This window comes from Peromyscus californicus, unplaced genomic scaffold (assembly GCF_007827085.1).
Source record: "Peromyscus californicus insignis strain IS unplaced genomic scaffold, ASM782708v3 Scaffold_15__1_contigs__length_86483966, whole genome shotgun sequence".
NCBI lineage: Eukaryota > Metazoa > Chordata > Mammalia > Rodentia > Cricetidae > Peromyscus > Peromyscus californicus.
The window spans coordinates 79866266-79923518 of record NW_026294447.1 but is presented as its reverse complement, the minus strand read 5'-3'; the positions used below and the strand labels follow the sequence as shown (position 1 = coordinate 79923518).

General features: G+C 43.3%; 1 protein-coding gene across 1 annotated transcript; it reads right to left on the bottom strand.

Moving 5' to 3' along the window:
- Positions 1–11862: 11862 nt before the first annotated feature.
- Wdr89 (WD repeat domain 89) lies at positions 11863–56853 on the bottom strand. Its single transcript, XM_052739576.1, has 2 exons — positions 56781–56853; positions 11863–13793 (listed from the first exon to the last, which is right to left on the bottom strand). Exon 2 carries the CDS (start codon positions 13761–13763, stop codon positions 12603–12605), a length of 1161 nt encoding a protein of 386 aa, XP_052595536.1. The 5' UTR covers positions 13764–13793; positions 56781–56853; the 3' UTR covers positions 11863–12602.
- Positions 56854–57253: the final 400 nt, after the last annotated feature.

Here is a 57253-nt window from a genome sequence, read left to right as displayed (position 1 = left end):
TATCATTGCCTGACCTCTGTGTTTACTATATTGGCTGGCTTTGTCTTCTGATCTCTCAGACAAGCTTTACTGGGGGGGCACAAATAAAATATCACCACACTCTTGTCTGTTGGTTGAGGGAGGGGTTGAATTTTGTTTGTGACAAGGTCTCACCATGTAGCCCAGATTGCTCTGGAACTCAGACTCACAATGCTCCTGTCACAGCCTCCCCTGTGACGCCACCCTGTGCTTTGTTGTAATTGCTGTTGTCAAATATAAGACAGTCATCCAAAGCCGGGCGATGATGATGCACACCTTTAATCCCAGCACTCGGGAGGCAGATCTCTGTGAGTTCAAGGACAGTCTGGTCTATAGAGCGAGTTCCAGGACAGCCAGCACTACATAGTGAAACCCTCTCTCAAAGAACCCCCACAAAAATAAATAAATAAATAAATGAGAATGATCCGGTATCCGGTAGTGAGACCCAGACAGAAATATATGGACAGAAAGCATGGACATGATCAGGGACTAGCCAGGATAAAACAGAGATCTGCCTTCCTCTGCTTCTCAAGTGCTAGGATTAAAGGCATGTGCCACCGGTATCCATATTTTTAAAGATTAAAAAAATATATATTGTGTATATGTGTGTTTGTGCAAGTAGGTATAGCTGTCCTCAGAATCTAGAAGAGGGCATCAGATCTCTTGGAGTTAGAGTTAGAGCATTTGTGAGCTGCTTGATATAGATGCTAGAAACAGAGCTTGGGTCCTCTAGAAGAACAGTCTAACAACTGGCCATCTCTTCAGCCCCCCCCCCCTTTTTTTTTTGAGACAGGGTCTTGTTGTTCTGGAACTCACTATGTAGATCACTGGACTTAAGCCCATAGAGAACTGCCTTCCTCTTCCTCCTGAGTACTGGGATTAAAGGTGTTCTTCACCCCCATGCCCAGCTCCCCCCATCCTTTAGATAACAAAACTAATATAAAGAGTGGCCTCGTTATTTTCATGGTGTGCTCAGGAAATTTTATCCTTTGGCTTATTTTTATGGTGTCATACAAGAAGAATAGGAGCAGAGAGAGAGAGAGAGAGAGAGAGAGAGAGAGAGAGAGAGAGAGAGAGGAGGAAGGAAGGGAGGGAGGGAGGGAGGGAGGAAGGAAGGAAGGAAGGAAGGAAAGAAGGAAGGAAGAGAAATAGATAGATCAAGAAAGCAAATGAAGAGATCAGGTCACAAGTGTGTTGCCTGTGTATTACTGAGGGTAAATTGCAATGACTCGGCATTCGAGGGATCCCGTGTTGAGTTTGGAGACGCAGGAAGTAGGAAGTGCTACTGGCTGCAGGTTGAGAAACCGCCCATCTTCCCATTCCCCCTCTTCCTTGCTCTTCAGATGCAAAGCAACAGCAGCAAAATGGGAAGAAAGACAGGGTTCTGTGAGCACGATTGTGAAGCGGCCATCTGGGAGCAAAAGACAACTGAATCACGATTTGCTACAGTAAACCTCTTCCTGGCACCTGCTATATGTATGTAGCAGTCCAGATAAGCCAAACGGTTGGTCACATGGGAGTGCTACTGGACCAGTAAGGAAGCAGTTTTTTTTAATGTAAAATGAAAAAAAGAAGGTATTTCTTGAAACCCAGTGGCGGGGGGGGGGGGGGGGGGGTTGGAATTAGCTCAAATAGGAACAGGAGAAACTTGTAGCTACCTGTCCCCAAGATAGGTATCTGCCTTGAACTCTTGGCCATGCCCTTTCAGGTCTTAATGGTACATTGCATCAAGGCATCATCAGGTACACTGGAAGGTAATTGTGCCCTAAGCACAGTCACACTACCTCTCTGACTCTATTAATCTCAACAAACTCACCCCAGGTGTTCTAACTTATCTTGGTACATGTGTGATGCATGTGTAGATGTAAGCGCATATCTGTGTGCATGTATCTGGAGACCAGGGATCAGATACCTTCCTCATCACTTTCCACCTTGTATTTTGAGAGAGGGAGTGGTGGTCTGAATGAGAAATGTCTCCCATAAGGTAAAGTATTTGACCTCTTGGTCCCCAGTTGGTAGATGTTACAGAACCTGTGGTGATATATTGTGTACCCTAATAAACTTGCCTAGGGATCAGAGGACAGAGCCAGCCACTAGATTAGACATAGAGGTCAGGCAATGATTGTGGTGGTATTTTACTTGTACTGAAATGTGATTTTAATTGTATGTTAATAAAGTTGCCTGGGGGTCAGAGCTATTAGAGCCATAACAAGTGTGTGGCAGCGGTGGCGCACGCCTTTAAGGACCTGGAGGGCGGTACATACAGGCAGTGATGAGGCATTCACGTGTTTGGGTTTACAACCAATGAGAAGGCAGAACAGCTAGACTATATAAAGACATACACACAGGAAGTAGGTCCCTTTCGGAGAGCTCTCTTGGCTGAAGAGGATCACTGAATCAGGAAGGGTGAGGCTCTTAGCTCTGACCTCTTGGCTTTCTTCTCTGAATCGGCTCTGTGTTTCTTATTTAATAAGACGGTTGGTTACATCTACAAATGATGGCATACACCTTTAATCCTATCACCCAGGAGGCAGAGATCCTTCTGGATCTCTGTGAGTTAAAGGCCACACTGGGCTACATGAAATTGATCCAGTCTAGGAGAAAAACAGAGCCAGGCAGTGGTGCACACACCTTTAATCCTAGCACTTGAGATCTCATGCCTTTGCTTGGGAAGCACACATCCCTTTAATCCCAGGAAGTAATATGGCAGGGCAGAGAAAGGTATATAAGGTATGAGGAAACAGGAACTCACTCTCTCTTTAGGCAGAGGATTTCGTAGAGATAAGAGTCAGTGGCTGGCTGTTCTGCTTCTCTGATCTTTCAGCTTTCACCCTGATATCTGGCTCTGGGTTTTTTTTTTTTATTAAAAGACCATCTGAGATTTGAACAACAGAACCTCTTAGGAGGTGCAGCTTTGTTGGAGGAAGCACATTATGGGGACGGGAACTTTGGGAGTTTATAACCTTGCTCCACTTCCAGTTCACTCTCTCTACTCTGTTTGTGGTGATGATGTAATCTCTTGGTTTCCTGTTGTGATTACCTGTTGCCATGCCTCTTCAGCCAGTACGGACTCTCCTTCTGGAACTGTAAGCCCAAACAAACTCCTTTTGTAGACCAATTTCAAAACAGTCTTTTTTTTTTTTTTTTTTTTTTTTTTTTTGGTTTTTCGAGACAGGGTTTCTCTGTGTAGCTTTGCGCCTTTCCTGGAACTCACTTGGTAGTCCAGGCTGGCCTCGAACTCACAGAGATCCGCCTGGCTCTGCCTCCCGAGTGCTGGGATTAAAGGCGTGCGCCACCACCGCCCGGCTCAAAACAGTCTTATGAAATAAGAAACACAGAGTCAAATACAGAAGTAATAGCCAAAGAGATCAGAGAACTATCGAAGAGTCACAACTACCTTATCTTACCACCTCATCGCTATTGCTTCCTCAGAGAGAGCTTCTTCCTGTCTAAACTGAGCTTTTATTGCCTTCCTGTTCTGCCTTCTCCTTGGCTCTAAGCCCAGCCACATGACTTCCTCATCACTGCCTGTCCATATAGACCTCCAGGTCTCTATGGTTGGTACTGGGATTAAAGGCGTGTGTCACCAGCTTGGCCGTGTCCTTGACCACACAGAGACTCTGCTTGCCATGTGATTGGTTTAAGGGCATGGGCTACCACTGCCTGACTTCTGTTTATGGCTCACTGACCTCTGACCTCCAGGCAAACTTTATTTATTAACATACAAATAAAATCACATTTCAGCACAATTAAAATATCACCACCTCCTTTCTCTACCAGTTGCGTGGTCATAGTATTTTATCACAGAAACAGTAACAAATATGCAGGGTCTCTCACCAAACCCTGAAGTCATAGATTTGGCTTGTCTGGCCAGTAAGCCCCAAAAATTCTCTTGCCTCTGGATAACAGATAACAAGAACCCTCCTGCTAGCCAGTGCCAGGATAGCAGGTGCATATGGCCACGGCCAGCTTTTACATAGGTGCTGTGAAGCCATACTCAGACCTTCATTTCCCCATAGCAACCACTTTGCCTATTAAAGTATCTCCTCGTCTCCCCAACCTTATTACCTTTATTTATTTATTTTTGTGTATATGTGTGTGGGCAACTTGGGGGAGTTGGTTCTCTACTTCTATTGTGTGGATTCCAGGGGTCCAACTCAGGTCACCACGCTAGATGACAAGTGTGTTGTTACCCACTGAGCCATTTTTCTGGCCCCCTCTCTAACTTTTTAAACTGGCATGTAATTACACGTATGTATGTGGGACAGGGTGATATTGCCATATGTGTATACATTGCTTAATGATCAAACCAGAGTGATTAGCATATTCATCACCTCAAACATTTATCATTCTTTGTGGTGAGAACATTCAAAATCTCTTCTAGCTATGTAATTTATTCTCATAGTAAGCTGTGGTTAGCTGGCGAGTGATTGGACAGATGGCGACAAGATACTACAGGTTCAGAGACAACAGATATATTTTATTTTAAGGAGCTAGTTGTAAGAAGTATTTATTCTTGGTGATCCCATGTAAGTGGTTTGGGGATATAGAAGATGACAGAGTCATTTTACAATATATCAAAGTGCCATCATCAGCTGTTCTTCATCAAAATAGCCACAATTTCACATCAAAAGTATTAAAAAAGAAAAAAGGAGGCCAGCGAGGTAGGTCAGTGGCAGAATTTTCATAACCTGTGTAAGGCCAACCGGGTAAGTTGGACTTCATCAAGAGGAGAGATAGCTCAGTGGTTAAGAGCTGGGTGTGGCGCACACATCCATAACCCCAGCACCAGGGAGGTGGAGATAGGTGTCCTGAAGCTTGCTGGCCAGTCAGTCTAGCTGAATTGGTGAGCTCTAGGGTCAGCGAGAGACCCTGCCTCCTGACACCCAATTGCACCTTAAGTTCCTATACATACACACATGCATGCATGCACATAAATAAATACACATACATATACAAAAACTTTTGGGGCTCTGGCTTAGTTGATTCAGTGTTTATTTAGCATGTTTGAAGCCCTGGGTTCAATTCCCAGCAACCCTCAAGACTGGGAATGGTGGTGAATGCCTGTAATTCACTTATAATTGTAATTAGCCAACATTGGAGGTGGAGGCTAGAGGATCAAGAATTCAAGGTCCTCCTTTGCCAAAATATTGAGCTCTGGGCTAGCCTGGGCTACGTGAAACCCTGCCCCTAAAATAAAAATCAATTTGACTTTTCCTGGGTCTAGTTTCCTTACTTGCAAATAACATGACGCTTGCTTCCTGGGACTATCTGAAGAACTCTGGGGAGCCTCGCAGCACTGCAGGGTAAGCACTTAGGACCCTCCTCTCTCTTCACTCCTTCCCTCTCCTACAGAGTTGGTTCTTTCTCTGTGTAACAGCCCTGGCTGTCCAGGAACTCAGACCAGGCTGGCCTCGAACTCACAGAGATCCGCCTGCCTCTGCCTCCAGGTGCTGGGGTTAAAGGCGTGGGCCACCACCACCTGACTTGGGCTTAATTCCTTAAACATAAGTTTTAGTTCAAACAAATAGAATATATGAAGTGCAACTCCTAGAAAAGCAAGTGGGAGGGCTGGAGAGATGGCTCAGTGGTTAAGAGCTCTGATTGTTCTTCCAGAGGACCCAGGTTCAATTCCCAGCACCCACAATATGGCTCACAACTGTCTGTGACTCCAGTTCCAGGGGAATGTGATCCCCTCTTCTGGCCTCCTTAGGCACCAGATGTGCACATGGTACACAGGCATACATGTGTACACCCGTACACATAAAATAATAAAAATACTTCTAAAAAGTAAGCAGAGAATCTGCAATTTTTGCTGTCCATTTGGCAAATCTTCCACAGAATCCCCTACTGTCACCATCAATGCTGTGTTCTGTCTTTTTATTATGCAATTGACTAATTCACTGGCAAAGCCACCTCTCACATCCTCAGAACCACATCAATTTACAAATTCAATAAACTCAGTACCTCCAAACAAGATAAAAGAAAATGAAAAAGAAAGAAACTAGGTGCCGCGGCACATACCTGTAATCACACAATCAGAAGGCAGAGGCAAGTTTGAGACTAGCCCCATATTTACATAGTGCCGTGGTTCTCAACCTTCCTAATGCTGTGACCCTTTAATACAGTTCCTCATGGTGTGGGGACCCCCAACCATAAAATGATTTCATTGCTACTTCGTAACTGTAATTTTGCTAGTTACGAATCATAATGTAAATATCTGTGCTTTCCAACGGCCTTAGGTGGCTTCGTGAAAGGTTCTTTTGACACCCCCCCCAGAGGGGTTGTGACCCACAGGTTGAGAACCACTGACACAGTGAGTTCTGAGCCGGTCAGGGTTATATACTGAGACCCCGTCTGGGAGGAAGGAAGGAAGGAAGGAAAGAAGGAAGGGAAAAGAAGAAGAAGAAACAAAGTCCATCAGGACGGCTCAGTGGATAAAGGCAACTACCACCAAATCCAATGACCAGAATTCGATCCCTGAAACCCACATGGTGGAGGAGAAGACTGACACCCCCTGGCTGACTTCAGACACGACCCCCCCTACAGACTTACATAAAATGTAAAATAATAATAATAAAAGCAGAAAAGGAGAAAAGGAAAAGGCCAATAGGCTACCACACCAGACAGTGCAGTTAGTTGTTGGGTCAAAGACCCGTCTTCGCTGTCTGGCACAGCTGAATCCGTCACGCCGCCATCAGCAGCCCAGGAGAGTTCCCACACACCTCCAACATTTGATGTCAGCTTTCCTATTTCTGTAATGCCAAGTGGCATAAACTAAGTCGGGTGTGGTGGCACACACCTTTAATCCCAGCAACTGGGAGACAGAGGCAGGCGGATCTCTGTGAGTTCAAGCCCAGCCTGGTCTACAGAGTGAGTTCCAGGACAGCCAGCACTGCATATGAGACTCCGTCTCAAAAAAGCAAAAGCAAAAACAAACAAACAAAAAATAATAGATATCATTTCATGTTTTCATTTTTAAAAATCCCTATTTTTATTTATGTGTCTGGAGTATATATCACATGCATATTTGTGCCCTCAGAGACCAGAATAGGGCATTGGATGCCCTGGAGCTGGAGTTACAGGCAGTTGCAAGCCATCTGACATGGGTGCTGGGAACTGAGCTCAGGTCCTCTGCAACAGCACCCAGTGTTTTTAACCAGGGTCCTATCTCCAGCTCTTGTTTTGTTTGTTTGGGACAGGGTCTCACTATGCAGTCCTTGATGGCCTAGAACTTACTATGTAGACCAGGCTGGCCTCAGACTCACAGAAGGCTGCCTGCTTCTGCCTCCTGAGTGCTGGGATTAAAGGTGTGCGCCACCATGCCCAGCAATTTCATTAAATCACTTGGGTGTTTGACTATCTTTTTGGAGTCTTCTGGAATTTGCCCTTCATATTCTTTGCTGATTTGTCTGTTGACATTACTTTTTCAAATTAATTTTAAAACTGATTCATAAAAAAAAATTATGCAAATTATGCAATAGATACATGTATACATTGTGCAATGTTTAAATCAGGATAAACATTTTCTTGTTTAGTGTTTAGTATTTCCTGTTCTGTGTCTTTTGTTTGTTGTGGGATATTTGGATCACACTGTGACACTCTGAGACTGTAAAATAAATAACAGTTAAAGTTTACCTTGAATCAGGGAGGCGGAGCCAGTGACTAGCTGACTGGAATTAGCCATAGAGAAGCCAGCAATCTGGATAGAGAAGACACATAGGAAGGAAAGGGTGGGGACTAGAGTTTGGTTCTGAGACGAGGGAAGAGACATGTCTCTTGCAGTGTCTCTGGCCAAAAACAAGGTCAGCTAGTTGTTACTCAAACTCTCTGAGCTAGCAGGTTTTCACCCCAGGCTTTATAACACTCCCGAGTCTTATTGATAAACAGAGTGATAGAGACTTAATCTAAACCTACATATTGAGATCACAGCAGAGCCAGGGCCTTGGAACCAGAAGCCCTGCCAGGCTGTGGCCTGAGTGATCAGCAGGGCATTGACTTCGGGGATGTGGGGCTGCATAGGATAATTAAAATATCAGTAGATTCATGTACAGCCACTAAGCTGACAGAAAAAGTACATTTGCTTGTTTGTTTGTTTGTTTGAGATAAGCTTTCTCTGTGTAGCCCTGGTGTCCCAGAACTCACTCTGTAGACCAGGCTGGCCTGAAACTCAGACATCTGCCTACCTCTGCCTCCCAAGTGCTGGAATTAAAGGTGTGTGCCACTACCACCTGGCACAATATTTCTTAATTTTATTTACTTGGTTTTTCAAGACAGGTTTTCCTTGTGTAGTCTTGGCTGTCTTAGAACTAGCTCTTTAGACCAAGTTGGTCTCTGCCTCCAGAGTGCTGGGATTCAAGGAGTGTGCCACCATACCTGGCTCATATTAAAACACTAAAGAACCTTTCATCTACTTTTAAAAAATAATTTTCTTGTGCACACATGCACATTAAGGTGCCTCTGTGGAGGTTGGGAAGTTGGTTCCCCCATCCATGATGAAGGTTCTAGGAATAGAACTCAGGTTGTCAGCCTTGATGGCAAGTCCCTTTACCCACTGAGCCATTGCGCCAACTCTCTTAGAACTTTTTAATATGTATTTTATGTGTATGGGTACTTTGCCTTGCATGTATGTCTGTGCAACACATGCCTGGTGCCCATGGGGGCCCTAAGAGGACATCTGATACCCTGGAACTGGAGTTATGTATGGATGGTTGTAAACTGCCATGTGGGTGCTGGGAATTGAACCCAGGTCCTCTGGAAGAGAAGCCAGTGCACTTCAGCTCCAAGTCATTTCTCCAGACTGTCTTCTACCTTCTGAATCACTCTCTTATGCAATAACACACTAGAACTTCTTCTTCTTCCTTCTTCTTCTTCTCCTCCTCCTCCTCCTCCTCCTCCTCCTCCTCCTCCTCCTCCTCCTCCTTAAGCTGAGGACCGAACCTAGGGCCTTGTGCTTGCTAGGCAAGCGCTCTACCACTGAGCTAAATCCCCAACCCCAGAAGGAATCTGATTCCCATTACAGATGGTTGTGAGCCACCATGTGGGTACTGGGACTTGAACTCAGGACCTCTGGAAGAGCAGTCAGGTGCTCTTAACTGCTAAGCCATCTACCCAGTCCAACTAGAACTTCTTGCTCCTAACTGTAACTTAGTATCCACCCATCGACTCTACAACTGTAGCATCCGGAAACCACCATTCTCGTCTCAGGCTTCAGAGACAAATGTGTTTAGAGTCCTCACAAGTCCATGTGATGCATTTCTAATACTTACCTCACTCAACATGCTGCCCTTCAGTTCCATCCATGGTATTGCAAAAGACTGGATTTCTGTTTTAGGACAGAAACATAGCATACCATCTGGTTTTGTACCTTACCCATTCAGTATTCTATTCCTTATGTGATGTTTACATTTTATTTATAAATGTGAAACTGGAAAACATGTTAAGGGTCATGAGGATTTTTCTGTATTAATTAAGAGCACTTTGATTTCTCTCTTTCATGTCCATCATTGTCAATGACTTTCTATTGGTAAGTTATCCTGACACTCTTGAGATAAATATATTGGGTCATGGTTATTGTTTTTGTTTTTTCAAAACAGGGTTTCTTTGTGTAGCTCTGGCGGTCCTGGAACTCACTCTGTACACCAGGCTGGCCTTGAACTCAGAGATCTACCTGCCTCTGCCTCCCTAGTGCCAGAATCAAAGGCGTGTGCCACCACTGCCCAGCCTGGGCCATGCTTTTAATACAAAAATTCATTGGGCTGGGTTATCTAGTATTTTAATTATAGATATGCATACATTAATAAGAGTACATCCCTTTCCAATGTTTACCTAGTTTTGAAATCATATAGCCTTAAATTCCATCTCACCAGTTATCAGGATTTATACCTCAATTCTGCTTTCCCTGGTGTGGTGGTCTGGATGAAAATGGCCTTATAGGCTCATATATTTGAATAATTGGTCCCTAGTTGGTGAAACTCTTTTAGGAAGGATTAGAAGGTCCGGTCTTGTTGGGGGAGGCAGTCACTAGGGATGGGCTTTGAGGGTTTTTTTTTTTTTTTTTTGGTTTTTTTTCGAGACAGGGTTTCTCTGTGTAGCTTTGCGCCTTTCCTGGAACTCACTTTGGAGACCAGGCTGGCCTCGAACTCACAGAGATCCACCTGGCTCTGCCTCCGGAGTGCTGGGATTAAAGGCGTGTGCCACTACCGCCCGGCGGGCTTTGAGGTTTTAAAAGCCCATGCTAGGCTCAGTATCTCTTTCTCTCTGCCTCAGGCTTGTGGATAAGATGTAAGCTCTCAGCTACTGCTCCAGCACCATGCCTGCCTGTCTGCTGCCACTCTCCTTGCCATGACGGTCATGGACTCACTCTCTGAAACTGTAAGCCAAGCCCAAATTAAATGTTTTCTTTTATAAGTAGTCCTGGTCATGGTGTTCCTTCACAGCAATAGAATAGTAACTAAGATATTTAGTATCTTTTTTTCCAACAACTGTGAGATATAATTTACATACTTAAAATGGAGGGGAAGATCTGGTTAAGGTGGCTGGATAGATAGTAAGTTATACTTAAGAGAGAAGTAAGAAGTTCCAGTGTGCTACCCTACAGAAAGGGGCCACCCCCTCTTCACTGTAAGGAATGAATGGCAGAGGCTGTGATGATCACTGTTATCACCTTATGGGATCTGGAATCATCTGAGACACACCTCTGGGCAGGTCTGCGAGGTCATTTCCGGGAAGGATGAACAGAGGAGAGAAGATCTTCCCCACATTGAGTGGCACCTGAGATGGGAGGTGACCCCAGCACAAGGTGGATGGAGGAAGAAGCAATCCTGGCTACTGCTCTTGACTCCTGCTGGTGAGTGTGTCTATGCTGGTTACTGTTCTTGACTCCTGCTGGTGAGTATATCTATGCTGGTTACTGCTCTTGACTCCTGCTGGTAAGTATATCTATGCTGGTTACTGCTTTTGACTCCTGCTGGTGAGTGTGTCTATGCTGGCTACTGCTCTTGACTCCTGCTGGTGAATGTATCTATGCTGGCTACTGCTCTTGACTCCTGCTGGTGAGTGTGTCTATGCTGGCTACTGCTCTTGACTCCTGCTGGTGAGTGTGTCTAAGCTGGTTACTGCTCTTGACTCCTGCTGGTGAGTGTGTCTATGCTGGCTACTATCATACTTTGCTTCTTCTGGCCTCTACAGGCACATGCACATATGTGTCATGCACATATGTGTCATGCACATGTACACATTTTAAAACATAATAAACCTTTAAAAGAGAATTATAAAAGGTTCTAAAAAACATTTTTCATAACCATATTTCTAAAATCTAGAAAAAGATATTCTTACCTTTAAGTGTAAGACAAGATTCCCTAAACTTTCTAAGTATTAGCTTCTGCTGGGTCGTACTGGCGCACACCTTTAATTCCGTCCCTTGGGAGGCAGAGGTAGGCGGATATCTGAGTTCAAGGTCAGCCTGGTCTACAGAGAGAGTTCCAGGACAGCCAGGGCTACACAGAGAAATCCTGTTTCAACCCCTACCCAACCCCCAAATAAGAAGTATTAACTTCTTTTATTAAGGCACGTTACAAAAATATTTTTGAAGAGGAAGAATGACAAAATTAGCAGTAAATGCTACCCCACCCCAAGGTGGCTCGGTAGGGAAGGGCACCTGCTGTGAAGCCTAAGGACTTGGGTTCAATCGCTGGGACCCACATGGTAGAAGGAGAAAACTGACTCTTAAGTTGTCCTCTGATCTACATACACCACACATAAACACACACACACACACACACACACACACACACACACACACACACACACACACTGGCAGTAAACAAAGCTTCAAGTTTAAAATCATGGGTGAAATAAGAAAGTTTAATCATATATTGAAAGGAAATTTGAAACAGAATAGCCCTGCTATTATATTTTCATTTCTCTGTCTTACTCTAAGTCTCAAAATGAATCTAGTGAGATAATTTTTCATCAGCAAAGCACCTGGGTGTCAGTTACCCAAGTGTAAATAGAGTGTATTAAAGTACAAATGCAAGTATTTACTAAATATATTTCTCTCATTTTAGGAAAATACTATCCTTCATTCCTAAAAAAATAAAATTCTGTTCGGACTCACTAGAATGCTTAGTCGATACTCTGATTGATGGAGTAGGTGCCGTGAGCAAGCACAAGCTCCTCAAGTTACTCGACAGTCTGGTGTTAGATGAACAATGAAGATAATTTCAAATGTAAAAGGTTTGAGCTTAAAAGACATGGCCCAAGGCAGCCGTTTCATAGTCTCCCCACCTGTCTATCTAAGAGTCCGTTTCAGAGAGGTTTCTTCAAACCCAACATTGACTAACTCAACACATGGGTTTCAAAACTTGGCTTGTAATTTCCCCGCAAATCACTGATTCTTATACTCAACTGGAGGCTTTAAAAACATCATGGAGTATGTCAGGACACATGCTAAATCATTCTCAATATTTGTCTGGGACTGTTTGCTAATTGCTGTTTTCACAGATAAGCTTTAAAAACATTTGCTACAGGTAGCAAAAATGATCTGAAACTGGAAGAGCCTGCAAATACCCAGCACGGCGACGTCACTGCTGTTTCCCTCTCTTGTAAGAATTGCTGCTGTGGATGCGAACTCGCTGCTGCACGGAGGAAGCTATTTTCAAGGTGTCCTTCTTTGTGAAGGTCTTCTCCACAGCTCCAGGCTTCCAGAGCAACAACTGTGCGTCTTCTCCCCCTGTCAGCAGAGAGTCCTCGGAAACATCCCAACAGAAAGAGCGAACAGTGGCTGCATGTCCCCCCTGAAGGCTGGTCACCCGGCTCAGGCCTGACTCGGTACAGCTCATTAAGTGAATCCTTCCTGTGTTGGTTCCTCCAATAACAAACAACCTGTCCATCTTTTCATGATACAGGCCACCAATCAGGTAGTCCAAAAGACCTTCCTTTCCATCAGTTATTTCTCTCACATCCTGGATGTTCAAACATGTAATTGGCTCATCTGTATCCAAATGGTTCAGATCCCACCAACAAAATCCTTCATCGTGTGTCATGCAGTAAATCTGTTTATAATCTCTTCCAGACCAACCAATACAGCTCACTGATGAAGTGGAGTTACAGGTCGCAACCAAGGCATCCTCTTCATTATCGACGCTGATATCAAACACATTTACCAGGCCATCAGTTGAACCAGAGACGACCATGTTGGGATTGCTGGGATGGAAACGTACTTGAGTGATATCGTCACTGTGTGTCTCTGAATAGGCACCAAGGGGGTCTCTAGTAGACGAATCCTGAGATGTGGTCCTTGCATCCCAGAACACCAACAATGCGTCATCATCAACTTTTTCTGTACCAGCACAAATGACGTGATCATTGCAGCTGACATCAAAGCTGATAAAAACATTGGAAGGGTAACCTTTGAACAACTGCACGGGCTTCTCACTGGCTAACCGAGCATCCCAACATTTCACAGTGCCATCTGTACATGCAGAAAAGACACTGTCACAGGAACTCCCAAACCTGACTCCATTAAGAAGTCCGGGAGTGCCACTAAATTCTCGCAGTACATTTAGTGTCTCTTTATCATATATTCTTATCGACCCATTGGAACACAGAACGGCAACCAGGCTCCTTTGTTCCGCTTGGACAGCCTTCGATGTGTCTATACCAAGCAGGTAAGTGGGCTCTTCCGGTTCCGAGGAACGTCGAACAATATGGAGATTAGCAAATTGTTCCTCGATCCTCTCCATGCCAGCAGCAACATCAGCAGGTATACAGCTCTGTAATAAAGACAGAAAAGTCAAAATTACACTCAAAGCTTCGATGAAAGCACAACTGAGTCACAAACACTTGGGGTATATGCCAACTGAGGTGCCATTATGTCGTCCTGGGACCTGCACGTTTTCCTGAGTCACTCAGAAAGGCACCTCTACACTTGGTCCTTTTCTTTCAGATGCTAGCTAGTGCCTGGGCACGCTTCCTTTCTCTCTTTCTCTGATGTTCCTATCTCCACAGCCACTTCTGCTGCTGTTTCCCATGCTCCAAAAGCCACGGCGCTCTCTCTCTTCTCTCTCTCTCCTCTCTCTCCTCTCTCTCTCTCTCTCTCTCTCTCTCTCTCTCTCTCTCTCTCTCCCTCCCTCCCTCCCTCCCTCCCTCCCTCTCCCTCTCCCTCTCCCTCTCCCCCTACCCCCATCTCTTCCTGGGCAGCTCCTGCAGATCTGTCAACTTGCCTGTCTGAAACACTAATAAATGGTCCTATAACATTTTGGAATGAAATAACGGAAATAAATCTTCTCTAATATTTTAACCCATTCCCTTCCATGATGTAACTAAAACACAGTTGACTTTTACCCCATCGTTCTTACTACAGTATTTACCATAATGTTTTATGCTAATGAGAAAATTAGAAAGCATAGGCACTTATCCTCAGTAGTCCCTTTGAGTTCAAACACAATTACTGACCCAGCTCACATCAGCCAGGCTTGGCATCATCTCCTGTCCCCAGCTGCCGCATGCTGCTTTAAATTTAAATAGAGATGTCTAGGCAAAAAACAATCCCCCCAAAATGGTCAACTTAATCCTGGGACCTGAGAACAGGTTAGCTTACATGACAAAGGGGACCTGAGGTTGCAGATGGAATGAAGGCTGCTTGCTAATCAACCTAATTTAAAAACTGACCTTAAAATAGGAAGATTATCCTGGATTATCTGAGTCAAGCCAGCATAATCACAAGTGTCTTTAAAAGCAGAAGCAGGTGGGGGAAGCACTGGGGAAGTGGGGAGACACCATATTGATGGCTTTCGAAGAAAGGGACACGCTGGGACTGGGGAGATGGCTCAGCAGTTAGGAGTACTCGAGGCTTATCCTGGATAGTTTGTTGTCAACTTGTCACAAGTTAGTTATCTGGGAACAAAAATCTTGAGAAAATATCTCTACCTAATTGGCCGATAGGCAAGTCTGTAGGGCATTTTCTTCATTAATGATTGATGGGGAAGCCTCCCACCCATCCACTGCTCTGCCACCTCTGGGCAGATGCTCCCAGGTGGTGCTATAAGAATGAGGAAGCCAGCCGGGCGCACGCCTTTAATCCCAGCACTCGGGAGGCAGAGCCAGGCGGATCTCTGTGAGTTCGAGGCCAGCCTGGGCTACCAAGTGAGTTCCAGGAAAGGTGCAAAGCTACACAGAGATACCCTGTCTCGAAAAACCAAAAAAAAAAAAAAAAAAAAAAAAGAATGAGGAAGCCATGAGGGGCAAGCCAGGAAGCAGCACTCCTCCATGGCCTCTGCATCAGCTCCTGACTCCAGGTTTATGACACTCGTCTCTGGTCAGTGGATTACAGGCTGTGAAATGAAATTAACCCATTTCTCTCCAAGTTGCTTTTGGTCATGGTGTTTTATCACAGCAATAGAACCCTACCTAAGACACTGCTTTTCCAAAGAACTGAGTTTGGTTACCAATACTCACTCAGGGCAGCTCACAACCACCTGAAACCCCAGCTCCAATGGATCCCACACATTCTGGCCTTGGCAGACACACGTAAATCGTATATGCATATACATGAACATATACATACAGATAAATAGAAATTTTTTAAAAAGGGGGGACATATGCCAAGGAATGCAGGTAAGCTCAAGAAACTGGAAAAAGCAAGGAAGCACTTCTCTCCAGAGCTTCCCAATGGATATGCACCCCGCCCATACCCTAATTTTAGCCCAGACTTCTGACATTTGAAATTATAAAACAGCGTACTTGTACTGTTTCAAGCGCCCAGAGTCCAGTCACTCGTTGCAAAACTGTGGGAAACTAATAAAATACACGTTCATGGTGGAGAATCCTGAAGGGCCTTCAGACAGTAGCAGCTCCTAAATGTTAGAACTGGGATTCGAACCTAAACAATCTGGCTTCAGAAAATATGCTTTTTTTTTTTCCCTTTCCCTGAGACAGGGTTTCTTTGTGTAGCCTTGGCTGTCCTATAACTTAACTCTGTAGACCAGGCCGGCCTCAAACTCACAGAGATCCACCTGACTCTGCCTCCTAAGCACTAGGATTAAAGGCGTGCGCCACCACCGCCTGGCTCAGAAAACATGCTCTTAACCACTGATCTGGATGACTTCCCTACAGTAGGCTGCATGTAGAACAACTTCAAGCCAGAAAATGTGCATACTTTTTGCTTTCATTTCATTTTCTTTTCTTTTTTCAAGACAGGGCTCTCATGTAGCCCAGGATGACTTCAAATTTACGATGTAGTGGAGGCTGGCCTTGAACTTCTGTTCTTGCCTCTGCCTTCCAAACATAGGCATAGTCTACCATATCCAGCTGTCTGAACTATTTCCATGGTATTTTTCACCAATGAATATTGTAGCCTGTCTTACAAATTGACATTTTCTTTTTCATTTTGGACACGGGGGTCTCACTACACAGCCCTGGCTGGCCTAAAACTTTTGATGATCCTCCTGCCTCTGAGTCCTAAGTGCTAGGATTACAGGTGGCTATCACTGCAGGTAGCTCTCACATTTTTATTCTTAAGATGCATTTTTTATGTTGCTTTAGTGAATGTCATACTTGCCCCTACCTCAGAACTATCAAAGCCATTACCTTTTCAGCTAGAATGTTTCCCCACACTTTCTACGTAAGTCACTCCTTTCTATTCAGGTCATAGTGGATGTAAGTCATCCCCCGAGACATCCTTCCCATCAGCCTTCCAAAGAAGTCCCTTTGGCTCCCTAACACATCACCTATATTGGTCAATTTTATTTTTATGTATTGATTTATTTTCAAGACACCTCTTTATTAGAAAACAATTATTGTATACTAATTATTATAGACCATTTTGTCATTATTGCTATGACGATTTAACAATGACTTATGTAACATTTCCATCCAAAAGGAAGGGAAACAGAAAGGCCCTCTGGGTGTTGGCATCTGCAGGGAATCCTTGACTGCTTTGCCTTCTCTACTGAGAGACAACTATATCCATTGCGTTCTCAATACCGTTTCCAAAATGAACTGATTTTAAGTGATAATAATATAATTATTAACGACAGCATCTTAGATGGAGTAGGGAAATGGGATGGTAGACAAATGCTTTGGGGCTTGACTGATATTCATGAGAATAATGTGGACCCTTCTGACCATTCTTAGCTTCATGATAAAATCACACACTTATAGCCGCAAATCATTGATTTTTAGCTTCTGTAGCATTAAGTTTATCAATATTTTTAACACTATTCTATTTTTAATTTTTGTTTATTATTACCAATTTTTTTCCCTTTTATTAAAAATAGATTCTTTTCTCATACACTATATCCTGGTTACGGTTTCCCCTTCCTCTACTCCTCCCAGTTCCTCCCCACCTCCCCTCCCATCCAGATCCACTCCCTTTCTGTCTCTCGCTAGGAAAGAACAGGCCTCTAAGAGATAACAAAACATAACAAAACATAATGAGATAAAACAAAAACCATCACACTGAAGTTGGACGAGGCAAACCAACAGAAGGAAAAGACCCACAAGAAAAGATACAAGAATCAGAGACCTACTTGTACACATAGTCGAGTTCCATAAAAATACAAAGTGAAAGCTATAACGTGTCCACAGATGACCTGGTACACTCTTGCGGGCCCTGTGCTTCCTGCTTCAGTCCCCCTGAGTTCACAGGAGCGCTGCTCGGTTGATTCAGAGAGACTTCTTCTCCTGGTGTCCTCCATCTCCTCTGGCTCCCATAACTCCTTCTGCTTCCTCTTCCTTGGGGGTTCCAGAGACGGGCTGTTTCTAAGTAGCCCTGGCTGTCCTGGAAATTGCTATGTAAACCAGGCTGGCCTCGAACTCATAGAGATCTGCTCACTACCTCCTGTGTGTGTCACCACAGCCGGTGCCTGAATTATTCAATTTAAATGTGTAGTTATTTTCCTAACTACACGTGCAAAGAGGTGTAGAAAAAAATAGAACACCCAAATTATGTAACACCCAGATTTAACAGATGCTAACATCTTCCCTATTTGCTTGGTATATTAATTACACTTGTTTATCCATTTGTGTGTAGGGAGGAGTGGAGCTCATATGCCGAAGTCACAGACAGCTTGGAGGGCTTGTTCTCTCCTTCCACCGTGTCGGTCCTGGGAATTGAACTTAAGATCGTCCGGCCTGGTGGCAAGCCATTTTACCAACTGAGCCATCCTGCCAGCCCTCGGATTAAAAATAAATAAATAAATACATGAAAAATTAGAACTAAAACGTAACTCCTATAAGAATTTATAAAAACGCCATCACATTTTTGCATACATACCTCCTCAGAAATTTGCTCTATCCATTCAACATTATTAAAACAAAACAATAAACAAAACTTTATTTTACTGTTGAACTTATTACCTGACCCTTTATTTTTTTCTTTATCAATTAAAAAAAGGTCAGGCCGGGCGGTGGTGGCGCAGGCCTTTAATCCCAGCACTCGGGAGGCGGATCTCTGTGAGTTCGAGGCCAGCCTGGTCTACAGCACGAGATCCAGGAAAGGCGCAAAACTACACAGAGAAACCCTGTCTCGAAAAACCAAAAAAAAAAAATAATAATAATAAAAAAATAAAAATAAAAAAAAGGTCAGTAATGGGTCAGTGTGAAAGCTTGGCAAGTCAAGTCATTTGTTGAACAAGCCTAGGGACAAGAGTTTCATTCTTGGAACTCATGGTAAAAGGGAAACCAACTCCTATAAACTGTCCTCCTACCTACATGTACACACCCCAGTACATGCTAATACACCACCTCTCTCTCTCTCTCTCTCTCTCTCTCTCTCACACACACACACACACACACACACACACACACACACACACACACATACACACACACACACCTCTCAGTTGGTAAGGTGTTTGTCTACAGACACAAAGCCCTGGGTTCCATGCCCACTGCCGCATAAACCGGCCACATAAAACTTGGCAGGAGGCAGGCGCTCGGCGGTACCAATCATTGAGATTTGGGCACAGCTCAGTGGTAGAAGACTTGCACAAGGGTCTGGGCCTGATCCCCAGTGACCCCGGCCCCCAAAAAAAGTCATGGGAAGAGTCAATGGGCAACTGTTTCAACTTTCATGTGAAGAACATAGCAGTTCTCGGAGGCAGAGAGAGCAACTGAGGAAAGAAAACAGCAATGCTAAGGGAGGGGATTTCAGGACACCCAGGAGGACTAGAAGAGATGGGGTGGGGGTGAGGGTGGGGGTGGGGGAGTGGATCCAGGTAGAGGGGAAAGCACTGAAGTGAACACTGTAACAGTCTGATTGGCTAAAAACATTTCTTCAGGGCCAGTGAGATGGCTCAGCAGGTAAGGGCTCCTGCCACCAAACTGAAGACCAGAGTTCAATTTCCAGGACCTACACCTGGAAGTATAAAACAAACTCCCCAAGCTGTCCTCTGATATCTACACACATTCTGTGCCGTGTGTGTACATACAGACCGACACACACAGAGACATATGTTTAAATAAATAAATGCAATTTTTGAAAACACACAATTTTTCTTCACCCAAAGGAAGTTGCTTTGTCCCTCAGCTACAGGATGCAGCAGGCAGCCAAAATCAACTTAAATTCAGGCCTAAGTGTTCTGGGAATGGAGACAGGCAATTACGAGCTCATCTCGACCCATAATTCACTTCGTTCTGATCAAGAAACAGTAGAAGGGCTGGAGAGATAGCTCACTGGTTAAGCACACGAGCAGCTTTGCCATAGGACCTGCATTTGATTCTTAGCACCCACATGGTGACTCATAACTGTCTGTAACTACAGTTCTGAGGAGTCAACACCCTCTTCAGCCTCCATTGACTCCCAGCATGTACTTGTACACATAGAGACATACGGCAAAATAATAATACTCATTCACATAAAAAACAAAATAAATAATTTTAAAAATTAGAAAGTAAAAGAAACAGTAGAAACCTAGCAATGCCTGTCATAGCATTCTTATGTCAGAACAGAACGAAGTAAGCTTGATCTACAGGAGGGAATTCATTCATAATATTTCAAACTTGGGAAAAATCCCCTGGCTGGGGAGTTCTAGGTCCTAGGGGGTGATAAGTTTTAGGCCTCCTGAAGGCCTCTCCCTGTTGCAACAAACCGAATCAGACCGAATTGGAAAAGCCCAGGTTTAATGGGTAAAGTGCTTCCAGCGTGAGACTGGAAGAACCACGTGTTTTCTGGGATGCCATTTATATACCCTGTGGGCGTGGTCTTGAGCTGTTTGGTGGTCTGTGTTTGGTGGGCTTTGAAGGGTGGGTTTAGGGAAAGAGATGGGGAGGGGAGTTGAAGTGGATCTTCCACCAGACTCCTTCCTAACAGGGGGAACCTACTGCTGGTCTTTGCTAAATTGACATGTTGCCAAATTGCCTTCTAATAATTTTTTTTTAGATCTATTTATTGTATGTGAGAGTGCTGTACATGCATGCATATCTGCATGCCAGAAGAGGGCATCATATCCCATTATAGAAGGTTGTGAGTCACCATGTGGTTGCTGGGAATTGAACTCAAGACTTCTGGAAGAGCAGTCAGCGTTTTTCACTGCTGAGCCATCTCTTCAGCCCACCACATTGGCTGAGTTCTAGGCCAACCAGAGCTGCATAATAAAACTTAAAACACCAACAACAAACTCTACCAACTCTAAAGGGTGGTATATGACATCTGCTGCAAATCACTTCTGTGTGAAATAAATTGGCAACACCTCCAGGATATGGTGGCACAATCCTGTAAACCTAACCCTTGGGAGGTGGAATCAGGAAATCAAGAAGAACAGGAGGTTAAGGACATCCTTGGCTACACAGCAAATGTGAGCTACACGAGACCTTACTTAATGAAACTCACTGCCTGTGAAATTCATAGCTGCTATCTGCTAAAATACATATTATTTATATATACATAAAAGAATATTTGCAGTAGGCTTTTTTTTTTCCTTTTTGGTTCTTCAAGACAGTAATGAAACTCACTGCCTGTGAAATTCATAGCTGCTATCTGCTAAAATACATATTATTTATATATACATAAAAGAATATTTGCAGTAGGCTTTTTTTTTCCTTTTTGGTTCTTCAAGACAGGGTTTCTCTGTGTAGCCTTGGCTGTCCCAGAACTCACTCTGTAGACCAGGCTGGCCTCGGACTCACAGAAATCCTCGTGCCTCTGCCTCTCAAGTGCTGGGATTAAAGCCATGCACTACCCCTACTCGGCCCACATTAGGCTTTTATTCTTTTAAAAGATTTTATTTTTATTTTTATGTTTGAGAATGTTTTGCCTACATGTATTTTAAGTGTTCCACATGTGTGCAGTGCCCTCAGAGACCAGAAGTGGGCACTAGATTCCCTGGAACTGGAGTCTAATCTGGTTGTAAGCCACCATGTGGGTGCTGGGAACTGAACCCAGGTCCTCTGGAAGAGCAGCAAGTACTTTAACTGCTGAGCAATCTTTCCAGCCCCACATTAGGCTTTTAAAAGAAACATAATGACAGAGGAGAAAGGAAGGAAGCAGGGTGGTAGAAAAAAAAAACATGTGCCAAGGCAAGAATGGTTACTATAGTAACTGTCCTTTAAGCAAGGCAAGAATGGTTACTATAGCAACAGCCCTTTAATTTTTGTTTTTTTCTTGTGTTCTACTTTTATTTTTTTGAGACAGGGTCTCATGCATCCCAGGCCGGTCACAAACTCAATCTGGATGACGTAAGTCTCTGATCTCACTGCCTCTATGTCCCAGCGCTGGGATTCCAGGCCTGCATCACCACACCCAGCTTCATGTGGCGCTGGATCAAACTCCGGGTTTCATAAGAGTCAGGCAAGTGCTCCACCAACTGAGCCACACCCCTAGTCCCATTTTTTTCTCTTTCAAAAAGTTTTTTAAAAATGTAAGTATGGTCACACCTACAATCCTAGTACTTGGGAAGTGGAGACAGGAAATTCAGAAAGGGTTCAAAATCATCACTGGCCACCTAGAAAGTCTGAAGCCAATCTGGTCTATATAAGATGTTATATCAGTAAATAAATTAATTAAAAACTTTTTTGCGGTAGGATCTATATAAAGTATAGAACAGTAAAAAGAGTGCCCCCCCACTTCCTCTGTACCTTTTACCCAGTACAATCATAGTACTCAAAGTTATTAGAAATGGAGGAATCAACTGCACATATTTTATTTGAGAATGGACAGAATGATAACTCCTCAAATTCCTCCTCCCCACCCTCCATGCAGCATCAATACAGTTTCTGGCCTTGACTTCAGCTCCAGGGCCCAACCCTGATTACCCTAATCCAGTAACAGCAATCCCCTCCTTTTCGGAATAACTGCCTCAGAAACCTCTGGACCAGTCTGTACAAGCACTCTTGCCTGACTACAAGGGATCTATATATGGAACAATACCTCCAACATGAAGCAAAGCCAAATGATAAAAGCAACTTTACCACACATAAAGACTCAACATTTCCTCATTATTTAAGCTAGCTGCCTCAGAATTTTTATTAACATAGACAGAAGCAACTTTAATTAATACTTATTAATTAGTTAACTGATCAATTAACATTATGATGCTGATGACGATTTGGGGGCTTTGAGACAGATTCTGGCTGTACAGCCTCGACTGGCCTGGAACTTGCTATGTAGCCGAGGCTGGCCCCACACTTGAGACCTGCTGCCACAGTCTTCCCAGGATTGAGACTACGCAGGTTCAGAGATAATAATCCAAGTCTTACGTGTGTAAGACAGTTTTCAAAAGAGAAATTCAGAAAAGAAGAAAAGAGAAAAAATCAGGAGCATAGTTTTTTTTTTTGTTTTTTTTTTTTTGTTTTTCGAGACAGGGTTTCTCTGTGTAGCTTTGTGCCTTTCCTGGAACTCACTTGGTAGCCCAGGCTGGCCTCGAACTCACAGAGATCCGCCTGGCTCTGCCTCCCAAGTGCTGGGATTAAAGGCGTGCGCCACCACTGCCCGGCGGAGCATAGTTTTAAAAGTCAAATTTAACTGATATGGCATGGAGGAACTCTGGTCTTTTACTCTCTCAATTCCTACTTCTCTTTTTAATTGTTTAAAATAAAAGAGGAAAAGAAGACAGGGAAGAATTTTAGAAAACTCTTTATAAATATGCTCAGGAATAATAGCTCCCTGGTACTAAAGAAAAAAAAAAAGCTACTGAAGTTATATATTTTTAAAACTTTACATAGAATTCCATCTGTTAAGTTTCTGAATAATCCAACAATACATACATACTTTTGACTATCTGATATTGTCAACATGGTTCAAAATTCAAGACTCCACATCTATTGTTTTGGAATATTTATATCTTCAAGCCTCTTTCTTTTCCCAGGAGGCAGTAAACATTACCAGTTTCTTACGAATACTTTCAGAAACTGTCAACTTGGAGTTTAATGTAAATATTGCAGGGAAGTATTTTTAGCTCAATAAAAACCTGCCAGTGTGTTACAACAAAAAACAATAGGTTTACAAAACAACTCTTTTAGTTTCAAACCCTCTCTGCCACAATAAGCGAACAGCACAAAAGAATCCTCCTTCCTAATGCCCAAATAAAATCTCAACAACTCTCCCTAATTCTCAGGCCTGAAGAAGTAAGCTGAGGGGTGGGTAGGGAGCCTCAGAAAACTCAGGCATAAACACTCAAGCTCAGCTCCGGTAGGGGCTGCAAAGGTTGCTGTTTCTTTAAGGTCCTCAGGCAAAGTGTGAGGAATGAGAAGCGGTCCACTAAAGGAATGACTTGGGACTTAGCATAGTGGGACATGGCACAGGGCATTTACTAGGATCTCAGCTGAGACACTAGAGTCCTAGCTAAAATTTTGCCAATGGGAGAGATGCATGCCACATCTGGGTCAGAGGGTGAAGGGTTCAGAGAGAAGACTTCTCCACCTTCTCTTTGTCTACCTGCTGGTTGGTCACAGGGGACTTCAGGACAAAATGGCAGAGCCAGAGATGAAAGGAGGCTGTGTCTTCTCAACACAGTCCCAGAGAAAGCATAAGTCTACACTGAACTATTACCAGTTCATCATTTGAACACACACACACACACACACACACACACACACACACACACAACACGGTAAACAACAACAAACAACAACAAAAAGCCTGCTCTCCAAACTATAATCATTCCAACTTTATCTATCTATCTATCTATCTATCTATCTATCTATCTATCTATCTATCTACCTATTTATTTTGAGACGGTTTCTCTGTATAGCCCTGGCTGTCCTGGAATTCACTCTGTAGACCAGGCTGGTCTCAAACTCATAGAGATCTGCCTGCCTCTGCCTTCCAAGTGCTAAACTTAAGGGTGTGGGCTGCCACCACCACCCGGCTGCATTCCAACTTTCAATACTATGCATTATTTAAAGTAATTTAGACCTGAGGCTGAAGATAAGCACAGGCTTATCATCCCCATGCTGGAGAAGCAAAACCAGAAAGATCCCTGGGGCTCACGGGTCAAGCAGCCAGGTCAGCCGAATCAATAAGCTCCAGGCCAATCAAGGACCCTGTCTCAAAGAAGGTGGTTGGTGTCTCTGAGGAGGACACCTGAGGCTATCTTCCTCTAGCATTCAAGTGTAAATGCACACACACATGCACCCTCATAAACATGCCTGCACACACATACAGACAGACATCCATTTTTAAAGAGTGAAACTCAAACTTCCAAACACTACAAGCTTGGGTTTAAGGATGTAGCTTGGAGGTGTAATGCTTGCCCACCATGAAGACCTTAAATCCCTAACATTACATACACCTGATGTGGTGCTCACATCGATGACTCCCCAGCATTCAGGAGTAGAGGTAGGAGGATCCGAAACCTAAGGCTAGCCTTAGACATATATCCAGTTTTAGGCCAGCCTAGGTAACAAGAGAGCATGTCTCAAAACAAAACAAAAATAAAATTTAAAACCCTCCTAACACTAAATAGCTGAACTGGTGGTGCTGGCACATGCCTGTGAACCCCCACACTCCAGAAGCTAAAGCAAGGCTATCACAAGTTCCTGATCAGCTCGGGATACACAATGAGACCCCGCCTGTGAACCCCCACACTCCGAAGCTAAAGCAAGGCTATCACAAGTTCCTGATCAGCTCGGGATACACAGTGAGACCCCGCCTTAAACAAGCTGATGGGGGCTGGAGAGATGGCTCAGATGTTGAGATTACTGGATGCTCTTCCAGAGGTCCTTAGTTCAATTCCCAGCAACCACATGATGGCTCACAACCATCTAAGATCTGGTTCCCTCCTCCGGCCTGCAGGAATACATGCAAGCAGAACATTGTACACATAATAAATAAATACATTTTAAAAAAAGAGAATTTCCACTACCTCCCTTAAAAAAAAAAAATGGAAGCAAATCCTTAACACCTAACCAGAGTCCATTCATCCTCATTCCCTCCCTCTCTCTGATTTACTGAATCCAACTTAAACTAAATACATTTCTCTTTAATATAATGTTTCTTAGAAAAAGTATGTAACAGTAGCGGGGAGGTGGTGCACATCTTTAATTCCAGCACACAGGAGGCAGAGGCAGGCAGATCTCTGTGAGTTCAAGGCTAACCTAGTCTACAGAGTTTCAGGATAGTTAGGGCTACACAGAGAAACCTTGTCTCAAAAAACCACCACCACCACCACCACCACCACCACCACCACCACCCACCACCACCACCACCACCAATAACAACAACAACAATAATAAAGAAAAGAAAAAAGTTGTATAACATACTATCCCACTTTAATGAAAAAAAATTGTTTATATTAGGCTGGTCTCAAACTTGCAAGGATGCCCTTGACATTCTGATGCTCCTGCCTTTAAGTCTCTAATGCTGAGGAACACAGGTGTGGGCCACTAGAAGCCGATCACGCACTGACGGCTACCAGCAGAACTACACCATCAGCACACAATGGAGTTACTCCTACTCATGCTCGTGCATCCTATCTGATACATGCACAAGAACATATGTACCTCAAGTACCCAGGAGGAGGTCTGCAATGTGTACAGGTGTGTGAGTGTGCATGTGTGTGTCTGGCATGCATATGTGCGTGTAGGTACACAAGCATGTGTATGTTGTGTGCAGAAGCCTGAGGCTGGCTTCAGGAGTCTTCCTCAGTTACTCTCTACCTTACTCATTGAGGCAAGGGCTCTCAGTTGAACCCAGAATTATGCACTTTGCTAGTCTAGGAAGTCAGCTTATTATTCTGAGGGCTGGAATCACAGGAACCATGCCATGTCCCGCTGGCTTTTATGTGAGTTCTGGGACTCCGAACTGCCCTCACACCTGCGTAGCAAGTGCTTTATCCAATGAGCCATTACGCTAGCCCTGAATTCTACTTTTTTTGAGACAGGGTCTCATGTAGCCCAGGTTGGCTTCAAACGCAGTATGTAGTCAAGAATAATGTTGACTTTTTGATCCTCCTGATGTTCCCTCTAGATTACAGGGCTTCAGGGGAACACTACCATGCCTAGCTTAAATATAACAATCCCAAGTATGATTATGTCCGTTCTACCAATGAGAAAAGCATGGCCAATATATGGCAGAGCTGTTTTCTGAATTTAAACCTTCGTGTTCCTGAACCCATGCTCTTAACTCCTACACAACACTGTTGCTGTTAGCATTTTAAAATCAGGTGTACTATGCTGCCTCTATACAAGTATGCACCTTATTGATTTTTTAAAGAGGAAACACTAGCAGAGCATTTGGAAACAGTAGCTTCTAATGCCTAATGGCATGGACTTGCACCAAGGTCAGTGGCAACCCTGGAAAATCTCACGGTAGCTCTATAGTGGACATCGGAGAAGCTTAATATATACCCCACATACCTCACGGCAGCTTCTCTGAAGCAAAACACACAGGTATGTACAGTTTAGGAACCAGGGTGGGAGCATCTCAGAATTAGTGGGAGGCTGAATGGGAATGACCACTCACACACATGAGCAGTATGTCTTGTAGGATGACTAGCTCAGGATAAAAAGCATACCTTAGCTCAACTTTAGAACCCTTCCCGGAAAATATGCCAACAATTTAGCGAAATCTGTGTGTATGCTTTAAATGAACAAGGAACTGGCTTTAAAACAATTACCAAGGAACCATTTGGTTTAAACTGGGAAGAAGTGTTGAATATTTAGTGGAAAGTATGCTAAATTGACATCTGCTACAATTCCAATATAGTTTTAAATTTCACATTCATTAATGACTGAGACTTAATGCCTTTGTAAATTAATCTAGCTTAGTGAAACTGAACATGCTATTTTTATTCACATAAATGTTCAAGATACTAGGGGTGGAGAGATGGCTCAGTGGTTAAGAACTTGAACTCTCTTCCAAAGGAACTGAGTTCATTTCCCAGCACACACACTGAGTGGTTTCCAAATGCCCATACTTCAGGAAATAGATGCCTCTGGCATTCATGAACATTAGTACTCACAGGCACACACACACACACATTTAAAAAATAGAAATAAAAAATTAAAATATATTTAAAAAAAAAAAAGAAAATGCTCAAGATACTGGTTACAGCAACCTATGGATCCCATGTATTAAACATACTCTAGGGAAAACACGACTTTTTTTTTTTTTTTGAAACGGGGTCTTTCGTTTTTTTCTTTTCTTCCTTTCTTTCTTTCTCTTTCTTTCTTCCTTCCTTCCTTCCTTCCTTCCTTCCTTCCTTCCTTCCTTCCTTCCTTTTTCTTTCTTTCTTTCTTTCTTTCTTTCTTTCTTTCTTTCTTTCTTCCTTTCTTTTTTTTTTTTCCGAGACAGGTTTCTCTGTGTAGCTTTGGTGCCTGTCCTGGATCTCGTTCTGTAGACCAGGCTGGCCTCGAACTCTCAGAGATTCGCCTGGCTGAGTGCTGGGATTAAAGGTGTGCACCACCATACCCTGCAAAAAGCAGTTTTTAAGGTGCAGGATTTTTCCCATCCAAGGGAAAGGAGAATAAACTGGGAAAACAGCAAACACTTTCTCATACAATGCAAGATTATCTTCTGAGTTACAGACATAACATTCAAATAACCTTTAAAAGAAACAAACACAGGCAGGCATGGTGGTGCACACCTTTAATTCCAACACTCAGGAGGCAGAGGCAGGCGGATCCCTGAATTCTGCCAGCCTGGTCTACATAGTGAGCTCCAGGATAGCCAGAGCTACACAGGGAAACCCTGTCTCAAAAAACCAAAAAAAACCGAAACAAACAAATTCTCAGTGCTACCTTTCCACGGCCACTGCTGGAATGGCAGCTGCCACAATGAACTGCAATCCCCTTGTGACTTCTGACCAAGCAAGAACCATAAACATCATTTCAACGCAACTCTCACATTAGGAGGAAGATCATGTCTTCTCCTTTTTCCAAAGAGTTGAGACAGAAGTACAATGTTTGATCTACACTCTGCTTTCATTAAAGACTGAGTAAATGGAAAGAAAAACAAAAAACAAAACAAAAAGCCAACTTGGTGCTGAGTATTATAAAAAGTAATTAGAATAAGGAAGGAAAAAGAAGCAGGAAATCTCCTAGATGAAATCTTTAGTTGAAAAGCTTTTCTATGAAGTGACATTTGAGAGCAGAATGAAAGGAAGGAGGAAGGAACTAGACTATGTGCAGCAAGCGTGCCCTAGGCAAGCTGGGTCTGACGGCATGGGCCTGGTGCTGCAGACTCAAGATGCGTGGGAAGCTGGGGCAAGGGGATCACAAGTTCAAGGCTCGCCTGGGCTATCGAATGTGTTCAAGGCCATCTTGATATCTAGTACCCTGCCATCCAATAGATAGATAGACAGATAGATAGACAGACAGACAGACAGACAGACAAAGCTAAATAGACTTAGGGCTAAGGCTCAGTGGTGGGGCACTTTCTGGACTCCAGATTCAATCGGCAGTGGGGAGAAACAGCAGTGGGGGAACTGAGTCTTAGGCAGAGAGAGAGAGAGAGACAGAGACAGAGACAGAGAGAGAGACAGAGAGAGACAGAGTGAGACAGAGAGCAAGCATCTGTATAGCCGAAGCTGAGCCAGAGCTGGACAGGGCACTGCACACTGCAGTCCAACACTTGGGGAGTACAAGCAGGAGCACCTCAAGCTGGTGGCCAGTCTGGACACACAGCAAATCTGGAAATTTGGGGGCACTCTCAGTTGTACGTGTAATGAGATCTTGTCTTAAAAAAGGAGTGAGGGGAAGGGGAGGTGAGGCAGATTTATAAGGAATAGCAGAGTGCAGGACTGGGTTGCAGAGGCAGCCTGGTCCAGGTAAGAGCTTCGCAGACCAGAGCTGGAGCATCAGAACCTGAGAGAGTACCAACTAGGATGGCAAGGAAGGGACACACGGGGGACAAGCATAAGACTAAATTTCAGAAAGCTGAAAAAGGAAGACAGCTCTAGGGTCCAACCATAACAGCATCAGGGTTCTCAACAGCAACCCTAGCCATCACACAATGCGTTCAAAATTCTCCATCAAGGTGACTTCTAACTTAGACATTTTAAAAAGGTATTTAAAAACCTCAAAGATAGCCAGGCAAGGTGGCGCATGCCTTTAATCCCAGCACTCAGGAGGCAGAGCCAGGCGGATCTCTGTGAGTTCGAGATCAGCCTGGTCTACAGAGTGAGATCCAGGACAGGCACCAAAACTACACAGAGAAACCCTGTCTTGAAAAACAAAACAAAACAAAACAAACAAAAAAAACCCATCAAAGATTAAAAAAAGTTTTACGTGCCCACCTTTAATCCCAGCACTAGGAAGGCAGAGGCAGGTGAATCTCTGTGAGTTCAAGGCCAGCCTGGTCTACATAGAGTTCCAGGACAGTTAGAGCTAAATAGTGAGACCTTATCTCAAAAAAAAAAAAAGTGTAGTACAAATCTTAAAAGTTCTTATTAATAAAAACAAACCTAGGGCGGTGGTGGTGCACGCCTTTAATCCCAGCACTCGGGAGGCAGAGCCAGGCGGATCTCTGTGAGTTCGAGGCCAGCCTGGTCTACAAAGTGAGTTCCAGGAAAGGCGCAAAACTACAGAGAAACCCTGTCTCGAAAAACCAAAAAAAAAAAAAAAAAAAAAAAAAAATTTCAAAGAGGGCTGGAGAGATGGCTCAGAGGTTAAAAGCACTGACTGCTCTTCCAGAGGTCCTGAGTTCAATTCCCAGAACCCACATGGTGGCTCACAGACCATCTGTAATGAGATCTGGCACCCTCTTCTATGTACATAATAAATAAATAAATCTTAAAAAAAAAAAAACAAAAAAAAAAAAACCTAGAGCCAAGTATTGGGGGTGAACGCTGAAAGATCAGAAAAGCAGAACAAGCCACAGCTTCCTCACTTCGCCAATTCCTCAGCTGATCCTGTTTCCTCAGACTGGAAGCCTCTGAGTCCTCATCCAAATAGATCTCAGCTGAACTGCTGCTCAAAAGCCTAAAAGCTTAACCAGGCTAGTTCCTGGTCCTAACACCTTATATACCTTTCTGCTTTCTGCCATCACTCCTGGGATTAAAGGTGTGAGTCACCATGCCTGGCTGTTTCCAGTGTGGCTTTAAACTCACAGAGATCTGAATGGATCTCTGCCTCCCAAGTGATAGGATTAAAGGCGTATGTGCCACCATTTTCTGGCCTTTATATCTAGTGACTGTTCTGTTCTCTGACCCCAGATAAGTTTATTAGGGTACATGATATTTTGAGGAACACAATATCACCACAAAAAAGTTTGGTGTATGTGCCTATGAGTGGGTATCCACACTTGAGTGCACGTGCCCACAGAGGCCAGACAAGGGAGTTGGGCACCCTGAAGTTGGAATTACAGGAAGATGTGATCCACCTGATGTGGGTGCTACGAAATGAAGTCCCCTGGAAGAACAGCATAAACTCTAAACCACTGAGCCATCTCTGCAACCCCTTAGAAATTTTTAGTCGAATAATTGACCATTAAATGTGAAAATAAAGACATTTCATATGAAAAAAAATAACTTCACCACCTCAAAGAAATCCCAGAGAAGAATGATTCCCTGTCCCACGAGTCTCCATGAGGAAAGAACAGGGCCTGTATCACAGAAGGAAGAGCACACAGAGAAGCCTACTTGGCTAAGGAGGCAGTACCTGTTGGAACTCGGAATGGGCATGGCCAATGAGGAAAACTATGGCCATGTGACATACCAGATGGAATAGCCGGAAGCTCAAAGAAGCTAAAGTCTATAGTAGACTAAGGTAACCATAGCAACAACAGAGCGCAAATCTGATTAGACTTCACAGCCTGACAGAGTACTTAAAAGTGTTCATTCCCCAGGGTAAACACTCTGCTATTCTACACACTGTGTCCAGAATTTACTTTTAAAGAGAAACGAAGTCTTACGTGATGGCTCAGTCCTCTAATCCTAGCATTTAGCCTAAAGGCAGGATGATCAGAGTTCAAGGATAATTGTCTTAGTTGTTAATTGTTGTAATAAGACACCATGACCAACACAATTCTTAGGAGAAAGAGTTTATGGGGGCGGGAGGCTTACAGTTTCAGAGGGTGAGTGTGATGATATAGTATTGATATATTATTTGATATTATATATCAAATAAAGCTTGCCTGAGGATCAGAGGACAGAGCCAGCCACTAGATTAAACAGGGGCCAGGTAGTCTCAGTGGTGGCACTCACACCTTTAATCCTAGAACTCAAGAGGCAGAGATCCATCTAGATCTCTGTGAGTTCAAAGCCACCCTGGACTACATGAGATTGAGTCAGTCTAGCAGAGACAGAGCCAGGAAGTGGTGGCACACACCTTTACTTGGAAGTCACACCCCTTTAATCCCAGCACTTGAGATCTCATGCCTTTGCTACCAGTATTTGGGAAGCACACAGGCCATTAATCCCAGCACTAGGAAGGAAGTGAAATGGCTGGATGGAGGAAAGTATATAAGGCGTGAGGAGACAGGAATTAGAACTTTTCAGCTGAGGACTCAGAGGCTTTCAGTCAGAGGATTCATGGAGATAGGTACTCGCCTTCCATTCGGCCTGAGGATTTGGTAGTGGTGAGAAGTTTCTCTAGTGGCTTATTCCTTTGTATCTTTAATCTTTCAGCATCTACTCCAATATCTGGCTTCGGGTTTTTATTATAAGACAATTTAAAATTCTTGCAACAAGTGAGTCCATTATCATCCTGGTGGGGAGCAGGAAGGAAGGCCTGGCACTAGAGCAGTAGCTAAGAGCTCGATCCACATGTATTAGGCAGAAAGAAAGCTAACTGGCAATGGCATGGACTTTTGAAACCTCAAGGCTCACCCCAAGTGACACACCTCTCCAACAAGGCCACACCTCCTAATCCTTCCAAAACAGTTCCACCAACTGTGAACTAAGCATTAAAATACATGAGCCTATGGGGACCATTCTCATTCAAACCATGCCACCAGCCTTGGTTATACATCAAGTCTGAGGCGAGCAGGGCTATATGAGACCCTGTCTTGAAAGAAAGAAAGAAAGAAAGAAAGAAAGAAAGAAAAGAAAGAAAGAAAGAAAGAAGGAAGGAAGGAAGGAAGGAAGGAAGGAAGGAAGGAAGGAAGGAAGGAAAGAAGGAAGGAAGGAAGGAAGGAAGGAAGAAAGAAAGAAAGAAAGAAAGAAAGGAAAGAAGGAAGGGAGGAAGGAAGGAAGGAGGAAGGAAGGAAGGAGGAAGGAAGGAAGGAAGGAAGGAAGGAAGGAAGGAAGAAAGAAAGAAAGAAAGGAAGGAAGAAAGAAAGAAAGAAAGAGAAAGAAGGAAGGAAGGAAGGAAAGAAGGAAGGAAGGAAGGAAGGAAAGAAAGAAAGAAAGAAAGAAAGAAAGAAAGAAAGAAAGAAAGAAAGAAAGAAAGAGGAAAAGGAGAGAGTTGGAGATGTGGTTCCAAGGGTAGACCACATGTCCTAGTTTTTATACCACAGCATAAGATAGAGCATTGTGTAGGATGCCTGTAATCCCAGCACTCAGAAGTTCAACATCAGTCAATCCAGCCAACTAACCAGATCTTCACCTCTCCCTCCATTCCTCCAAGTTGAATCTCACAGTCTCATCACCAGCTCTGTAAGGACCACCTGCTAAGGCCTCTCCTCACTCACTGGCCCCATTCTCAGGGGAGGAGTAGAGCACCCTGATTTCCTCTTTCCTATGGACTTCCTTAGCACCTCTACCTCAGCTCATTCGCATTCCCAAGTGTGCTGGGGGATGTCTTTCCATACGCTGTGAATATATGTTGTTCCCATTGGTTAATAAATAAGCTGCTTTGGTCTATGGCAAGGCAGCTTAGAGGCAGGCAGGAAATCCAAGGAGAGAGACAGGAAAGAGAAAGGCATAGTCTAGTGAGACGCCAGCCCGCCGCCCAAGGAGCAACGTGCCAGCAGACTGTTAATGCCACAGCCATGTGGCAAAACATAGATTAATAGAAATAGGTTAATTTAAGATGATAGAGCTAGCTAGCAAGAAACTTAAGCCATTGGCCATACAGTTTGTAATTAATATAAGCCTCTGAGTGATTATTTTATAAGCGGCTGCGGGACTGCAGGACCGCTGGGCCAGGCAGGACACAGAAAAACTCCCGACTTCACAAGCGTAAGTTCCCAATACCTAGTGTCTTAGTTAGGTAGGGTTTTATTGCTGTGAATAGATGCCATGACCACAGCAACTCTTATAAAGGAAAACATTTAACTGAAGCTGGTTTACAGGTTCAGAGGTTTAGTCCATTATTGTCACAGCAGGAAGCAGGATGGCACGCAGGCAGACATGCTGCTAGACAAGTAGCTGAGAGTTCTACACCTAGATCAGCAGGCAGCAGAAAGAGAAAGACACTGGGTCTAGTTTGAGCTTCTGAAACCTCAAAGCCCACCCCCTGTGACACACTTCCTCCAACAGGCTACACCTCCAATAACGCCACTCCCTATGAGTCTATGGGAGCCATTTTCATTCAAATCACCACACCTAAAAACACATTTTACTGCCTGGCAGTGGTGGCACATGCCTTTAATCCCAGCACTCGGGAGGCAGAGCCAGGCGGATCTCTGTGAGTTTGAGGCCAGCCTGGTCTACAGAGCGAGATCCAGGACAGGTACCAAAACTACACAGAGAAACCTTGTCTCGAAAAGAAAACAAAAACAAACAAACAAAAAAACCCCCACACTTTACCTGGAACTTCCGATGGCCACACCTATCAGGATCCCAAAAGAATTTCTTATCAGGCAACACACAGCTATCATATTCTCCTAAGAACCAGAGAAGACAACAGAAACCAAGGAACAAAACACCCACTCAAAGAAAGACAAGACCAGATATCAGCACCTAGAATTACTATGTTCCCAAACCCAGACACCTAGATGCTAGTGTAAAAATGCAATCAATAACAGACGGGACAATATGCCACTAGAGCCCAGCAACCCTACAACAGCAGGTCCTGAGTATTGCAACATAGCTGAAGAAGAAGAAAAAGACCTTAAAATAGCCTTTATGAATGTGATAGATGAATATGAATAGAGAAATCTATGAAAACACGAACAGTGGAAGGAAATGAATAAAACAGTTCAAGAACTGAAAGAGGAAGTAGAGTCACTAAAGAAAACTCAACCGGGTGGTGGTGGCACACGCCTTTAATCCCAGCACTCGGGAGGCAGAGCCAGGCGGATCTCTGTGAGTTCAAGGCCAGCCTGGTCTCCAAAGAGAGTTCCAGGAAAGGCACAAAGCTACACAGAGAAACCCTGTCTTGAAAAAAAAACAAAAAAAAAAAAAAAAGAAAACTCAAACTAAGAGAAATCTGGGAATGAAAATTTAGGAACTCAAACAGGAATCAGAATCTGTTAGCCTTACTAACAGAATACAAAAGGTGGGAGAGAAAAATCCTCAGGCATTGAAGACATGATAGAAGAAATGGATACCTCGGTCAAAGAAAATGTTAAATCTAAAAAAAATCCAGGCACAAAACATCCAGGATATCTGGGATACTATGAAAACACTAAATCTAAGAATAATAGGAATGGAGGAAGGAGAAGAAATGCAGATCAAAGGCACAGAAACTATTTCAACAAAATCATAGAAGAAAATTTCCCTAACCTAACAAAAGAGGCATATCAAGTTATAAGAAGCATATACAACACCAAACAGCAAATGGACAGGACCAAAAAAAAAAAAAAAAAAAAAAAAAAGAAAATCACCTTAGCACATAATGATTGAAACAAACATGATGAAGTTGAAGAAGGAGGAGGAGAAGGAGATGATGATGATGATGATGATGATGATGATTAAAAGCTGCAAGGGAAAAAGACCAAGTAAGATATTAAAGGCAGACCTATTAGAATAACACCTGACTTCTCAGTGGAGACATTAAGAACCAGAAGGGCCCGGAAAGATATTCTACAAACTCTAAGAGACCACAGATGCCAGCCCAGACTACTATACCCAACAAAACTTTCTATCACAATAGACAGAGAAAAATAGGACATTTCATGATAAAACCAAGTTTAAGCAGTACCTATCTATAAATTGCTCCCTACAGAACATGCTAGGAGGAAAGCTCCAACCTAAAGAGGTTAACCACGCCCAAGAAAACACAAGGAATAAATAATCCCAGACCAGAAAGTCAAGGAGAAACACACACACCTCACAACAACAAAACAACAGGAATCACTGTTATCTTTCAATTGATATCTCTCAACATCAGTGGTCTCAATTTTCCTATAAAAAAGACACAGATGAACAGAATGGATGAGAAAACAGGATCCATTCTTCTGCTGCATCCAAGAAACATACCTTAAGGATAGATATCACCTCAGAGTAAAAGGTTGGCAAAAGATATTCTAAGCAAATGGAACTAAGAAGCAAGCTTATGTAGCCATTTTAATATCTGATAAAATAGACTTCACACTGAAACTAATCAGAAGAGACAGGGAAGGATATTATATACTCAAAGGAAAAACCCACCAAGAAGACACGGTAATTCTTAATATCTATGCACCAAACACAAGGGCATCCAAGTTTGTAAAAGAAACACTACTACAGTTTAAATCACATATTGCCTCTCACACACCAATAGTGGAAGGCTTCAATATCACTCTCACCAATAGACAAGTCATCTAGACAAAACTAAACAGAGAAATGCTGGAGCTGACGTTATAAACCAAATGGATCTAACAGATGTCTACAGAACATTTTGCCCAAACACAAAAGAATATACCTCATGGAACTTTCTCCAAAATTGACCATATACTTGGACACAAAGCAAATCTCAACAGATACAAGAAAATTGAAATACATCCTATATGACCACCATGGATTAAAGCTGGATATCAATACAACAGAAAGTTTGTAAAGTCATGGAAACTGAACAAATCTACTGAATGAAAAATGAGTCAAGACAGAAGTAAAGAAATTAAAGACTTTTTAGAACTGAATGAAAATGAATACCCAACATACCCAAACTTATGGGACACAATGAAGGTGGTGTTAAGAAGCAAGTTCACAGCACTAAATGCCTACATAAAAAATTGGAGGTGGGAGGTGGCACATGCTTTTTATCCCAGCACTCAGGAGGCAGAGGCAGGCAGATCTCTGTGAGCAGTCTGGTCTACAGAGCGAGATCCAGTAAAGCTAGGGCTACAAAGAGAAACCCTGTCCTGAAAAACAAAGCAAAACAAAACAAAATTGGAGAGATCTCATACTAGTAACTTAACAACACACTTGAAAGATCTAGAACAAAAAAGAAGAAATCACCCAAAAGGAATAGACAAGAAGTAATAATCAAACTCAGGGCTGAAATCAATAAAATAGAAACAAGCAAATAAAAATACAAGGAATCAATGAAGAAAAGAGTTGGTTCTTTGGGAAAATCAGTAAGACAGACAAAACCTTATGTAAATTAACTAAAGGCAGAGAGAGAATATCCAAAAAACAAAATAAGAAATGAAAAAGGGGCATGGGGTGGGTGGGGTTGGATGGGGGTAGGGGAGGCAACAGATACCAAGGAAATCCAGAGAATCATAAGGACAGACTTAAAAACCTGCATTCCACTAAATTGGATAATCTAATAGAAATGGATAATTTTTTCAATACATGCCACTTACCAAAGTTAAATCAAATCAGACAAGCAGTTTAAACAGATTTATAATCTCAGTGAAATCGAAGCAGTAATCAAGTCTCCCAACTCCCAAAAAAAGTCCAGGGCCAGATGGTTTCAGCACAGAGCTCTACCAAACTTTTTTTTTTTTTTTTTTTTTTTGGTTTTTCGAGACAGGGTTTCTCTGTGTAGCTTTGCGCCTTTCCTGGGACTCACTTGGTAGCCCAGGCTGGCCTCGAACTCACAGAGATCCGCCTGGCTCTGCCTCCCGAGTGCTGGGATTAAAGGCGTGCGCCACCACCGCCCGGCTTCTACCAAACTTTTAAAAAAGAGTTAATGGCAATGCTCCTCAAACTATTACACAAAACAGAAACAGAAGGAACGTTGACCAAATTCATTTTACACTGCCCAGTTATCCCGATACCCAAACCAGATAAAGAAAACCACAACAACAAAGGAAGAGAATTACAGACCCATTTCCCTAATAAACATAGATGCAAAAATTCTAAATAAAATACTTGCAAACCTAATCCAAGAACACATCAAAAAGATCATCTACCATGATCAAGTAGGCTACATCCCAGAGATGCAGGGATGATTCAGCACATATAAATCAATAAATGTAAGCTACCATATAAACAAACTGAAAGACAAACACCACATAATCATCTCATAAGATGTAGAATAGGCCTTTTACAAAATCCAACACCCCTGCATGACAAAGGTCCTAGAGAGATTAGGGATATAAGGGACATACCTCAACATAATAAAGGCAGCTTACAGCAAGCCTATAGCTTTAACATCAACTTAAATGGAGAGAAACTCAAAGCAATGCCATGAAAATGAGGACCAATACAAGGCTGTCCACTCTCTCCATACCTATTCAACATAGTATTGAAGTTTTAGCTAGAGCAATAAGACAACTGAAAGAGATCAAGGGGATACGAATTGGAAAGGAAGAAGTCAAAGTATCTTTATTTACATATGATATGATAGTGACCCTAAAAATTCCTATAGCAAAGCAGCTGGTTAGAAAATTAACTCACAGGGCTGGAGAGATGGCTCAGAGGTTAAGAGCACTGACTGCTCTTCCAGAGGTCCTGAGTTCAATTCCCAGCAACCATGTGATGGCTCACAACCATCTGTAGTGACATCTGGTGCCCTCTTCTGGCCTGCAGTCATACATGCTGTATACATAATAAATAAATAAATCTTGAAGAAAAAAAAAAAAAGAGAAAATTAACTCACAAAACCCAGTAGCCCCTTTATACACAAGGGACAAACAGACAAGAAAAAAAGGAGGGAAACACTTTTATATTAGCCTCACATAATATAAAATATCTTGAGGTAACTCTAGCCAAGTAAAAGACTTGTATGCTAAAAGCTTTAAGACACTGAAGAAAAAAGTTGAAGAAAACATCAGAAGAGGGAAAGACCTCCCATGTTCAAGGAGCAGAAGTAAAAATGGCCATCCTACCAAAAGCAATCTACAGACACAATGCAATCCCCCATCAACATTCCACTACAAATCTTCACAGATCTTGAAAGGACAACTTTCATATTTATCTAGAAACACAAAAACCAGGATAGCTAAAACAATCCTGAATAATAAAAGAATTGTACGAGGTATCACCATGCCCAATTTCAAGTTGTATTATAGAGCTATAGCAGTAAAAAATAGGATGGTGCCGGGCGGTGGTGGCGCACACCTTTGATCCCAGCACTCGGGAGACAGAGACAGGTGGATCTCTGTGAGTTCGAGGCCAGCCTGATCTACAGAGCAAGTTCCAGGACAGGCTCCAAAGCTACGGAGAAACTCTGTCTCACAAAACAAAACAAAAAAAAAAAAAAAAGGGTGGTATTGGCACAAAAACAGGCATGTTGATCAAGAGAATCAAACTGAAGACCCAGACATAAATCCACATACCTATAGACACCTGATTCTTGACAAAGAAGCCAGAAAAAAAAAATAGCATCTTCAATAATGGTGCAGGTCAAACTGGATGACTGCAAATAGAAGAACCCAGCTGGGCAGTGGTGGTGCATGCCTTTCATCCCAGCACTCGCGAGGCAGAGGCAGACGAATCTCTGTGAGTTCAAGGCCAGTCTGGTCTACAGAGCTAGTTCCAAGACAGCCAGGGCTACTACACAGAGAAACTATGTCTCAAAAAAGAAAAAAGAAAAAAGAAGAATCCAAATATATCCACACTTATTGTCTTGCACAAACTCAATTCCAAATGGATCAAAGACCTCAACATAAAACCAGATACACCAAACCTGATAGAAGAAAAAGTGGGGGATGTCCTTGAACTCAGTGGCACCAGAAGACTTTCTGAGCAGAACACCATCAGCACAGACACTAAGATCAACAATCAATACACAGGACCTCATGAAACTGAGAAGCTTGCCCAGCTTCTGCATGGCAAAGGACACTATCATTTGGACAAAGCAGCAGCCTACAAGGTGGGAAGATTTTTACCAACTATATATCCAATAGAGGGCTAATATCCAAAATATACAAAGAACTTAAAAAACTAGTTATCGCCGGGTGGTGGCGGGCGGCGGCGGCGGGGGCGCACGCCTTTAATCCCAGCACTCGGGAGGCAGAGCCAGGTGGATCTCTGTGAGTTCAAGGCCAGCCTGGGCTACCAAGTGAGTTCCAGGAAAGGCACAAAGCTACACAGAGAAACCCTGTCTTGAAAAACCAAAAAAAAAAAAAAAAAAAAAAAACTAGTTATCAAGAAAACAAATAGGCTACAGATCTAAACAGACAATTCTCAAAAGAGGAACTCAAATGGCTGAGAAACACTTAAAAAAATGTTCACCATGCTTAACCATCAGAGAAATGCAAATCAAAACCACATCAGAATAGCTAACATCAATAAAAAAAAAAAGTGACAGCTCATGCTGGAGAGGATGTGGAGTAAGGGGAACACTCCTCCATTGCTGGTGGGAGTGCAAACTTGTACAGCCACTGTGGAGATCAGTGTGGCAGTTCCTCAGGAAGATGGGAATCGATCTAACTCAAGATTCAGCTATCCCACTCTTGGGCATATACCCAAAGGATGCTTTACCCTATCACAGAGACACTTGTTCAACCATTTTCATTGCTGTTCTATACATAATAGCCAGAAATTGGGACCTACATTTCCCTCAACAAAAGAATGGATTAAAAAAAAAAAAGTGGTACATTTATACAATGGAGTATTACTCAGCCTTTAAAAAGAATGAAATCATGAAATTTACAGGTAATTGGATGGATAGAAAAAAAATCATCTTGAGTGAGGTAATCCAGACCCAGATAGAGAACTATGGTATGTATCCGTTTATATGTGGATATTAGCTGTTAAATCAATGATAACCAAGCTACAATCCATTGAATCACAGAAGTTAGGTATAGAGTAAGGGACTGGGGGGGGGGGGGGGAATTGAATAGTTAGTTATGATTGGATGGGGGTGTGGGGGCTGAAAGCAGAGGACAAGTTGTGGGTAATATGGGGAGAGACAGCTAAAACTAAGGGCCATAGGAGGGGCATTATGAAAATCTAATACAACAGAAGTTTCCTAAAAGACATACATATATGAAGGTGATTTAAATGAAATTGCAAAAAAATGAAGGAGATAGGGCCCCACCTGGATATCTCTTGTCACCAAATAAAACTTCTATCCTTGGGATTGGGTTACATCTAATTGAGTTGTTGTCCAAACAACCCAGGCTGTTGCCAAGACTATAGGTTGTTCTGCACAAACTGACAGCAAAGCCCCACTGCTAAAGACAACACCTACACAACTCATTGAACATGGAGAAGTCGAGTTGGTGTCTACATAGCGAGGATTCCTATGTTCTAGCATCTTTGGTACAGGAAGGTATTCTGTATGCTACCTAAAGAGAAATGTAAATACCAAGCCAGTCACAAAACCTTCGATTGACAATGATGCCCTGCCTGCAAGACGGGCTAGTGTTAATGGTGGCACAAAGCTACAAAGCTTGTAGGAGTAACCAACCAATACCTGATGTATTGGTTAGGGTTCTCTAGAGTCACAGAACTTATGGAATGTGTGTGTGTGTGTGTGTGTGTGTGTGTGTGTGTGTGTGTGTGTGTGTGTGTAATTTACTGAAATGACTTACAGGCTTCAGTCCAGCTAATCCAACATTAACTATCTGTGAATAGAAAGTCTAAGAATCTAGTAGTTGGTCAGCCCCATGAGGTTGGGTGTCTCATCTGGTCTTCTGTATATGCTGGAATTGAGAAGAAGTAGGCTCCAATGCCAGCGAAGGAATGGATGGGCTGACAAAGTGAGGGCAAGTAGTCGGAGAGCCAGAGCTTCCTTCTTCCATGTCCTCACATAGACTTCCAGCAGAAGGTGTAGCCCAGGTCAAAGGTGCATCTTCCTATCTCAAAGGTCTGGACTAGAAGTGAGTTCACCCACTCCAGACGAAGCAGAAAATCTTTCACAGGTATGTTCTCCATATCTGGATTGTAGTTCATTACAGATATACAAGTTGACAAGAATAGCCATCACACCTGATTTGACTTAAGGCCCACTCCACAAGAAGGAAACACAGTACCATGATAAAGTAGAAGGGCTGGAGAAATGACTAAGAGCACTTCCTTTTCTTACAGAAGATCTGGGTTCATTTCCCTACACCACACAGTGGCTCACATCTGTCAGTAACTCCACTTCCAGGGGGTCCTAGGCCCTCTTCTGAGGCCCCTGCAGGCACTGCACACAAACAGTACACTTTAACACATACAGCATACATGCATATACATAAAACAAGACTGGTACAAAGTTGCTGGGGAGACAGCTCAGCAGTTGAGAGCACTGGCTACTCTTCCAGAGGACCCAGGTTCAATTCCTAGGAACCACATGGTGACTCAAAACCAGCTGTAACTCTAATCTCAGGGGATCCAATGCCCTCTGACCACATGATATGGGCCCTTCCACATCAATCATCAATGAAGGAAATGCACCACAGGCCAATCTGGTGGGAACATTTCTCAATTAAGGTTCCTTCTTCCTAGATGACTCTAGTTTAAGTTGACATAAAATTAGTCAGCATAACCTGCAAACACAATTAGACACTTTCCAGGTACATTCAGTGTCAATGTTACTCTAAAATGTTACCTAAGTAACCAAGCAGAAATGTGTTAATGCTGATGATAAATGTCCACTGTTAACCAGAGACTAAGATGAGGCGAGACAAGACTTCTGGACACTAGGGATGATCAAATCTAAGGCAAATAGGCACAGTAAGCACAGTCCTTCAGACCAGGCAGAATCGTAAGACCTTTCCAAACTGACGGCTAGTGATGCCTTCTTTTGCATTCATAGATAGGCTCACTATTTAACACTCCAAGCTAGGAGAATACTCTAAGAGTATGTTGAAATGTAAATCAAAACGGTAAGTGGTGGGGCTGGAGAGATGGCTCAGTGGTTAAGAGCACTTGCTGCTCTTCTGGAGAACCTGAGTCTGGTTCCCAGAAACCATATAACATGGCTCACAAGTGTCTGTAAATTCAGCTCCAGGGAATCAGATGCCTCTGGCCTCCATGGGCATCTATACTCATGTGAACACACACCTACATATAATTAAAAATAATAAAAATAGCTGGGCGGTGGTGGTGCAAGCCTTTAATCCCAGCACTCATGAGGCAGAGGCAAGTGGATCTCTGACTTCAAGGCCATCCTGGTCTACAGAGTTAGTTCCAGGACAGCCAGGGCTACACAGAGAAAACTTGTCTCAAAATAAATAAATAAATAAATAAAAAGTAAATATTTTTTTATTATTTATTTATTATTAAAAATAATAATAATAAACATTTTAAAAAACACCGGTAAAACTTTATATTTAGTCTTTTCTAATATGTATGCAATAAGGCATTAAACATTTGTTCAATATCATAAGATCAGAATCTTGTAAGTTCTAAACTCATTTCCTCTCTTCTGAACACAGTAAAAGAGCTTAACAGAGAAACAACAGAGCTGTAATTCTTGAATCACCCTGTAAACACCCGTTATTAAGAGAAAGAACACTTTACTTACTTTATAGATCTGATGTGAAGGATAAAAATGAGTGAAGACAATGACCTGCGGATTGCTACTTCGCTGCCTCACACTGGCCCCATCACTTCAATACCTGCCTTCCTTGCCTGTGGCGCTGGTTAATACTGCCATCTAGCAGTGGATCCTACAGCAGAGAATGCAGGCTTACTCAGGGAACTCTAGTCTCCAGATCCTAGAGTAGAGAATGCAGGCTTACTCAGGACGGAACTCTAGTCTCCAGATCCTACAGCAGAGAATGCAGGATGACTCGGGAACTCTAGTCTCCAGATCCTACAGTAGAGAATGCAGGATTACTCGGGAACTCTAGTCTCCAGATCCTACAGCAGAGAAGGCAGGATTACTCAGGACGGAACTCTAGTCTCCAGATCCTACAGCAGAGAATGCAGGATTACTCGGGACGGAACTCTAGTCTCCAGATCCTACAGCAGAGAATGCAGGATTACTCAGATCCTACAGTAGAGAATGCAGGATTACTGACTTGGGACGGAACTCTAGTCTCCAGATCCTACAGTAGAGAATGCAGGATTACTGACTCGGGATGGAACTCTAGTCTCCAGATCCTACAGTAGAGAATGCAGGATTACTGACTCGGGATGGAACTCTAGTCTCCAAACAGCATTTTCACAGTAACAGGTGTTTCTGAAGCCAACTCTGACAACTGAAATGGAACTGAAGTTTTCTCAGACGTTTCTCTCTCCCTAAACAAGATAAATTATTTCCACCACATGAGCATCCAGACTTTCACCTCAACTCAGATCTCTCTTCAAATTCCAATCCCTTTACTCTAGGGTTTGCTCAAATCCCTACACCTTCTTGTACACACTGCCAAACTTTCAAATATATCCAAAATGGGCTTTCCTATGATTTGTTTCCCTTAACTTCAAATCTTACTCATCTAGATTCACAATCAAATCACCTCTGATGAAGGAAAAGATGAGAATAAACTAGATAACGAGCCCTACTGAGTTAACGGCCCTTGGTGTCCCTTCAGTATTTACCTTTCCATTATCAGCCTTTCTTCCTATCACTTCTCTGCAGCAACCTTGCTACTAACACAGAGGCCAGGAAACATTTAATTTAGCACCTAGACTGGTCCTGGACAAAGATGGCAAGATTAAAAATACAAGATAAGGAAATCTTACTTCACACAGGAGAAACACACACACTTTTTTTTTTTTTGAGACAGGATTTCATGTAGCCTAGTCTGGCCTTGAACTTGATTCTCCAACTTCACCTTACAAGTGTTAGTATGGTGGGTGTGCATAACCACACCCACCCCAGTGGAGAAATTCTGAAATTGTTTTGTTCTTAGAAACTAATTTTCTGCGATGAAAAGTGCTGAAATTCAGTGTGGCACTGACTAGAAAATAAACATATACATAGTTCATAAACCTTTCTCTTTATTTTGGAAGGGGGTGAGTTTTAAGACATTATAGCTAGGCTGGCCTGGAAGTCAGGAGAGACACTACTTAAGACTCAGGAAATATTCAACTCACAAGTCTCAGGAAATCCCTGAAACTTACCAGATTCACAAGGCCCATCCCTCCCCAGGATTATAAAAGCCATAAAGACTGCTGAAGAGAAGAGACTCTGCTCCACAAACTGCTTCCATGTGGTGCAGAGAGCTCCAAGATAGCATTAGATAGATTTCATCAGTCAGCACCCAGGCTGGCTAGGCTTTGCAATGATGCAAGCTGCCTCTCAGTTGTATCTGTCAGTTTCTGTAAGTAACCACTCACTCATACTCCTGTACGTAGCCCCAATAAAGGCACTGACTCACCAAGCTGGACATTGGTAGGATCATTAATTTGATCTGTTGTTGTACCCTATTTGGACTGAATATTTGTTTACATCTTCACAGGAAAGGTCTCACACAATGAGAAGGCTGACTTGGAATTCCTAGCAATCCTCCTGCCTCCATTTCTTGAATGCTGAGAATAATAGGCATGAATCACCACAACCAAACATAATTATTTCTTAAATACATAAAACAAAAAGAAAAACAATTTTTTTTTTTCAGACAAAGTCTCAATTTGAAGCCCTGGCCAACCCAGAACTCACTATGTAACTAGTCTGGCCTTAAACCCACAGATATCCAGCTGCCTCTGCCACCTAAGTGTTAAGATTAAAGGCATGTGTCACCACATCTGGCTAACAAAATGTTTAATAATGATAAATATCATAGTAATTCTCTTGTTTCTGTATGAACTACAGGTATTAAATGAAAGTCTGAACTTAAAAATGACTGCACTTTATAGCCATTGACATTCCAGTGGGTAAAACGTGTTAGTCAGGAAAATATTTTCCCAAGAACAGAATTACAAAAAGGATTGCTATTCTCCCTAAGAATCCCACATCCTGGCCAGGCGGTGGTGGCGCACACCTTTAATCCCAGCACTCGGGAGGCAGAGGCAGGCAGAGCCCTGTAAATTCAAGGCCAGCCTGGTCTACAAAGCAAGTTCCAGGACAGCCAGGAATGTTACACAGAGAAACCTTGTCTCAAAAAACCAAATAAATAAATAAATAAATAAAAAATAAGCCCACATCTTTTTAGTCACCTAGCTCCTATCTATACCTCAAGATTGACTTCAACTTCTATTGGTTACATACATTGGTTACATCTTATTAATCCAGTACAAAATGAATTTCAACTTCCTCTAAATATCAATATCTTGTGATATTCATGCAGCAATATGCTAAGTAAATTGATGTGTTAATTATTTTGTTTTACATTGCTTCTGCCTACTAAAGAGTATAAACTTTATAAGGATAGAAAACATTTTGTAACTTTATGAGACGGGGTCTCACTATGCAGCCCTGGCTAGTCTGGCACTCACTATGTGTTCCTGCCAAGTCTTGAACTCACAGCAATCCTCCTGACTCTGCCTCCTAAACACAGGGATCACAGGTGTGTGTCAATCATTCTGTCAATCTGTGGCTTGCTTCCTGTGAGCATAGGCAAATACAGACACAAAATGTACTCAGTAGAGGAGAACAAGGAGACAAAGGTAAGACGTACTCTCATATATGTAACAATGGCAGGTTAAACAGGAAGGCTCACAAAACTACCCTAAAGCCTCAGAAGAAGCAATCAACTCTCTATATATATAGCAGGTCTACATAAGAAATAAGAAATAAACTAAAAGTAACATCTTGATGAACCATCCACAATCACAGCTTTGAGACTGTCAATTCATGCCAACCTCCTTCATTCTCATAAAACTTCACGTCTTAGTTTGGTTTACTATTGCTGTGGTGAAACACCATGATCAAAAAAACTTAGAGAGGAAAGGGCTTATTCAGCTTACACTTCTGTATCACTGTTCATCAGGAAAGGAAGTCAGGAAAGGAACTCAAACAGGGCAGGAACCTAGCAGTTGATGCAGAAGCCATGGAGGAGTGCTGCTTACTGGCTTGCTCCTCATGACTTGCTCAGCCTGCCTTTTTATACAGTCCAGACCCACAATGTGCTGGACCCTCCTACATCAATCAGTAACTAAGAAAATGCCCTACAGGCTTGCTTACAGCCTGATCTTATGGGGGCATTTTCTCAGTTGAGGCTCTTTCCTCTCCAATGACTCTAGCTTGTGTCAAGTTGACATAAACTGACCAGTACACTCCAGGAAGACAGAACTGAAGAAGCCAAGGAATTGGTCAGATTTCAATATTACAAAGTTCTCTATCTGCAGAGAGCATTCAATATTAAGCACTAATGTACTCTCTAGCTACTTTGAGAAACTTAGCAAGTATTCAAAATGCTACTTTTACTTCACAAAAAGGATAGGATGATCTTAAATTTCCAGAATGCAGTACTTTATAACATTATATTTTTATGTAAAACACAAACCTACACATTAATCATTTAAGATAAAAATAGCCCAATGACTCATACGTTGCATTATTTGAGAATGGCCCAGAGGATTGTGTTAGTCTCAAATTCCTTTCTTAGGTCTTAATTAAGACTCAAAAATACTTTATAATCTTAAAGAGAAAGTTTAGAATACCTTCAAAAATAATTCAGTGCTAAATTAAGGCTAGAAGCATCACAGGTAGGGGGAAACATGAAAAAATTAGCTTCAACATTTATTTTCTTTCTTCCTTACTTGAAAATAGATTGACCTTATGCATGCTAACAACCTTAGGTCTGAATAATACAGGACTAAGGGTCCAAGGAGAAGAAGAAAGGTTCTAAGAGAATCAGAACCAAGATAAAAAGATTGACAGCAGCCAAGAAGTAACAACACGGGTGAGGAAGAGACATTTACTTAAGTGATGTAATCAACAGGGCCTCATGCCCCTATAAATAATGCCTCACCCAGACTCATGCCAGCAATTCATTGAACTCATTCGGTTTTCCATGGTCTTGAAAAATGCAGGTGAGACTAGTTATGAGGACGGGAGTCTACAGCAGTGGGGCAACAGGGGGCAACGGGACAAGTTAAATACAGCATAGACAATGTCATGATGAAAGCCATGTATAAGTATAATTAGTATGTGCTCACAAAAATAAGCCAACACAGTAGGAAAAGGAGGCACCATCCAGAGCCTTCCATATGAGCTGGATCGGCAGTATCACAGATAACAGGAGCTGGCCTTATGGGAAAACATCTGTACAGGACTACCCTGGCTTACTTTTGAGGGAAGGTGACTATCAACAAATCTCAGATCTTCCCCGGACCCTGGGTTTTTTTTTAATTCCCACTTATGTTATTTACCAGTTCTTTTGTGTGCCTCACCTTTCCAGGATTCTGCTACAATCCCTATTTCCTGTATTGTGAGTTAACCCCCCCCAATAAATTCCTATAGTCATTAAGCTATTTCTGTGAATTGGTAGAGATTTAATCGCATTACTTTTACTTTTTCTTTTGGTTTTGTCATTTGAGACAGGATCATAGGGGCTGCCTCAAACTTTCACTCAAGTTCTTGGATTACAAGTGTACACTACCACATCTGGGTATTGCATATAACTAAGTGAAGAAAAGCTTAAAAGGTAAGGGGAAGCTGAACAAGATAGTACACTTGTCCAGGACCAGGGCTTTAAATCCCACCAATCCCTAGGCTTTCCCCCCCGGACTGCAGAATCCTACCAATCCCTGAGCAGGAAATCCCACCAATCCCTGGGCTTTCCCCCAAGGCAGACTGCAGAATCCCACCAATCCCTGAGCGGGAAATCCCACCAATCCCTGATCTTGCCCCAGAATCAGGTTACAAAAACCCACCAATCCCAAGGCACCTTGGAAAGCACTGCCCTGCCCTCCCCCCAATATAAAAGCTCTGTACCCTGTTCACTTTGCTGCTGCTTCTCACACTAGAAGCAGCCACCCTCCCGATTCTTCCTTTCTGATAAAGATTATGAGTGAGGTTTGTTTGTGCCGTGTGATATTTTCCATGGAGCCAAGCTCAGCTGTAACAACTTTCAGCAGAGCCGGAACTGTATCACTTCCGCTAGGAAAGCTTTCCCCTAGAGGAGCAGAGCTGTAACAACTTATCAGGAGAAACTCTCCCCTAACAGAACAGAGTTGTTACACTTGCATTGGAGAACCTTTCCCTGGAGCAGAGATGTAAGCTGCTACACATACAGAGACTTGGCTCCTGACTGCCAGGATACCTTTCCATCCAAGCTGCAATGCTTACCCAGAACCAAGCAGACCTCTGAGTTCAAGGCCAAACTGGTCTACATAGAAAGTTCCAGGACAGCCAGGGCTATGTAGAAAGACCCCATCTCAATAAACAAAACAAAATAAGCAAACACACCATCAATTTTGAGATATAATTAAAATTAGCGGGCCAGAGAAACAGTTCAGTAGGTAAAAGTGCTTGACATCAAGCCTGGTGTCAAGCCTTGACTTTGACCCCCTAGAACTCGTATGGTAGAAGTAAACTAACCCCCTCAAGTTGTCCCAACACAAAAAATAAAATGTAAAAATAAATAGATCATCCATCTATCTTTTATCACATTAATAATTAATAATGTCAAATAAAGTCAAGGGGGAGGAATTTTATTCAATTAGCAGTGTTTGTCAAGCACAGTTAAGCCCTTCAAATATTTACAACATCCTAAGAGGTGCTTATTGCTATTCAGTTTCACAGCTGGGGAAACTGAAGCATAAACAGAGCAGTTAAAAATAAACAGACCAAGGTTGCAAGGCAGTGAAGATACAGGAGTAACCCAAGCAGTTTCACTAAAATTCTGTGTTCTGCCTTGGCTGTCCTGGAACTCACCGTGTAGACCAGGCTGGCCTTGAACACACAGATTAGCTTGCCTTGGCCTCTGGATTCCTGAGACTAAGCACCACCACATCCAGCCAGAAATTTTTTTCTTCAGACAGCAAGGAGCTGGAGATGTAGCTCTGTGGAAAATTGCTTACTCAAGCATGTGTGAGGCCCCATATTCCATCACCAGCACATCTAAAAGGACAAACAGCAGGGCTGGGGATGTTGTGAAGTGGGAGTGGGATCATCTAGCGTGCATAAGACCTTCGATTCAATCTTCAGCAGCCAGAGAAAGCAATCAAGAAAGAGCAAGAGCATGCATGTTTGTGCCTTTGTATGTGCATGCGTGTGTGTGTGTGTGTGTGTGTGTGTGTGTGTGTGTGTGTGTGTGTGCATCAAAAAGAGAGAGAGCTGAGGCAGAAGGTAACAAGTTAGAAGCCAACCTGGACTACAGAAAGTTTGTCAAATAAATGAATAATCAAATAAACAGAGATTATAGCCATTATTTATTTCAATATGCACCCACTTACACACTTAATAGTCCTTGAAGACAAGTGTCTTTTCCCTCCTTCCCCTTGTCCAACATTTTAAATCCTGAAAACTGGCAAAATTAAAATGTTAACTACTAAGCCGGGCGGTGGTGGCGCACGCCTTTAATCCCAGCACTCGGGAGGCAGAGCCAGGCGGATCTCTGTGAGTTCGAGGCCAGCCTGGGCTACCAAGTGAGTTCCAGGAAAGGCGCAAAGCTACACAGAGAAACCCTGTCTCGAAAAACCAAAAAAAAAAAATGTTAACTACTAATTAACTTTTTCAAACGTATAGAAAGATGGAACATCCAGAGTGACTTTCCGAAAACATCCAGAACATGTAGCAGCCCTCCCCTATTCTTCAATTCTGTGCATCATTTAACAGGAAGCATGTCAACTGCTGAGATATGTAACTTGAAGGAATATAAGGTTCATAACTATCCCTACACCAAGGATGATGGCAGTGTTCTAGCCAGAGAGGAAAAAGCAAAGGGTTCCTGGATGAACACGGACCTGCTCAGCAGAGCCTTCCTGCCCTACAGTCCCATTACTCCCTCCCCTTACTTCAGGGACAGATCACATGTCTGTGCTTCCAACACTCCAGAGGCTGAGGCAGAAGGAGAGTGAGTTCAAGGCTAACCTGGGCTACAAAGTAAGACCATGTTTCAAGGAGAGAGGAAATAGGAGCTTGAGGGTATAGCTGCTTGTAGAGTACTTGCCTGGCATGTACAAAGCCTTAGGTCCATTACCCAACACCATGGAAACCTGGTGTGGTGATGGATGCCTGTCAACCCAGCAGGTCATCCTTGGCTAGGAAGTGGGTTTAAAGTCAGAGAAAGAAAAGAGAGGCTGGGACAGTGGTGGCGCATGCCTTTAATCTCAGAAATTGGGAGGCAGAGGCAGGTAAGATCTCTGAGTTTGAGGCCAGCCTGGTCTACAGAGCGAGTTCCAGGACAACTAGGGCTACAAGGAGAGAGAAACCCTGTCTCAAAAAACAAAGCAAAAAAAGAGAAAAGGACTGGGCAGTGGGGGCCCACACCTTTAGTTCTATCACTTGAGAGTCAGAGGCAGGAAGATCTTGGGGGAGGAGGGGGCGGGGGGGGGGGGGGGGGGAACAGGACGACTACAAGGAACAGGTACACAATCACAATCCAGTCAGCCTTGATGAGGCATGCCTGCATAAGACCCTATGTCAAAAATAAATAAATAGTTTAATAGGAAGGGGTTAAGGATACAACTCAATGGTAAAACATTCTCTCTTCTAGCTGTTTATTATGTCGCATTAACAGTTAATAACATTGAATAAAGTTAATGAGAAACATTGAAGAGACTCTGATCAGGTCCGAAAGAAACCCGGGACAAAGGGCTGACTGTGGTATATCACATACCAAAGCGCATGCTGGCTTCCAGGCTCCTCTCAGGCTCTTCTCATCCCATCCCCTATCCTAAACCCCAACTTTGCTTCCCTTACCCCAGCTTCTGATTCCTATATAACCCTGCATTTCGACCACACTTTCTCTCTCCCCTTTGCCTTCTTGGTCCTCTGCTTTTGGTTCTCTTTGCCCTCTATTCTCTCCCTCTCTCGCATCCCTGCTCCCTCTCCCCAGGCCTTGTTCAGTCTACTGGTCCTGTACAGTCTACTACCTTGAAGAGGTCATGTCTTCATTTCATACACTACTCAGCCAGAAAACAGAAAAATGTGTATGGCGGTTTCTGACTGTAAGCCCAGACTTCATCAGAGCAAAAGAGAGCAGCTTTTGGCTGTGGATCTAACAGAAACATGGGTCTAACATCAGCCCGGGCTGGGGGGTGGGGGGGTGGAGGGTGGGTCCTGCACAATAGTGTTGTCTAAAGACATCCAAATACCAATGGAGAATTTATCCGTTTTGGTTTTGTTTTTGAGACAGGGTCTATGGAGCTATGGAGCCCTGGCTAGCCTAGATCAGGTTGGCCTTGTGCCCACAGAACTACCTACTCTGCTGGCATTAAAGGCGAACACCACTGTGCCCAGCACAGTGGAGAATTTAAAGGATTAGGAAACTGGGGACTCTGTGAGGGCAAGTTCTAAGTAGCTGGCTAGATGAGCCTTTGTCCTAGCTGACTGCTAGCACAAGAGATCAACAGCTAGGCAAAAACAGGTAAGTTATATGTAGCTAAGCCCAAGACTTCTAGCCAATGGAATGTGAAGGAAAATTATGGAGGCCACTTCCAGGCCTGACCCACAAGAAACTTGCCTCACATGTGCTCCTCCTGGTCCTTTCCCTCCTAATCAAAGCAAACAAACACAAATCTTTATGAAGTTTTTAATGTAACGAATGCCTCTCTGGAGCTGGCTTTTCATACACGAATTCCAGTGTATCTGTACTAGTACTTAGCAAAGCAAACCCACGTCTCTCAAAAGCTATGAATTCTAGCAAGAGATAGCATCTTTCTGTGAAGATAGGGGGGAACTCTGGTCATCAGAGCTGCTGTGTTTTTTGCTGAGAGACCAGAGAGAAACCCATCAGTCCAGTTCTCCATAAAGTCTACTGTATATTGTTAGGAGCAAACAGGACCCAGAGGTCTGAAGTAGTTGGGTTTTGTCGTTGTTTTGACACAGGATCTCATGTGCTTAGGCTGCCCTCAAACTGTGTAGCTAATGCTAGGCCTTGAACTCTTGAGCTTCCAGTTTTCCTCCTACTCTCAAAATCCTGCCTCCCTTGTGCCATGCAATACCACTCCCAAATCTGGTTGTCTGAGTGGCTGGTTTCCTTATCATAAATTCCCATCACCTACGATCACGCTATTTAAAGCAGGGGAGATATACAAAATGATTATGATTGCAGTACACTGGGAAAGAAGCCACGGAATGAAGCGCAGTCTTTCCCAACAACAGTAATGCTATGATCTCATAAATAATTCAAAATGGCATCCATCAGAGTCATCATGAACTGAATGTAAGTCACATTAATTCCTTTTTAAAAGTTATTTATTTTATGTGCATAGTTGTTTTTGCTTGCATGTGTATCTGTGTGAAGGTGTCAGATCCCCTGGAACTGGAGTTACAGACAGGTGTGAGCTGCCATGTGGTTGCTAGGAGTTGAATCTGGATCCTCTGTAAGAGCAGCCAGTGCTCTTAACTGCTAAGCCATCTGTCCAGCCCCATGAATTCTGAAGGTAGGTTAGAATCCAATGACACTTTTCTAAATGATTAATTCTAGTTTTATAGCAGAGGATTATTCAGTTACCTTTGCTGTTGAAGAGATGTTCAGTTCTCTCACAGCTGTTTGGAAGTCTAACTTACCAGGTACCTGACAAACCTTTTCTCTTAAAGTCCCTACTGCAAGTTCAGTTCCATCAGAATGTTTCACCCATCGGAGCCTTTGTGGAGGGCTCACTAACGGCTCCCAAAGAAACTTAAATCCCACCTACTTCCTGGAACCCATCAGCATTCATTATGACAAAAAGGCTTCACATATCTAAGTAAGCATCTTGAGATGGAGCGAATCATTTCTGGCTATCTGGGAAAGCCGTACGTATCACAAGTTTCCTCAGAAGCGGGAGTGGGTGGAGACTTGGTTACAGAGGGAGATGACGATGGAAAGAGCCACCAGAGATGACTGTCAGAAGAAGGAGCGAAAACTGAGCCTAGCAGGATAGTCCACACATGTAATTCCACACCTGGAAGCGTAACGCAGGAAGGTTACCACACATTCAAGGCCAGCCGGGGCTACAGTGTGAAATCGTCTTTAAAAGGACAAAAGAGCCACAGGCTAACAGATATAGACAGTCACTAGGAGCTGGAAAAGGCTAGAAAAACACATCTTCCTCTTAAACGTCCAAGAGGCTTTTGATACCTTGACATTAGCCCAGTAAACAATTTTAGACCAAGCTGAAAGATAATACATTTGTGCTGCTTATTTTGACCTATGCACACATGTCTATGCAGGCCTGTGTGCTAGTGCCTGAAGAGGCCAGAAACAGCTTCAGATTTTCAGGACCTGAAATGAAAGAGCTTCTGACTGCCCAATGTAGGTGCTGGGAACCAAACCTGGGTCCTCTACAAGAGCAGAAGTTTTTTGGGTTTTTGGTTTTTTTTTGTTTGTTTGTTGTTTTTTGAGACATGGTCTTTCTTTGTAGCTTTGGCTGTCCTGGAACTCACTATGTAGATGAGGCTGGCCTCTACCGGTGCCTCTGCTTCCAGAGTGCTGGGATTAAAGGAATGCACCACCATACCCAATGCAGAAAGCATTCTTAATCACTGAGCCATCTCTCCGGCCCTTCGTGCAGTCTTTTTTGTTTGTTTTTTTGAGACAGGGTTTCTCTGTGTAGTCCTGGCTGTCCTGGAACTCACTGTGTAGACCAGGCTGGCTTTGAACTTACAGAGATCTGCCTGCCTCTGCCTCCTGAATGCTGGGATTAAAAGTGTGTGCCACCACTGCCCAGTTGCTGTCTGAAGTCACTGAGCTTGTGGTAATTGGTTACAGCAGCCCTATGAAACTAATAAGCCCTTTCAAAAGTTTAGCAGTAGTCAGCTATGGCAGTTTATGAGGAAGGAGGATTAAATTTGAGGCCAGCCTAAGATAAACAGTGAATTCAGGATAGCCTGAAGTATAGTGTTAGAATGTCTCAAAAACAAGAGGACCAGTGAGATTACTCATCTAACGACTTAAATTTGACCCCCTGAATCTACATGGCAGAAGTAGTGAGCCGATTCCCAAGTTGTTCTCTGGCTTCCACAGCTGCAGTATCATGCTCCGCCCTCCCCCCATAAATTTAATAAAATATCTTAAAAAAGAAAGTTTAGCAGTGACTTGTATATCATCCACTCTAAGATATTAACCTAAACTAGCCTGAAATGGTCCCATTTCAGAAATACACATATTCTCATTTTTTAATTATCAGGTCAGTAACTACATAGAAATCACCTGAGCTGAGGATGTGCCTCAGTTGGTATAGTGTGCTTAGCAATGCACAAAGCCCTGGGTTCAATCCGAAGGACCATATAATATGGTTATTGGGGTATACACCTGCAATCCCAACACTCCAGAGTTAGGGAGGTAGGAGGATCTTAAATTCAAAGTCATCCTCAACTATACAGTGAGCTCTAGGCTAGAATGAGTACCATGAGACCCTGGGGGTTTTTTCCCTTTGTTTTTTGTTTTTAAAGAGACCACTGAAAAAAAAGGGTTTGTATTTTGTTTATTTAATTTTTTTTTTTAAATTTTCTTTAGCATTAGAGTGGAAAAGCAAAAAAGCAATGTCTTAAGCTTCATGTGATGGCACTGGCCTTTAATCTCAGCACTCAGGAGGCAGAGATAGGTGGAGCTCTGAGTTCAGGCTAGCCTGGTTTACAAAGTTCCAGGCCAGCCAAAACCACACAGTTTAAGAACCTGTCTTAAACAACAACAAAAGCAATGTCTTCAGTTCCATTTATAATAAACAGAAGTTGCAGTTTGAGTTGATGATAAAGGCCTATAATTCCAGTATTTAAGAGAACATCAAGTTCTCTGAGTTTGAGGGCAGCCTGGTCTACAAAGCAAGTTCCAGGACTGCCATAGCTACACAGAGAAATTTTGTCTTAAAAAACTACACTAGCCGGGCAGTGGTGGCGCACGCCTTTACTCCCAGCAATCGGGAGGCAGAGGCAGGCGGATCTCTGTGAGTTCGAGGCCAGCCTGGTCTACAGAGCAAGATCCAGAACAGGGACCAAAACTACACAGAGAAACCCTGTCTCGAAGAAAAAAAAAAAAAAGGCACAGAAAACATACTCATGACTTAGATTAAACAAAGACAGAACTCCAAAACAGCACTGATGAGAAGTAAAAAAGAAAACTCCAAAAGTAATGTGGGCTGCCTTATTTTTGCCTTATGTTATATAAAACCTAAGATAAAAATACAAACCAGACACTTCTCAGTTTTTTCTTTAGGTAATAAATACTGTCCTGCCCCGATAGGCCACTAAGTAGTCCACACAGGTATCTCACACTTACACTGTTCCTAGGTTGCATGTTGTTACAGTCTTATCCTGTGCACACGCGTTAAACAAGCAGAAACCGGTAGAGGTGATACCAGTAACATATACTTTAAGTCCATTTTTCCCCCCATTGGATTATCACAACACTAAGAAGCAATTTGGTATTGATTTTAATCGTGCAATTGAAGAAGCTGGGGTTCACACACGTGAAGTTAGGAACCAGAACCTTAGCCCGATGCCTTTCTACCAGTTCATCTTATTATGTGAATAGCAATAACCAATTAACTGGTTTCCTAGTAGAGACAGTTAATATCTAAAATGTTTTTTTTTAAACGAAGATGAGGACGCTGACAGCACCTACCTGTTGGGTTTTTTGTTTGTTTGTTTGTGTGTGTGTGTGCGTGTGTGTGTGCGCGCGCGCGAGTAGATTAATTAGTTTTGTGTGTGTGGCAAAGTCTCCCTAGGAAGCCTTGGCTGGCCTGCAGCTCGGGGATCCTCTTGCGTCCCAGTCGGTGCTGGGATCACTGGTGTGCACCACCACACCAGGCCAGCACCTAGCTCTGTAGAGCTGTGTGCACTAGATGACACGGCACACGGAAGTCACTTGGCATAGTAGCTGGCATCCCAGCACACAGTGTATTACTTGGCTTCGCGTCTTAAGTGAAAAAGTCTGTTTGCTGACAAGGAAAAAGGCCAGAGCCAGGAGGAGGTGGGTGCGGAATGAGTGCGAGGAAGGGCAGGCACGAGCGAGCAGGGGCTACCTACCCTTCACCGAAAACTGACGCAGAGGAAGCAAGCGTTCAGTGGCGTGGGCCACACAGCCTGACACTCACTCAGAGACCCACCCGGCTTCCCGTGCGCGCACGTGCTCCGTCCTCCCGCACCACCCGCTCCCCTGCGCGCTCCCCCACCCAGAGCTTTCCACGCGCATCCCGCACGACGACGACGGCCGCCGCTCGAGAAAGCTGCCCCTCCGGGATTGTCACCCAGCCCGGCCCAGCAGAAAGTACCTCGGCAGCACACCCCACACTGTGGAGCTGGAGAAAAACCACGCTCTGCCCACGGCCGGACGGATCTCCGCCCTCCGCCTCTGACTGGTTAAAATCATAGAGGAAGCAGAAGCGGATTGGTCCAGAGCCAGGAGGCGGTCCACAACCGCGGGCGCCAAAGCAACGGGAGCAGAGCGGCTTCTTTCCGATTGGACGAGGGCAAGAAGCCTGCGCATGCGTGGCTCGCCGACGGGGGGACGCGCCATACAACCCCGCCCCCTAGGTCGGGCTAACGGAAGTCCCTGCCACCCAGCTTCCTGGATGTGTGGCCAATCAACGACGAGAACAACGTGGGTTCCGCCTTTTCGTACGGATGTGGCTTTGCCGGTTTCTTTAAGATGACGCTGGTGCTTCCAGCACTTCCTTCGCTTCCTCAGACAGGAGCGGGAAGTTGTTACCCAAGACTAGGGAACTTCGCCTGGGGGTGAGGCAGG

Coding starts and splice junctions, on each gene's coding strand:
- Wdr89 (XM_052739576.1), bottom strand. CDS start 13,763: ATGGAGAGGATCGAGGAACAATTTGCTAATCTCCATATTGTTCGACGT.